General features: G+C 36.4%; 1 protein-coding gene across 1 annotated transcript; it reads left to right on the top strand.

Annotated features, from left to right (window-relative positions):
- The first annotated feature begins 46,383 nt into the window (after nt 1-46,383).
- LOC137404445 (uncharacterized) lies at nt 46,384-56,410 on the top strand. The gene is made up of 7 exons (XM_068090652.1): nt 46,384-46,523; nt 46,610-46,675; nt 47,348-47,423; nt 50,671-50,842; nt 51,958-52,051; nt 53,423-53,546; nt 55,984-56,410. Exons 1-7 carry the CDS (start codon nt 46,503-46,505, stop codon nt 56,172-56,174), a joined length of 744 nt encoding a protein of 247 aa, XP_067946753.1. The 5' UTR covers nt 46,384-46,502; the 3' UTR covers nt 56,175-56,410.
- The last annotated feature ends 4,538 nt before the right edge of the window (nt 56,411-60,948 follow it).

Genomic DNA, 60,948 nt, shown 5'->3' on the forward strand with positions numbered 1-60,948 from the left:
TCAAAACACAGGCTATAGACGAAGAACTGGTGAGCCATGATTAGTGTTTTAAGCATGTAGAAGTCTCCATTCAATAAATGCTGGCAATAGCTCAACAAGTTCAACAGCAAAATATTTTGTAGAATTTCTTGAAAGATCAAAATTTTTTAGTACTGCCAGTTTGAAGAACTTCAGTTTGTCTAGCAATGTCAATTTCATTATCAGTTCTCTGTACAAAAATAGCACAACTCCAATTTGAGTGGTTTGAAACTGATGCATTGTAGACTAGCTGTAAAACCCACTGCAGATTTTCATTGTTCTCTCCAACATTATTGACATGTATGACTGCATATGCATAGTCTGATCAGCGCAATAATTTCAGCAGACTGCATATTTGAAGTTGTCCTACGACCAAACGAGCGGATGCGAAGTTTGAGAGTTTTTATGATAAATGCATGTGCACACAACTTACGAAAATTATTCATCAACAATGAGATGAACCCTTGTACTGAAATCTCATCAACAAATTTAACATCGTTTTGTAAATTTGTTAAAGTATAATAACGATACAAAACACATTTAAGCCCATTTAAATATGTTACCAAGTCTTTGCAGATTGTCGAAATTTTCTTAAAACTTACCCATCTGAACGGATTATACACAAATAGACAGATTTATTTAGCCGAAAATTGCCACAAAACGCTTGAAAAGCTCGGTTTAATAAAAATAAAGACCGTCCTACTATACGCCAATAAAACCATGCAACAGATAGTAGAACTACTTAGCGGTGCGCATTTCACGAGAAAACCTTGCTAATTTCACCAGCCTATGGCCTTGTTTACTTGTAATCGAATTTATTTGAAGGTTTCTGTAATAAACGTAGACCGTTTGAGGCGTAGACCGATTTACAGGTACGAATTTGTGTGTACACAGTTTATCAGCCTATGTTTTTTGTCCAATCACCGAAGGTTTCATTGAACTATTTAAAACGTTAGCCGAAATTCTTTACAACTTATGTACAAGCTAGGGTCGAACTACAATGCCCCTTTATGACGAAGCATTCCTCTCGATCTAGCATGGGGTTTGACAAGACACAAGAGTCAAGGTCCTACCATGGCTAAAGCTGTCATTGATATAGGTCACCACGGAATGAGCACTGGAATATCGTTTGTTGCTCTCTCTCGAGTTCGAAACGTCAATGACTTACTTGTTAACAGCTTTGCTAGGGAGCGAATCACTCGATTAGCTATCAATGACCAAATCTTACAACGCAAAAGAGAGGAGACTAGACTGCGCGACATTTAACAGATACTGTATACTTATAACAGATATTGTAATGTCAACAATTAACCAATTACTTGTATACCTGGTTTCAACCCAACATTACCTCCAAAATAAATTGTTAGTTGCACTTTTTTAGAGTCGTGCTCCCTCAAACTTATTTTATATCATCTCAAACAAGTCTCATTTACACTATACTCTGTCAATTCTTGCTGAGAACTACTTTTTCAACAATCAACAGTACCCTTTCTTTTTTTCATTATCACTTTGGTCGTGGGCTGTATGACAGCGGAATTTCTAGTTTTACAGTATGAAAGACAACTCTAAATAAACCTCTTGCTGTAGGTGAATCTGTTCCCGTGGACGGGTAATGCAACTAGTCTACATATATATATATATATATATATATAATGTTATGTTTATATATATATGTATATATATATACATATATATATATAAATACAGTAAATACAAAAACTTGTGAAACTGAAATCAGAGTGCTCAATGCATAAAGCAGAGCTAAAACTAAAATATTACAGGAAAAACAAGTCTTATCCTGTATTATTTTATATATATATCTAAATATATATGTATATATATGTATATATATGTATATATATATATATATCTAAATATGTATGTATATATTTATCTAAATATATATGTATATATATGTATATACATGTGTATATTTGTATATATATATGTCCTGTATATATGTATATACATGTATATATTTGTATATATATGTCTTGTATATATGGATATATATATATACATCTGCACTGTATATATGTATATATATCTACATATGTATATTATATACCTATATGCATATCTATGTTGGTCTTCACCCATGATGGCCCAAGTAAGTGGTAATGTCTAATCAAGCCCCTGTCTTCTATGACAGACCTTGCCTTGCTTGCTTGCCTCGAGCAGAGCGTTTTTTACAACACACTTGTGCTGATTATTGCCGGTATTTGGCTAACACAGTTAATACGCAGGTGTCATCGTACTGAAATTACGACTGCTCCTACACGCCAATACTTTTCAATCTCCTCTCTAAGTAGGAGATATTTATCCACTTTTCCCTTGTTTTGGTGGCTATATTTTAGTCATTGGGTACTGCTATACCTTTTGTAGTAGCCTTATTTGCTATCCTTATTCACGAATACAATATACCATTAGCTTGCCATGATATGCTTGTTAGTCCAGATGTAGGACTTCTAAAAGAACATAGCACAGTCCTTATCATATACTTTCTCCATCGCTTCCTACCAGTATAGTGGTTTATTAAAACCATACTCGGTGCATAGACCGCTTCTTTATACTACACCTGTAACACGATGAATAGCTGCGTGTGTGGTTATCTGCTTGCATCCACTGATGATGTGCAGGTTGGTCTCTGGTTCATCTTTGAACAGTCTGTATCTAGGCTCATTTCCAACCAGCACTTGCTCTTGCACTGCCATGACTAGCAATTCCATTTTGGATATTAGATTACCTTTGTTCAACTACCTACACTACACTTGTCGGCAGTACACGCCATAGACAGATTTGGTGTCAGTCAAGTTCCTCATTATTAGTGTGAGGTTCCATTGTCACAGCAGTCAATTGAAAGCCAGGTAATAGTCTGCTAGCCATGAAGGCTGAATAGGATTTCATGTTCTGTTCTTCTTCACTGTCTGCTGCACACTTTTGGGCCACTGCCTCCATCTTTTTTACTAAGATATAGCTTAGCAATACCTGACTTTGGGTGCAGTGCTCCATGCATGATCAGCAGCTTGCTATGTCTGTTTCCTTGATGGGTTTCCAAGTCCACCTTATTATGCCTGATGGATACCTTAATATTGGCAGTGCATAGGTATTTATTGCCTCAACTTGGTTCCTGGCAATGAGTTGGCGTTGATGGACCTGCCGCATTTGTTTGCTGTATTTGGTTATGGACTTCTGACACATTTCAGTTTCATGGTTGATACTGCTTTTCATAATCCCCATGTACTTGTACACTTTTTTGATATCCTTGATGGTACCATTTGCCATCTCTAAGCCATATGTGTGCACACTACGGCCTTTCTAGTAGATTGGCCTTCCAAATTTTTCAATACCAAAGGCCATTCAGATGGTTTTACTGTAGACCTAAATAAGATGTTATAACAAATCTATGTCTCATTCATTCTTTGCGTACAGCTTCATCTAATCCATGTAGAAGAGGTGGTTTACTTTTAAACTAGTACCCATATTGGGTTCCCTCTAATATATTGCTTAGAGAAGTTAGGCTTATGCAAAAGAGTAGCGGCTATAAGGAGTTGCCTTGGTAGATACCACGCTTGACTTTGTCATTTGCCAGTTTCTTTGCCATTGGGCTCTTTTTCCATCTTTCAGTGAGTCATTGACATTTTGATGAATGCCGCAAGAATAGGGTGGATTCTGAACATCCCAAGGCACTCAGGAATCCAACTGTAAATAATCGTGTCATAAGCTTTATTGCAGCTAAAATGAGATTAGTATGCCTGCTCTTGCTGTCTTGACAGACCATTCAATCCACATGAGTCATATGCTAAATTGTGTGCTCTTCCAGTTCTTCTGCAAGTATTCCTGAAAGCAATTTCCAAGTAGTGAACAAACATGTTATTAGCCTGTAGTTCTTGGGAATCAGCCCCTACTTTGGGTTTTCCGTCAGAAGAACAGCTCACCTCTGGTCAGCCATTCTTGAGGGTCACCTTCTTCTATCAGGTATTCCATATGCTTTGCCGCTCTAGAGATGTTCATTTTTTCAATCAATCGGATTAGATCATGTCAGGTCTAAACGCTGCCAAGTTATTCCTACGCTACACTTTGCACTTGATGTCCGTTTTGCTGATAGTGAGTCCTTGGAGGGTCACAATGTGTTAAGGCCTCTCTTTGAGCCTCTTCTGTTAATCTGTACAGGTGAAATGTGTTACATCTTTCTCCCAGATGTCTTACCAGAACTTTGAAGTGCTAAGTTCTGAGCAGATCTGGCATTAGCCTTTGCAGTTCATTTTCTAACTGGGAATACATTCTTGATGAATTATCAGTGAACAACTTGTTTGCTTTCTCTCTTTGGTGTACTGCTTTCGTCATGCTAAGAGTGCTATTAGCTTTTGTTTGGTAGATTCTAAAGCTTTCTTTGTGGCTTCCTATTTGTACACTTCAAACTGTAGTTGAATCTTTCACGGAGTTTGCTAACTTTCTTATTGCGAGCTCCTGATCTGGTTTTTAATCCTCCTCTGCCAAGATAGAGTATTTTGATGCCTGGCTGTGAGTGGCCTAATACATCCCCTTTAGAGTGATGGCTGCCGTACTGTAGGTTAGAATATTAGTCTCAGTGATTGATTCTTTCAGATGGATTGATACCACTCTGTAATCTTGATACGATCCTCTGTAATGATACTCTGCCTTCATAGGCAGTAGCAGCTGAGAGCTTGTTGGTGATACTGTTTCTTAACTTTTTCATTCTAGGGTTGAGGGTATAAGATTCAAGGTGCCTGTCTTCATCAACAGATGAGACATGACAAGATGTCATATGTGCCCCATCGGAGTGTTTAAGCGCGCATTGGTTATTGATGAAGGTCACTTGTCTCACATGTCATCTGATTTCATCTACCTAAAGTACTGATGTTAGCTGTTTTTTGAATATGTTGCTTCTTTGTGCGACAAATTACTTAGCAGTCAGAGGCAATTTAGGGCGCATTTCTACCCACAATTGTCACATCCTCCCAATGAGCCCCACTTCTGAGATTCGCTAAGAAAGTCAACATTAAAGAACACTCTTCATTATTTTTTGACTCAACTACTCTGATACAAGACATCCGTAAAATTTTCAAAGATCATAATTTAACACAAGTCAACACGCAAACTCAAGATGAGCAAACATATGTCTCACCATCTTCCACAGACACTGTATGCAGCATTCTCGACTTTTATACCTAGAAGAGCATTATACTTGATTCTTAGGCTTGTGTCAGCTGCCAGCTTCTTGTACGATATGGCCTGCAGGAAACGAATAAGTAACTCAAAAACTATATCATAATAGACACAAATAAAACTATTATCATAATAGACACAAATAAAACTATTATCATAATAGGTACAAATAAAACTATATCATAATAGACACAAATAAAACTATTATCATAATAGACACAAATAAAACTATTATCATAATAGGTACAAATAAAACTATATCATAATAGACACAAATAAAACTATTATCATAATAGGTACAAATAAAACTATTATCATAATAGACACAAATAAAACTATTATCATAATAGGTACAAATAAAACTATATCATAATAGACACAAATAAAACTATTATCATAATAGGTACAAATAAAACTATATCATAATAGACACAAATAAAACTATTATCATAATAGGTACAAATAAAACTATATCATAATAAACACAAATAAAACTATTATCATAATAGGTACAAATAAAACTATATCATACTAGACACAAATAAAACTATCATCATAATAGGTACAAAGAAAACTATTATCATAATAGACACAAATAAAACTATTATCATAATAGACACAAATAAAACTATTATCATAATAGACACAAATAAAACTATGATCATAATAGGTACAAACAAAAGGGTTCAGGATTCTATTTTTGTTTTACAACTCACAGGGTTGACCACTTCTTGATATAATATAATTGCCCACAAATTATTTATTTAGTTTTTCTCAGAAGTGCGATGAAATTAGCTGCCGTCTGCTTATGAAAACACATGGAAATATATGCGTTAATGTTATATGCGTTATATGGTTTTCTAAACTTGAGCCAGTTTTAGCCTTGCTATTTTTACTAACATCATTGTTTGTAAAAAACATCGTAGTTTGAAAGTTTTAAAAAAGATTTTAATTCAAAGAAGCCACCTAATAGCAGTTCTGTTGCTTTTTGAGCAAATATCTAACATGTTCCCAAGGAACCACACTAGTACTATATACATATATAATATATATATATTATCAGAATATATATTATATATTCTTTGCACAAAAATTGATGTGTATTTAACATATAACAACATTTGTCATTCTAACTTTCAAACTACATATGAGAAAATAAGCAGAAAATAAGTTTTGTATAGTTGAAATAATTTAAGAGAAACTAAAAACAACTGTAAAGGTTTTCAAAGTTATCAAACAATTGTAACTTTCAAATTTCATATCATGTAGAAAATGTTTTGTGCAGATCAAATAAATTACAACAAATAAAACAAATATAAAAGGGTTTAGATGTAAATGTGAAATAATTAGGAAGTAATAGCTAAATTAAATCGGTTTTGCAACGATTACAATAAAAGATGATTTGGTGATGATACAATAAATACAAACTGAAAAAACAAAATAAACCTTTTGAATATGTTGAATTAATAATAACCATTTTTGCATAGAAGTTTGTGTGTATACTGTTCCACCAGAAGCTATTCATCAAAACTTTGAATACGACGATACTGGAACCTCTCGATAACAGTACAACTGTAAAAATGAGATATCGAACTGTCTTTGTCTGACCAAATGGAGAGAAAATGTTGAGGCTCTTTCTACGGAGATAATATAATTAGTATAATAGAAATATAGTAATTGAACCTTATGAAAAATATTTCTTAGTAGGGGCATCATAACGTATTGCTCAAATAATCTGTGTGCGCTATTATTTTAGCAATGCGAACAAACATACTTTTAGACATACTTATGACAGACATACTTTGAGAAATATAAATATACAGTACAATACATGTAGATGTATACACTGTAGTTAAGTTTCACATAGATATCTTATGGTAGATATGTGTATAGTGTTGTTAAGACTTATAACTTACACCAGTCTTCGTACCACTTTCTCACAGGAAATAATCACTATACTTCATTTATTATAGCCTCGGTACCTAATACATGTACATACCTTGACTAGCTGAGACTTTGTTGTAGTATCAAATCGTTCATTCAGGTTTTCATTCCATGAGTTGTATTGATAGTTGAACACTGCTAAGTTGGCACAGCTGCTAAGAAAACTGTCTGTAAAATCAAAGAGCATATATATTTATCTGAAAGCTCTACCAGTCTTAGCTAAACTCCCAGTGTGCATGTACTGTCATCCTTCTAAAACATTCTTCATATCATACTACCTAATATGCTTTACTCTCAATGTTAATGCAGCCTATAACTATATAATATAATTATACTTGCTGAATGCCCGGCGCCGCTCGAGTAGTAAAAAAGGTTTTGCACACAAAATTTATTTTCCCACGACCAAACACGAGTGAAGCGATTGTTTGGAAGCTTTATGATAAATGCATATGCGCACAAAACTCTCAAAAAATTATCCGACAACGGTCATTACCAAACCCTTAGACAAAAATCCAATCAGTCTAGTCAAGGCACTAGAATGGGTACTACTGATGCCAAGGGCTCAGGAGCCGGCACCACGTATTAGGACTTCCCAGTACACTGGAAAGGGAGATGAGGAGTACTGCATTACTCACTTCACGGAGGTAGCAGACGCCAACCAGTAGACGGAAGGAGCAACCCTTTTGCCCCTCCAGGAAGCACTGGGCAAACAGGCTGAGAACTGTGGACGGGCCGAGGACCAGGAGGCTATTTTCAATGCCCTCCGGGCAAGATTTGGGCTATCAGCCAGGCGGGCGCTAAGCAAGCTCAACGCCCTTAGGCGAGAGGAAAAAACGACACTTCAGGAGCATGCTATGGAGGTCAAGAGGTTGGTACGCATTGCATACGGTGACCTGCTGAATCGACACCGAAATAGTGTGGCTATGGAGACCTTCTGCAGCTCACTAAGGTATCCTGCCCTGCAGCGACATCTGTTGGCTGTAAACACGCCCACGCTGGCTGACGCTGTATGGACTGGGAATGACTACCTTCAGATCCAAGGAGGTGAGTATAAATTCCCCGAATCTTTGGTACGAACCCTGGAGGGAGGAACCTCCGACTAGGTGAACTCGGCCAAAACCAATGTTATAGGACAACTAGCCCGGCTGGTCCAAACTCTCACGGACAAGGTGGAACGGCTCAAGGAGCAGGGTCGCACTCCAACCAAGAGGAGGAGCCAGCCAGTTACCCTTTGCTGGAGATGTGGGCAACCGGGGCACGTATGGAAGAATTGCCTTCGCTACACCAAACCGGCTTCAGGAAAAATAGAACAGCTACTGCAGTAGCTCCGACTACTGGCTGTACCAAGGCCAAACAACCCCGGAAACACAATAGGACTACACGGGATTCAGTGACAGCTGACAGTTGGTCTCAACCAGCAAGGACTAGGCCGAGGAAAATTCGTGCACAGGAAAGGCCTGTGGAAACACGAAACTACTACCAGTCTTTGAGTGAGACCAATCTGAACATTCCCACTGTCTCGGATACCGCTTACGCCCCTCCGTGCGAACGGCAGGAATGGAGCCTGAAATAAAGGAGGGTGACTACAAAACCCCCTCCACCCCAAACGACGAGAACCACCTTCACTGGACCGGATGGCTGAAAGCCTGCCTTAAAGGCATCAGGGCCTACCCTTTCTTTGCCTTGGGGATGGCAATTACAGGAGCCATGGGTCTACCCCAAACGTGAGATGGCCCGATGGACCGACCTAACCCCACTGCAGAAAGGAAGGCTCCCAGGCCTCCTGGAAGATGTCTTAGAAGACACCACTAGGGTGCAAGCCCTCTGCCGACCACTTTCCACTAGCTATTTCCTCCCAGGAAGAGTGGAGGGGCGGCCCATCCAGTTTCTTTTAGACACAGAATGCACCACAAACCTGATCAATAAGCAGGTCTTTGACCGATTGCCAGGAGCCGTACAGGACCAACTCGAGGAGAGTGACAGCCATGGACTATAAATAATGGCCATGGGTTGTTGCCATTGTCAATGGGTTGTTGAGCCGTGTTCCATCAGCCAATAACTGGCTGATGGAACCCGGCTCCCCTTCTATGGGATAATCCATCTGGCCATATGCCTGAGGGATGTAAAAACAGAGGAAGTATTTGTGATTAGCCGTCTGAGGGAGGATGCTATACTCGGAATGCCATTCTTCATGGCCCATCGGCGCTCTTTCGAATTTGAGCAACCGGTGGTCCGAGTGGATGACAGACAGCTAGTCTGCATGGATCAAAATGGGCGGCTGCTACAGAGTCAGGTACAGGTGATAAGGAGGGTAGTGGTTCCCACCCGGCCAGAGATGGCAATACACTGTCGCATCACCACGCGAAACTACTGCCCCATGGGACTGATTTAAGGATTTCCCGACGGTCCTCCGATAGCAAGTACATTGTAGCTTGAATCAGCCAGGACACAGGAGACAGGTCATCATTCGCTGCATGAATGCTACGGAGCAGCCATTGACTTTCCGGTCCGGAGCCAGTATATACACTTACACGGGAGTGGAGATCCCGCAGGTCGAAGAGGACGATCCCTTACCGCGTGACGCGGGTCCGACTTCTATCAATGGAGTGTCAGCTCACCTTAAGGAACTGTTCCAGGCGGCCCAGCCGAACTGTGAGGGAACGGGTCAAACGGCAAGGCTGGCTTCCTTGCTGAGTCAATATGCCACCGTGTTCAGTACAGGTGACAATGATGTAGGAAGGACCACCAAGGTGGAACATTCCATTCCACTTAAGGAGGGCACCCGGCCAATCCGGCAACCCCCCCCCCCCACAGACTCATACCGTAGAAGGAGGCCGAGGCCGAAAGACAGGTCTAGGATCTGCTCAAGCGGGGGCTGATCGAGCCAGCCGGATGAGCCTGGAGCTCCCCTGTGGTGTTGGTCTGGAAGAAGGATGGGAAGTGGCGCTTTTGCATCGACTATCGGCGTCTAAACGCTGTCACCGAGCAGGACGTCTACCCTCTGCCCAGGATTGATGACAGCCTGGAGGCTCTGTACGGCAGCCACTATTTCAGCACGCTCGACCTGGTGAGTGGGTACTGGCAGGTACCCCTGGATGCAGAGGCGCAGAAGAAGTCGGCCTTCTCGACATGGTCCGGCTTATGGAAATGGAAGGTGTTGCCTTTCGGACTGACGTTTGCGCCCGCCACCTTTCCAAGACTCATGGAACGTGTGCTACACGGCCTCTACTGAAGAACACTGCTACTGTACCTAGATGATATTATAGTCATCGCCCAGGACTTTGATACGCATCTGCATCGGCTGGAAGAGGTCTTCCAGAGACTCCACAAGGCCGGACTGAAGTTAAAGCCGTCTAAGTGCAAATTATTGCAACCCCAGGTCCGCTACCTGGGCCACATATTAAGCCAGGACAGAGTCGCTACAGACCCCGACAAGGTGAAGGCAGTCACGGAATGGCTGAGCCCACGCAGAGTGAAAGAACTCCAAGGATTCCTTGGGATGGTCGACTACTACCGACGATATATTCCGGAGTTTGCCACTACAGCGCATCCATTCCACCGACTGACTGCAAAAGGAGAGCCCTGGAGATGGACGGAAGGGAAACAGATTGCCTTCAACGCACTGAAGAATAGTATCAGCACCGCCCAGATCTTGGGCTACCCAGATCCCCAAAGGCAGTACATCCTGGACACAGACGCCAGCGAATGTGGAGTGGGGGCCATGCTGTCCCAAGTACAGGAGGGCTGCGAGAGAGTCATTGCCTACTACAGCAAGACCCTCACCTTCTCGAAAAGCAATTACTGCATCACTCGACGGGAGCTGCTTGCGGGGGTAAAGGCAGTGAAACACTTTTGGCCGTATTTGTATGGCTAGGAGTTCCTCCTACGGACGGACCAAGTGTCACTCTGGTGGCTATGCAGGAGGAGGTAACCCTCGAACCAGGTAGCCCGGTGGCTAGAGATCCTGGCTGAGTTCCGCTACCTCCTAGAGCATTGGTCAGGGACTCACCACGGGAACGCAGATGGGTGGAGCAGGCAAACCTGCAAGGACTGCCGGCAATGCACGAGCATTGAGCAGAGAGACTGGGGCCCTTCACGGAAGGAGTTGGCAAAGGAACAAGGGCCGTTAGCCGCGTGGGTACCGACCAGTTGCCTGGATAGGACTCCCGCTCTCGACAGAGCTGGATTGACCCTGGGCAACGTCGCATACCCTGGAGGGCCAGCCGGCAACTCGCACGGGGCTCTCGCTCCAACAGTGGCTGGATGGAACCTGGGGGCCGGAGGTCTTTCCGAGGGGCTACTGGCCACACCAGGGATAACAGGACCAAAGGGTGAGCTGGCAATGACACAGGCCACCGGACAACAACCCATGGCCATCATGTATTGTGCCATCGCCACAGGAGAAAAGCTGCCAGCGGAACACCTGGAAGTCGGGAGCAGAGAGCTGGATATGCTGCATCACATGCGAGGCTCTCTGCACATATGACAGGACGGCATGCTGGAAGCATGCGTGGCCCCGCAGGGCCATGCCAGATGGTGCGCTATCTGCCACTCGGCCATCTGAGAGACCACGGTGTGGCAAATGCACGCCCTAGCTCACTCTGGGGTGAGATGAACGATAAGCTGCCTCCAGCTGACTTGGTACTGGCCCGGACTGACGGCCACAGTCAGACGGCTCATCAAGAGTTGTGAGGTGTGCCAGGCCGCAAAGCATGGAGGGACAAAGGCGGCCGGAGGGAAAAGAAGGTTCTACGCCAGATGACCCTGGCGGAAAGTGGCCGTGGACCTGGTGAAGCCATTTCCGGTCACACCTAAGGGGAACAAGTGGGGGCTGGTTCTCACCAACCACTTCACTCGATGACAGGATGCACTGGCACTACCTGATGCCCCGGTGGTCGCAAACACACTGGATGAGTGGTTCTTCTGCTACCTGGGGTTACCCGAGCAGATCCACACAGACCAGGGGGCGCAGTTTGAGAGCCAACTGATGGCCGAACTGTGCCAACTCTGGAACATGGGGAAAACCCATACGACTCCTTATTACCCACAAGCCAACGGAATTGTTGAACGGAACAATCGGGGACTCGGGGACTCCTTGAGGGCACTACTTTTGACCCGAGGTCAGGACGAGTGGGACCTGCTGCTTCCCAGCTGATGAGGGTATACCGAAGCACCCCCTCCCCTCCGCCAACAGAGAGACAGCCAACATGTTGATGTTGGGACGGGAGCTGAGGTTGTCGAACCAGCTAGAAAGTCACCCAACACCGACTGAGTTTTTTCCTGCCCACGAGCACGCCCTAAACCATAACTGTCACATACAACTTTTATTGTATTTACTAAGTAAATCGACACGCTGATTCCGATTTTGTGCTCAAAATAAGGATTAGTCCACTAACTTTCAGAGTAATGAAGTCTTTTTTACAGCGTTTTAATATCGGTCTCAAAAACAACACGATTGGCATAACAAGCTCCGCCCATAAATACGTGACGTAACCTAGCTTTTTACGAACAGAAGTTATGTAGGGATGTTTAGACTGATTTAGAATATTAGAGATGGGTGTTTTAAAATACATTAATATCTAAATTCAGCCTTAAAAATAATCTCCGTTTTTTTCTGAAAGGTAGATAAACTATTTAAAATTGCATATTTAAAAAAGCGCAATAACAACGCTAGCTTGTGATAAAATCGCGCTTTTTGAGCTCATTTTTCTTGGCATTCAGCCTATTTAAACATCATGTAACAAGCTACAAGCAATTTTAAATAGTTTATATACCTTTCATTAAAGACTGAGATTATTTTACAGGCTAGATTTAGATAATAATGGGTTTTAAGACACCCATCTCTTTAACCCTATGCGTACCAAGACCGACCTTTGTCGGTTTACGAGCAATGTCTCAGCGTACCAAAACCGACAAACCCGACATTTTTGCCGTTTTCGATAGACCTTTTTTAAAACGTTGTATTTATTTTAAAAACAACGCTAAAAATTAAAACTAAAAATTTGAGCAATTTCAGTAAGTTTTTTACTACTGTTTTGAGGTTATAAATAATAAATTTTATGCGCATGTGCAAAAAGAACACGTTGTAAAGATTTGATCTTTCTTTATGGAAAGCAGATCAACATGGACGTTCGTAATTATTTGAGCTCGGCTAAAAAATTTGTTTAGAGGATGATATCGACTGGTTCGAAAGTGAAGAAGAGGATTTCAGGTCAGAAGAATGTGGGGAAGACGATGAAAGTGAAAAAGAAGATCGTCAGAGTGAATTGGATTGCGAAAGTGGGATTGAAACGGCCGGCGTTGAAACAGTGAATAATGACGGATATCAAAGAGGAGCTGATTTAAAACCAAAATAATTACATTTTGATGACAGCATGGCAGGAGATAAGTTCGAATACTTAAACAGGTAAGTATTTTTTATTATTTGAAGCTTTTTATAACATTGGCCATGATAAATGTAATATTTAACGAAACGAATAAATATGGCTTTCAAAACCATCGCGATGCTTCGGAGCCTGTTGATGATAAATATATGTGACGAGTTGTTGGTTTAGTTTTGCATATAGGTATTCTCAAAAAGCATACTCTGTTGTCTTACTGGTCCACAATCCTTCATCATCTACGCGGATTTTTAATAAAATTGAAAGTAGAAAGAAAAATAGAAGCAAGTTTACCTTTTACAGACAATTTTGAAGACCCTGCTGGCAATAAATTGTTCAAGTTGAAAAATGTTTTTGCCATGATATGTGACTGGTTATATTCTGTTTTGCTGCCTGATAAATTTCTATCTATAGATGAAAGCTTGCTGGCATGGAAAGGACGGCTCAACTTCAGACAGTGTATTCCATCTAACAGATATGGATCAAAGTTATTTGCTCTCCGATGCTGTCTCTGGCTATGTGCACAAGTTGTCTGTATACATGGGTGATGAGCAAGTAAAGCTGAAGGTACCGGCAGCAGATTCTCTTGTGGAATATCTCTATGCGAGTCATATTTTGATCCCGACCATGCAAAATAAATTTATTTACAAATTGTATTTTATTTAGTTTCTGCAAATGCTTCCTCGCTTTGTATTGCTAGCTTTTGTACATACGTTCGCTGAAATGTCATTATCTATTGTATTTGTTGTGTATTGATATGTTGTATTTGATGCCCATTGCCCTTATCACCCACCTTATCAAAAGAGTTCAGTTCTCATATTGCTTTGCCATCTAGCAGAATGATTTCTCCATCATTTGCTGTAACTGCTCATAATAAATGTTGCTTCCTGTCTTTTGCTGTTTCACAAAGTGTGTGAATACAGGCTCACCACTCAATTCTTGTGCACAACCAGTTAATCCTTGCTGCAGCACACATTGATCTTAGCTGCATCACACCTGAATCCGTGCAATGAGTTTATATGCAAAATTGTTACTTGAATCTATAATTTCAAGAAATGCACATAAATCTGCCAGTAAAAAATCATATCTGTGAATATATTCATCTCAAGTTGCAGTCTCGACAAGCTGCTAGAAGGAAAATGTCTCAGCTTTCAGATGCATATTCATTTGCAGTCTTATGCCAATTTGCACGAGAGTTATAGCAGAGTTTGAGAAGCCATGTCGGGTAACAGTTGCACTGCTTATCGCCATTGCGATATGAGCATTTCGAAGGTCTGCTCCCGCAATGCACAGAAGCACCTAACTCAACTTTTGATGTGCTTGAATAACCCAATTTTTTTGCAAACTCTTGTAAACATATGACACCGTGCATATGTTTATCATAAACCAGTTTTGGCAGAGATATTGCTTTTAAAAATATATTTGTAATCGATATTTCATGATAGAGAGGTGACAACTTTGTTAAATCAGATTTTTGACTAAAGTGTGCACAGCTGATTTGCAGGGAATAAATGGCTGTCCGTTGAGAAATTTCTAAGCTTTCAAATGCATATTCATTTATAGCTCCATGCTAATTTGCATGCGAGTTATTGCCAATTTTAGTCGGCCATGTCAAGCCTCGATTTTCGCAGGTCGTTAGGGTCACGCGGTGAAAATCTGGAAAGGCGCTCCTGCATTGTAACGGAGCTCATATCTACACTATCAATGCTCTTTGACGTCCAGTTTTTTTGCAAACTGTTGTGAAGATATGAATCTATGCAAGAATTATTTAGACAACACTGTCAATTGCCTTTATCAAATAGAAAAATACAATTAGAAATGACGTACAAAAATAAAAAAATCATTGCTTCAGCAAATTGAGACTTCTTTTGGTAAATATTTGCAAGCTATCTACATAGAAGAAGCATCAGCTTGTAGATAAATTTCTCAGCTTTCCTATGCATGTCAATTTATGTAACTGCCACAATTTTGATGTAAGTTACTGCAGTTTCTATGCGGTCATGTCGAAAGCTCAAATCGCGCCAGTTATTGGCTGGTACGCTAGTGGTTTTTCCATCGTAACCTCGCGGTCGCTAAAGGGTTAATTCCAAATCGGACTAAACATTCCTAACTTCCGTTCCTGAAAAAACTAGGTTTTGTCACATAGTTATGGACGAAGCTTGTAATGCCGATTGTGTTGTTTTCGAAACGGATATTGAAACGCTTTAAAAAGCCTAAATGATTTTGAAGGTTAGTGGACCAATCTTTATTGTGAGTACAAAATCGGAATCAGCGTGGCTGATTTGCTTAGAAAATACAATAAAAGTTGTACATGACAGTTATGGTTTAAGGCGCAGCGGAGGCTACAGATGGTGCATGAGGTGCTACGACAAAGTCAGATGGAGGTGAGACAAGAGGACTGGGAGGAGCTACCGCTGTACGGCTTAGGCAATTGGGTATGGCTTACGAATAAACGCCGAACTCGGGTAGAAAATCCCAAGCTACAGGCGCAGTTCGTTGGACCATACCAGGTCCTGAAGGCCTGGGGGAACCACACATATCTGGTGGAACGACAGGGCCAGTCTTCCATTCAGAGCAAAGGAAGGCTGAAACCTTATCATCCTTGCCCAGAAAGGTTGGGGCAAGCCCCAGCCACTTTGGAGCTAAGGAGAGGTCTTAACATGAAAGGAGCTCGACCCAGCAGGCCGGAGAGGAGGCAGGAGGAGGTCAGAATAGACCCTGCCCCCATAATGCCTGCTAAGAAAGGTTGCTGCTGGAGGCTGCAGAAAAATGAGAGCAGGAGATAACTCCGGAAGAAATTCCAGCCGGGCAGGAGGAAGGAGAAAGCCAAAGATGCCTTCCGTGTTCCGAGGAAATCAATCCGGTCACACAGAAAAAAGTTCCGGACGCGACCAAAGCTTTCCTTTTAAAACACTCGCTTTTTCTGCACGACGTTAGAGCAGTTGAGAAGATGGACAGCAAAGGTAACAGCTCTCTACAGGATTTATTGACTTCGGTCACAACTAGCTTGAAAGAAGCTGAAGAAGCACTGGGTGCACCGGAGCCGGTAGGTGTGGCAGCACCCAAGGGAGATCAGGAGAGGGAGGAGGTGACTGCCGAGGCCAGCACGAGCTGCCCCGAAGAAGCTGTCTCCGAAGCAGATGACGAGGACCTGGACAGAACCCTGACAGGAGAGGAGGAGGTTTGCCGAGTGGCTACCATAGGCTCTCTCCCAAGGTCTAGATTGGAGACAGTGGTCACCAATGGAGGGGAGAGTGTTGTGGAATGTGATCCACTGAGAGTTGAGTCTAGGGCTGAGCTAATCCAAGCCGGGCTGTGCTCAGTCAGGCAGAATGATGAGGTCAGAGTTTAGCCAAGCCAAGCTAGAGCCGTGCCGAGTCAAGACCGAGCTGAGCCAAGCCATGCTGGGTCCAGCCAAGTAGAATGGAGGCGGAGCTTACTAGCTATATAAGCTTGAACATTTGTGGAGAAGAGCAGAGCTGTTCTGGGCCTGTTCATTGCTGGTTACTTGATCATTCTTGTACAACTTATGAATTAAGCAGAAATATATGTATAAACTCATGCATCGAGTCTTGTACTATTGGAAGAAAGTGAAGGTCGCACAAAACCTTTACAATATCACAAATTTTTTATATTGATTGCTATGACCAATGATATACAGCCCCCCAGCCTGTGTATATTACACAACAGCTTGCCATTTTACTTCTACATGTAATATTGCATTTCTCCTATGGCAGGGGAGAGATATAAAAATATAATCTTTTCCTTTCATTATTGCTGCTTGTTGTACATAATAACACCTAGTACATTGCAGCTACCATTGCAGTTATCCTATTGCACTGCAGTGCCATTTGACTGCTAATATTGCATTTCTCAACCATCAGTACCCTCTCTCTTTTCCATTATCACTTTGGTCGTGGGCTGTATGACAGGGGAATTTCTAGTTATTTAATTATCATATATAACATTTATCATTCAAACTTTTGAACTTCAAATCATGAGAAAAGTGTGTCGTGCTGTTTAAATAAATTAAGAGAAAAAATAAAACACCAGAGAGAAAGATAGAGATATGCAGTGTAACTCACTTTGATGTACTTTAAATATAGTTTAACGTGATCTAATCTATATATTTAGGCATTGTAAGTTGGAATTTACTGTGCATGCCAAAACAAGCATGTGCTAAGGTTTGTGACTCAAGATGATTTCAAGTTGAGAATGACTAAAGTTCCCAAACTTTTAGATTTAATTGGTTAACTAGAATTGTGCTTGAGCTCTTTATGGTAAATTAAAATATTCAATTATCGGTTTGCCGATTTTATCTAAATGCTGTTTACGATCCTGTTTAAAGAAAATGGTTTTACAACAATGTCAAAGCCAGGTAAAAAATTGAATATTAATTTTATAAATGTTCAGTCTAAATATAATTTGTACACTATTTAGTAAAGAATAAACAGCGTCGCAAAAACCTTAAGTTGTTCCCCTTCAATATATTTACAAGCTGTTCATACTTTTGTTACTTGGTTATCTTCATGTATGTACCTCTAGGCATGCTCCGTTTTTTACCAGCAGCCATAATTCAAAACTCTTACTGATATTATTTCAAAATTCAAGACAAGGTAGGTTGCTCTTATCACTTACTAGTCTTGGATCGAAAAATAAATAAAGAAGTTATGCTCCCTTACCCCATACGCTTTTGTGTGTCGCTTCAATCATGTTGACAGCCATTCATTCTGTAAAGGTTTTGCTGTATGTAAGAGGTAGATGTTTATTCTTTTCATCATTGCTTGGTAACATAACTATTATATTTTTATCAAATAACTTTTTATTTATAAGTAAGCAAACGCATTAATGTGAATCCGCTCCAACTTCTGAGAGTAGGAAACAAAGTCATAATGTATCTTACCCACAATCCCTTGCGGTATGACTTCCATGATGAGGACAGAGCGAGAAGCCATCCAGCCTGTGTTACTATCTGATATTCTATAGCCATCACAAGGCTCAACAACCAGTTCAATCAATCTGCTGCCTTTTTCTAAACCATAGCAGGTTCCATCAACTGTGAGAACAGTGCAGGAAGCAATGTTCAAATTTAATATCACTCATATATATATATACATTGTATATAAAATATATTAAGATATTATATATATATTTTTAACACCTTTTAATATAATTTTAATATGGCCAGCAGATGCTTTCTAGAGCACTGTTGCCAAAGTAGTTTGGTTTCTCACACGCATTTGTTTACACAACCTGCTCTCAATGCCAAATGCAAGATAGACCAAAGATACAGCAAAGGTAGCACTGTTATGCGCTTTCATACTAAATTTATATCCTGGTTTTACAAACCTTATTTTAAGTGTACACTTAGCTTCCCGGCTTTTGATGTAACTTTATGTTGGACAGGGGAACTGATGAAGTTATTTGGTTTATGAATGAATTATTATTGATCATTATTGATAGGTAGTACACTGATGATGTAGCTTGACAACAAAAAGCACAATGTTGTCATCACAGTTTATTTTATGTTTGGGCATAAAGTTATCAGTATAAGTTAAAAGTATGGTTTTATGTTTGGGCATAAAAGTATCAGTATAAGTTATAAGTATGGTTTTATGTTTAGGCACAAAGTTATCAGTATAAGTTATAAGTATGGTTTTATGTTTGGGCATAAAAGTATCAGTATAAGTTATAAGTATGGTTTTATGTTTAGGCACAAAGTTATCAGTATAAGTTATAAGTATGGTTTTATGTTTGGGCACAAAGTTATCAGTATAAGTTATAAGTATGGTTTTATGTTTGGGCATAAAAGTATCAGTATAAGTTATAAGTATGGTTTTATGTTTGGGCATAAAAGTATCAGTATAAGTTACAAGTATGGTACTGGTAAATAAAATCTAAACACTAATATTTATAAACTAATACATAATACTAGTATTAACTATTAATAGTTTGATTATTATATTGAATGATGCATTTCAATACAGCTGTTGCAGAACATGACTTTTCAAGAATAACTGTGTACTGATGTTGATCAAAACAAGTTTAGAGATGTTAAAATTGAGATTGAAACTTGTAAAAGCTCAACAAATTGTATGCAAATGCATATAAGGTAAGGTAAAAATGAAAGCTTTCCTTGATATCTGTTGGCAAGTCACTCCCTCTAGCATGGAATACATGCTAGTTTTGATCTCAATAATGTGTCCACATAATCAGACTAAACTATTATAACAAACCAAAAACTAAAGATGACAAAAATGTGAAAAGCAGGTAGGATTGTAACTTGAAATGCTGCTGTTGGTATAGCCACATATCTACACAGCGTCTGAATGCATAATGACCTCTGAACAATAAACCTATTTGCCTTTGTAATTGCTTGAATTTAACGCAAAAAATTATGAATGCTGAAAGACAAAGGACACTCACAGTTCATTGTATGACATCATACTAGTAACTAACACTTGCAGTTCATTGTATGACATCATACTAGTAATTAACACTCACTGTTCATTGTATGACATCATACTAGTAATTAACACTCACAGTTCATTGTATGACATCATACTAGTAATTAACACTCACTGTTCATTGTATGACATCATACTAGTAATTAACACTCACAGTTGATTGTATGACATAATACTAGTAATTAACACTCACAGTTCAATGTATGACATCATACTAGTAATTAACACTCACAGTTCATTGTATGACATCATACTAGTAACTAACACTCGCAGTTCATTGTATGACATCATACTAGTAATTAACACTCACTGTTCATTGTATGACATCATACTAGTAATTAACACTCAAAGTTCATTGTATGACATCATACTAGTAATTAACACTCACAGTTCATTGTATGACATCATACTAGTAATTAACACTCACAGTTCAATGTATGACATCATACTAGTAATTAACACTCACAGCTCATTGTATGACATCATACTAGTAATTAACACTCACTGTTCATTGTATGACATCATACTAGTAATTAACACTCACTGTTCATTGTATGACATCATACTAGTAATTAACACTCACTGTTCATTGTATGACATCATACTTGTAATTAACACTCACAGTTTACTGTATGCCCAGGGTCGGACAGTCTCTAAAACAGGTACCACATGCACACTTAGGTCTGGAATTGGACCCATAGCCCATTTTCCTAGGGGTTTAACAAATGACCCATAGCCTACCAACCATTATTTCACAACTAATTTTTTTTTGCGTTGCATGTTTTATAGTCACCGCAACGCACACTTTTACACCCTTATCACTGCATTTACAAAAGAGGCTACATGGATGGGCCCCTACGGACTTGCCAGTAAAAGGTGAGTAGAAATACTCAAATAAGATTTTCTTTAAGCCATGTGCAATTAGCCAAATCAGCCAATCAGCTCCGTAAACATAAATCTATGCCCTTTTTAATACGGGCAGTATTTGCTTTCACTTTAAGGTCCTTAGTCTGTTTCCGCTAACACCCTGCCGTCAAAGTTGGGAGTAGTACTATTTATATTTAAATTGATTACCATAGTTAGCTATTATGGATTACATACTTCATTATAATCAAGTTCTACATTCTAATAAGCTTTACTATTGGACCCCATGCATGGACCCATTCCACGTTTATGCATCTAATTTACTGAAATATACCCATAGCACGTTAATGTGATGACTGGTATAATATACCCCTTAGGACGTGAAACTTGGTGTGCACATGATGTCTATTTTAGAGACTGTCCCATTCCTGGGATTGTATGACAATAGTATTCAACTCTCACAGTCTATATTGTAAAGGTCTGGCCCCGGTAGCTGAGCCAGCTTTACTTCCCTAGCAAAGCAGTGCAACCTGAACGCTGGGCCTTCCTCTCGTCGGCCTGCCTGACACACCTAGCGGTCTAATCAGGCCGCGGCTGGTTGCCCTCAGTTCAGACTCACTTGGAAAGCTAGCACGGCCTGCTCTCTAAGACCCTATCTTGGCTAATCCAGGTCCCGGCTAGCTTACTGGAGGGCCTGATCTCCAATGCTATCGCATTTCTGATCAGGTCCGATCGTAACGCAGCCAACCCCTAGCCTTCCTTAGGTGTCTCTCCAAAGCAGTTCGTGCTTGAAGCCAGAGCAGTTCTGGCGGAAGGATCCTCCTTATGCCAACCAGGCAGGCATCAAACGTAGGCAGTTTATAAGAATAAGTATAGTGTATTTAGCGTATATGTATAACTCCGTCTTGACAGTACAAAATCCGTTCACAGAATCCCAAAGAGTTGGCTTATGCCTTCTCCTTTTATACTGTTTGCTCTACCCACAATTATATAACATTTATTGTTTCACATCAGGCCTGTGAGGCAGGCCCAGACAATAAGCATAATGGTTTACTAGCAGGCCTGTGAAGCAGGCCCAAAAAATGTAGTGTTATATAACAGTTTTACCAGGGTATTACATAACCAGTTCAGAAATATACATAAGTGACTAGGCATAATGTGGTCTCACGCACAAACATCTGGTTTAGTATAGTCCCGTCCTCCACAATATTATGATATCACACTAGTCAGACATTTGGTCAGGAACCAGTCAGGAACCTATCAATTCTGGCTTTTCAGTTTACTGATTGTGTCACAACATCAAAACTATATGATTTGCATTGATAACATAGAGTAGGTATAACACTTTAGTTTTTTTAAAACAGAATGTTTTTTTAAGCCATTATTTAAGGATAGTGTATGTGATGCCTTACTATATCAATTTAAATGTAATAGTAATTTAAACAATTCTGAATGATTGCAATTTAAGACGCTACTTGTTTCACCATTTATTAACTTAATTCTTTGTGGAAGTTTTTATTTTTTACTATAATAAGAGTCGTGTTTATCCATTCGTCTCTCTGATGTTATGCTAAGAGCATTAGGAAATAGGCTCACACCGGACACAGATCGATCCTGTATATATAGCTTCTCAGCCAAGCTTGCTACCATCTGCAACTTTCTATCCCCTTTTAACATTTATAAATAACTGTGAACATATTTATTACACATGACGATCTCTCATGGCGCGCCAGACTTTAGGTGTATGAGTAAATTATAGTGCTAGTTTATAGTGCTAACACAGAATTATAGTGCTAACATAGATAGTTGTAAATTGAAGTTGTCGCAAACATATCAACTTCTACAGACGGATCTGGTTAATGGCTTAAAGGTAAACTTACTGCTCATAGTTCGGTGAAGGTCTCCAGACTGAGCGCTGTAGTCAAGATGTTCAATAGTCTGAGGATTTGTGCACTTTTGTCCGTCAAAGGTGAGGTACCAGTGGGTACATCCGTGAGAATTGCTGAGGTGACCTCTAACAGTCATATGCATCATTACACGCAGACCACTAGATTCTCCTTGTTTAGGGTAGGTGAAAGTCTACAGAGAATGACGTACATTACATGTGAGAACTCATAGGCTCATAGGGTCAAGTATCTTTACTATTGCTACAAACACCATTTATGTACCTACTTTTATTACCCATGTATTATTGGTTTAATCTCAACTGTCATTGAGTTGTTTTTAAAAACAACTGAGAGCAGGAAAATAATAGTTGTAGATTTTCATCTAGAAACATGGAGGTTACCAGCTCAATAGAATGATCAAGCAGCTAACAAAGTGAACCTTTTTATAACTAAGTCTTGTAAATAAACAAAAACCATTTGCCTTTAGATCCTTAAAACTGGCAATAATTTTTAGGGAGCTCAAACTGATACAAAATAGAAACATAAAATCCAGAAACAGTTTTTAGGCATCAACGAAAAAAGATCTAAGCAAAGTCAAAAACTTACGAAACCTTTTTTAATAAAAGCAGACACAACCATTAAATGTTATGATGTAGAAACATTTAAACAAGAAGAACTGCTAAAAAGCAGAAAAAAATAAAGTGAAGTGAACCAAGAAACAATAGAGAAAATAATGAACAAAATGAATAAACAATAGAGGCTACAAGAGAGCAATAACAAAAAGCAGGACCTTGATGACGGAGCAGCATTGAGAGTAGAAAAGAGTAAATTAATTATTATTAAACAAGCTTACTTGCCAAGTGAAAACTCAACTACATGTACATGTAAATAAATTAGTTTACCAGCAAGCAGCTTCTTGACTCTCATAAATAACCAATCAGTCTTAAAAACTAAATGAAAAATCTAAAAGTCTTTCTACTCTGTTTTGAAATTTCTCAAAAATTGTTATAAGGTTATAAGACCCCTAGTAATACACTAGAACCAGCTGCGGATCAGAAAAGCTAACAAAACCATCTTTGTTGTTATGATATGAAGTTGTAATGATGTGAAGTTGTTATGATAGGAAACTGTTATGATAGGAAGTTGTAATGATAGGAAGTTGTTATGATAGGAAGTTGTTATGATAGGAAGCTGTTATGATAGGAAGTTGTAATAATAGGAAGTTGTTATGATAGGAAGTTGTTATGATATAAAGTTGTTATGATAGGAAGTTATTATGATAGAAAGTTGTTATGATAGGAAGTTGTTGAGAGAGGAAGTTGTTATGATAGGAAGTTGTTATGATAGGAAGTGGTTATGATAGGAAGTTGTTATCATAGAAAGTCGTTATCATAGGAAGTTGTTACAATAGGATGTTGTTACGATAGGAAGTTGTTACGATAAGAAGTTGTTATAATAGGAAGCTGTTATGATAGGAAGTTGTTATGATAGGAAGCTGTTATGATAGGAAGTTGTAATAATAGGAAGTTGTTATGATAGGAAGTTGTTATGATATAAAGTTGTTATGATAGGAAGTTATTATGATAGAAAGTTGTTATGATAGGAAGTTGTTGAGAGAGGAAGTTGTTATGATAGGAAGTTGTTATGATAGGAAGTGGTTATGATAGGAAGTTGTTATCATAGAAAGTCGTTATCATAGGAAGTTGTTACAATAGGATGTTGTTACGATAGGAAGTTGTTACGATAAGAAGTTGTTATAATAGGAAGCTGTTATGATAGGAAGTTGTTATGATAGGAAGTTGTTATGATAGGAAGTTATTACGATAGGAAGTTGTTACGATAGGTAGTTGTTACCATAGGATGTTGTTATGATAGGATGTTGTTATGATAGGAAGTGACGGAAAAATGCTGATATGCTATTTGCCTAAAGCCTTCCCTCAACGCCTGAAAGAGGTATACAATGCTCGCTATCTCTTAGTTCAGCTTTATTCATTATAAGTTATAGTGAAAACCTATTCGAAAACAGACTGGTAAACATTTAGCTTGTGACCAAGTTTATTTTATTAAAATACATACGAAAACTTAGCTTTACATATGCATTTAGTAAGTTAAATTCAACATTGATGTTATACATCTGTATCGAAGGTAAGTGCTTCCCAAGATACATCCTGCACATAGTACATGGAATGCTACATTTTCTTGCAGACCATAACCACCAAATACACTAAAGTTACTGCAGGTAACTATAGTTACCAAGGTTAGCATATTGTTTTGTTACTAATTTTTACCATGCACCATATGTATATAGAATTTTGATGATTTTCTACTAGGGGTTGTTTGCATTTGATGAATAGATAATTTCTATGGAATTCTATACCACGCTTTATGATATTTTTGCTACAACACTGAAACAAACTAAAATCATATCTGTATACCAAATAGTTTTTTATTATAATCATAGCCAAACAGATTTTCATTAGCTATTACTTGCTAATTATTTTACATTTTATATTTAAACACCTTTACAATCGTTTTATTTTTTTAATTTATTCAAGCAAAACACTTACACTTCTTTCATGACATGAAATTTAAGAGTTACAGCTGTTTGAAAAAGTTTGAAAGCATGTACAGTTGTTTTATTTTTTCTCTTTATTCACTTGAACTGCGCAAAACACTCTCATGATATAAAGTTGAAAATTAAAATGATAACTGATGTAAAATTTTAAATAAAAATCAATTTTTTGTGCGAAAAATGTTTATTATCCGGGCAATACCGACATTTAACTAGTCAACACTATGTTGAAATACAACATAAAATCAAACAAACAGAAGAAAAACAAAAAGACAAAAAGTATGTATATACATGCATATATATATATATATATATATATATATATATATATATATATATATATATATATATATATATATATATATATATATATATATATATATATATATATATATATATATATATATATATATATATATGTATATTTAAGAAAACTGAAAAATAAATATATTTTCATGCCATTTATATAGAAACAAACTATAGAAAAAAAACTTGTTCAGTTCGTATATATATACAAGCTGAATACCTGGCACTGCCTCAATAATAAAAAATTTTTGCACAAAAAACTTATTTTTATTTAACATATAACAGCAGTTACCATTTTAATTTTCAAACTTTATTTGTGCAACTTAAATAAATTACCAAAAAAATAAAAAAAATAAAAAAACTGTAAAGGTTTTTAAACTTTGTCAAACAGCTGTAACTTTCGAACTTCACAACATAAGAAAAAAATTTTGTGCAGGTCAAATAAATTATGAAAAAAATTAAAGAACTGTAAAGTATTTAAAAGAAAAAGTGAAATAATTAGCAAGTAATGGCTAAATAATGTCTGTTTTGCTACGATTACGTTGAATAATGATTGGGCAATGATGTAATTAATATCAACTGAGAAAACACAAAAAATATTTCGAGTATGTTGAGTTAGTATGAACAATCAGTGCATAGAAGTGTGTGTACAAAAAGATTATCGTTGTAACAGAAGCCATGAATATGATGATACTGGTGCCTCTCGATACTGATACAAATGTAAAAGTTGTATTTTGGACTGTTTTCGTCTGGTACTTTGTCTGACCAAATGGAGAAAGAATGTATATGCGATTCCTACTCGAGATAATACAATTTTCTACGTAAAAAGTATTTAGCCTTTACAGATTTAGCAATTGAACTTTAGGAAAAACCGGAAATAGGAGTGTTATAACAGCACATTTAAAATTGAAACGGCACATTTGACATTTACACATTTGACACATCTGTTGAAGCTAGTCTTAATTTTAGGGAATATGGGATCTTTAGTTTGAGTTCCAAACTTATCTAGAACACACCATGACAGTCCCTGAGTCAGTCGAGTCTGCTATAGCCGGACTCCAATAGTGGCGCGCATTGTTGTACTCTTGAGTGAGTAGACAGTCTTCTTTTCCATCGGCTGCAAGAAAACTCGTGAATGAACAGAGTTAACTAATAAGAAAAGTCCTAGGTCAAGGTGATCAAAATAAGTTTGTTTGAATTTTTATGTGCAGTGTCATTGGATGATACGCGGTGTCATTGGATGATACGCGGTGTCATTGGATGATACGCGGTGTCATTGGATGATACGCGGTGTCATTGGATGATACGCGGTGTCATTGGATGATACGCGGTGTCATTGGATGATACGCGGTGTCATTGGATGATACGCGGTGTCATTGGATGATACGCGGTGTCATTGGATGATACGCGGTGTCATTGGATGATACGCGGTGTCATTGGATGATACGCGGTGTCATTGGATGATACGCGGTGTCATTGGATGATACGCGGTGTCATTGGATGATACGCGGTGTCATTGGATGATACGCGGTGTCATTGGATGATACGCGGTGTCATTGGATGATACGCGGTGTCATTGGATGATACGCGGTGTCATTGGATGATACGCGGTGTCATTGGATGATACGCGGTGTCATTGGATGATACGCGGTGTCATTGGATGATACGCGGTGTCATTGGATGATACGCGGTGTCATTGGATGATACGCGGTGTCATTGGATGATACGCGGTGTCATTGGATGATACGCGGTGTCATTGGATGATACGCGGTGTCATTGGATGATACGCGGTGTCATTGGATGATACGCGGTGTCATTGGATGATACGCGGTGTCATTGGATGATACGCGGTGTCATTGGATGATACGCGGTGTCATTGGATGATACGCGGTGTCATTGGATGATACGCGGTGTCATTGGATGATACGCGGTGTCATTGGATGATACGCGGTGTCATTGGATGATACGCGGTGTCATTGGATGATACGCGGTGTCATTGGATGATACGCGGTGTCATTGGATAATACGCGGTGTCATTGGATGATGACAGCTATTGTCAACATATTTATTAAAGTTCATCTGTAATGTACTGTTCTCTGCTTCGAAAAAAAAAATATTAATCTTTGATTGAACATCTGTTTAATGTCAGAATAGGATTGAAATTTATACTGAAAACAAATTCATGTATAGATGTATAGATGTATAGATGTATAGATGTATAGATGTATAGATGTATAGATGTATAGCATGCATATTAACAGTTTACGACAGCTTGCTATGGCAAAATAGTATTCATATAAAACAGCTATAGCAAGCTTTCACCCTTTTGCTTTAGCAAAGGTGCGAATGCCACAAGTCACTCACATTCAATGTGTTTGATGTCTCCTTTAATAATTTATGCTGCTGACTTACCAACACAAACTGGGTCAGCTAAAGTCTCCCCTCCACATCCTTGAAAGCAAAGTTCATAATCAGAACAGTTGTACGAATAGCTGCCACAGACTTCCAACTATAAGATTAAGAATAATAAATCATGAAATGGAGAGGGAAACATAAAGATGTAAAGAAATGAGTAATAAAAGTGAGAAAAGTAGAAACAGTAAAGGAAAATGTCATTTTTCTCTCTCGGTCTTAAAATGAATCAGCTGTTCAGACTTGTACTATGGACATTTTTACGGTAGTAAAATATTCACATTATTCAAACCTTGTCTTACAGTTACCTTAAAGGTGGACTTGCAACAAAATTCACATTACAGTTATTTGGTATCAAAAGATTCACCATGTCTTACTCTGTTGTGTTGTAGATGCCAAATACGTGGGAATGTGATTACAAGCTCTTAAAAGCTAAAAAACGAAAAGCCGCCGTAGATTGGAATCTCTTTATTTCTCTGACGTTGTCATTACAGTTTGGTTATTGTCTTGTCACATGATTTTCTCATGTGAATTGAAAGGCCAATAAAAAGCTCGATATAAAACCTATCGTAGCACTAGTCTATGACAAACACTTCGGGTTTTACCAAAGACCCTGTATCAAATATAGATGCTCGCTACTTTACAGTTTTGTTTCGGCATTATCTAATCGTCAAGTCGTAATCTGATCATGTGATCCAATACTTCACAAATAATTTTTGCAGCACTTTTCGAGTATCACAGGTGACCAACAGGCTTGTCATGATTATCAGACGATGATATGTACTCCTTCAAGGTAAGGTTAAAAAATTTTACGAGTTTTTACGGTAAGTTATAAGATATTGCTGCTAAAATAAACAGCATTACAATGACGATAAAACAGACGAGTAAGAACAATAGACATTGTTTTATTGAATGTGTGAAGTATATTTGTGAAAATATTTCAACAAATAAGGTTGAAGGAAAGTGTAAACAGAAACCATCTACACAACTACGTCACATTTGAGCCATTTTGGAAAGAGAATCCAAACTACGGCGGTCTCGTGTGACTGCGATTAACTGTTCGTTTTTGAGCTTTTAACAGCTTGTAATCACATTTCCGTGTATTTGGCACCAACAACACTACAGAGTAAGACATGGTGAATCTTTTGATATAAAATAACTGTAATGTGAATTTTGTTGCAAACCAACCTTTAATATTAGACTACCATTCTGTGTAAGTTTGTAATGAATATTTCACTCAGTATCAGAACTAACTTTCAATATGTGTAACTCAGAGTGTCTAAGAACATTGCTGATTAAAAAGAAATTGCAGAAATTTAAAAATTGAATTTGAAAATTAAAACAAAGGAGCTAACCACAACAGTCAAGTTAGTTTAGACTACTTAGTTCAAGTAAGAGCGAATAAGGGGCCTCCAGTTACACCCCTATAATGAGGGGCGTCCGGTACCGCCCCTACACCCGCCATGCTACAGCTTTATTTCTGGTATCATGTCTCTCCAATAAAGTAGCAACAGAAACATTTTTCTACTGTTATGACTATATTAATTTAGTGGTGAGCTTTATCAGCAAACCTGAAAATTTTGAGACGCCCAGAGTACTTGTACCTCATAATTGTACTTTGCATAGACTAGAAAAAATAGACTATAAATAAAACACATTGTTGCTACAAATTCGAAATTCTGCATTTCAAGTTCTTTTAATGTTTAACAAAGTTTGTCACAAAATGCTAACATAATCATATAATCAGCTCACTCTAAACACACACACGCACATACCTCATACCACACATGCACATACGCGCACACACTCACACACATATCACGCACACAAACACACCCACGTGCACAAACACACCCTCACACACCCACATACCACACATGCACGCACTCGCACACAAGCACCACACACTCGCACACAAGCACGCACACATATCACACACACAAGCAGCACACACACCACACACTCAAATAGCACTCATCACACACCATACATGCACACATGAACACTCGTGTGTATATATACAACACGTGTGTGTGCGCACATGCACATCCACGTTGTATATATGTAAACATATGCTATATATATATACATATATATGTATATATATGTATGTATATATGTACATATATATACATATATACATACACACAAATATGTATGTAGTAGCTGATCGCCTGGGCTGGACTGGACCCCACCTCGGTAGACGACATGGCCCTCAATAACATTTCTGATCGGCCATTGGTTGGCTGCCGAGTTGGCGACAACTGAGGGCGAAATTAAACCACGCCAAGAGACTATATAAGACACCGCAGAAGTGACCTGGAAGTCTCACACTGATGTTAAATATATATTATAGCATATATGACTGCATCCTTATATATATTTGCTGCCAAATATATACTACCATTGCCTTGCCCTCGAGTGCTCTGATTTTTAGAGATCAAGTAGAGGAACTCTGTCAGTTCCTTTACACGTATATACCAAGTCTGTTGCGACAAATAAACTCCTATGCATTGCAATCTTTTTTCAATGCTTTCAGCATGGTGCCGGACAGACGGACAGACAGACAGATGAACAAACACAGCTCTTTATTATAATGAAGACTAGCAGAGGAAATGACTTTTGACTAAAATAGAGCTCATTTTTGTAAATATAATTGCAAAATGGGTAGTTTGTTGTTATAATGTTTTCTCTGAAAGGAGTGTGACAGGGTAATTTTGTCCATGAGTTTGGAAAAATAACTACAAGCAGACAATTCAAGATTTCTTGTAGAATAAATCTTTGCAATAATAAGGGCAATGTCCTTTTGTCAAAAAGTCACAGTTGAATGTTGAGAAAAAGATTGCATTGCTCAGGAATCAATCTCACAACATTCAGCTCCACAGCCAGGTGCACTTCCATTGGCACAGCTTCACCACCTTGCTTCATTCTTGAATACTTGTGCAGATACTTATTACACCTGATGATCTTCCTCTACACACTGAACTGCCAGCGTACTAGTTGTAATAGTTTGTATATTTGTATATGAGTATTGGTAGAGATCAATGACAAAACCAATTTATGCTTGTTGTAGTATCCGCTAAGAGAAACTATGCAATGGGTAAAATTTATTAACATACTATTCTATTTGTCTGTAGTTTCTGTAAGGTTTCATAAAAGATAGCTAAATAGTTTTAATTACAACAAATCTAACAATTAATAAAATTATGGGCGTGTTGCTAGTGTCCCTGACCTTTTGTGTATGCCTGACCGTATAGAACTCAAGTCTTTTGCATGTTGGTATCTACTAAAACCAGTGACATTATAATGCTATTAGGTCAAAGTTCATCGGCGTTTCTTAAGCTGCTGTGGTTTTTCTCAAGTTCATTTTGATATTGTAAATTTTTTCGTTTTCTCCTGCAATTGAAGTCATAAATAATGTTTTTGTCAAATTTCTGCTTCATAGTCTTACAAAAAAGAAATGCTAGAAACCTCAAGCTGAACATCAGTGACTCCATGGCGTGGCTCTGTGTGAACAGTTCATTATTAACATAAAGGAGCTTATTGCAGAACACTTACATCTTCAGCTTGTATTAGTTTGAAGAGAGAGCCAGCTGGAAATCCAACACCCATTTCTACTTTGCTAACTGTTGTTTTTGACAACTCATAGCAAGTCCCTAAAATGTTTTATATAGACTAAAAAGCAAAGTGACAGCTGCATGAATTTATGCGCATAAACATTTAAAATGAGGTACTAGCAAACACCGATAGCGGAGTAGGGGGGAAGGTGAGGGAAACTGATTATTCTCTCAAAATAGAATGAGCATCAAAAACTCTCTAAAAAGCAGGTCAAGGTAACCTTTAGTATTTTTATCATATTGTTTAAAAAAAGCAACAAATTGGCAAGTAATAAAATTGTACCATGAAGCGAACTCTTTTGTTTGTACAACTTCAAAAAAAGATAAAACACCAATAAATTTTGTATTTGTATAAAAGTCTCAATATTAATAGGCAATAAATAATCTAGAATCTGAGTGTACACAAGTGTATCTATCTTATAAACTTTATGTTTTAGTTAAGCAAAGGACAGCAAATGTGAGAGTAATTTTGTAAAGTACAATCTTAACAAAAAAAAATTTTGTTGATTTTTGTAAATAAATAAATTTGGTTGTCATTGATGATCCGTGATATATCGGTAGCATTTAGGATGTCATTTAGTTGCGGCATTGAGCTATTTATAGAAATACAAGGTTTGTGTTTCAATAAATGAACACGCAAATAAGAAGAGCTAATTTAAAACAATACTAAATAAAATGTAATTATATAAGTTATTATTATATTAATTTATATAATATAATCTTGCAAGCAGTGTTGGACAAGAAAGGCACAAACTAAAATCTTAGAGTATTTTAAATGAATGTATACACGATGCACTGACACACCACTGGTTTTTAAATTTGAACAAAGTGTAATTTTGTGTAAACTGGAGTTGTCCTACCCACTTCATCTCTGTAAACTGATTGACAGTTGTTATCAGCCTCACAGCCCATAAGACATTCAATATCAGTCCGAGCATATCTAGCCTTACTTATTGCAGGCTCTGATGTAGAGATGCAGATGTTCTTTTCGATAGAGATTTTTCTACAGTTTCCTGCCAACTCTAAAATTATTAATCATGAGCTAAGTCTATATATTTAAAAACATTATCACAGTTAGAGAATAAGGTATGACCCAATTACAGCTAGTGTATAAGGTATGGCCCAATTACAGCTAGTGAATAAGGTATGACCCAATTACAGCTAGTGAATAAGGTATGACCCAATTACAGCTAGTGAGAAAGGTATGACCCAATTACAGCTAGTGTATAAGGTATGGCCCATCTACAGCTAGTGAATAAGGTATGACCCAGTTACAGCTAGTGAGTAATGTATGACCCAATTACAGCTAGTGAATAAGGTATGACCCAATTACAGCTAGTGAATAAGGTATGACCCAATTACAGCTAGTGAGAAAGGTATGACCCAATTACAGCTAGTGTATAAGGTATGGCCCATCTACAGCTAGTGAATAAGGTATGACCGAGTTACAGCTAGTGAGTAATGTATGACCCAATTACAGCTAGTGAGTAAGGTATGACCCAATTACAGCTAGTGAGTAAGGTATGACCCAATTACAGCTAGTGAATAAGGTATGACCCAATTACAGCTAGTGAGTAAGGTATGGCCCAATTACAGCTAGTGAGTAAGGTATGACCCAATTACAGCTAGTGAGTAAGGTATGACCCAATTACAGCTAGTGAATAAGGTATGACCCAATTACAGCTAGTGAGTAAGGTATGGCCCAATTACAGCTAGTGAGTAAGGTATGACCCAATTGCAGCTAGTGAATAAGGTATGACTCAATTACAGCTAGTGAATAAGGTATGACCCAATTACAGCTAGTGAATAAGGTATGACCCAATTACAGCTAGTGAATAAGGTATGACCCAATTACAGCTAGTGAATAAGGTATGACCCAATTACAGCTAGTGAATAAGGTATGACCCAATTACAGCTAGTGAATAAGGTATGACCCAATTACAGCTAGTGAATGGGTACAACACTGAAATGGATCCAGTATATGATAGAGAAAATGTGTGACAGCTGCTAATCCAGCTAATGATTTGGACTCGTCTATTTCAATCATATGTCATTTGCTATTTATAGACAATATCCACTACTCATATCTAGTATATGATAATTTGTGCAAAGAGGGCATAGTTTTACATTGGATAAGTAGAATTGCAAAATCAATCATCGTGCATTGCATATAATTATGCATAAGAGCATGAAGAAGCCTTTGATGCATTTTATCAGTATGTTAAAAACCAATTGTATTAGCGGTAAATATCTCTGCCAAGCATTACCAACATTTAAAAGCAAGGTTCTGCTGGTGAAAGAATTACTGATGTAAGCAAGTTTCTGCAGGTGAATGAATTACTGATCTACATGTAGATACACTCAAACTAGTTTAGTAACACCTTGATGCCTTGTCTTGTATATACTAGAAGGTCCCCAGATCCTAGAATATATTAACAAGTTTCCAGGTGCTATAACAGCACAATCACCTTTGAGCTGAATGTCCTTTTGAAGATTCAAACTTAAAAAGCTCAATAAAAACAGGCATCAAATACAGTGAGAAGGTTTTTCTACACCTTTTCAAAGAAGGGATGTTTGAGAGGGAATTGAAGAAAAATAATTATTGCATTAGTCCTAGACTGATTGAGTGTGTATATTTGTTACTAGGTGAATGTCAGGCGTTGCAAATATAAAGGTTTTTGCATAGAAAATTTATTTTTAATTAATATATACATCATTTACCATTCCCACCATTGAATAAAGGTATTTATTTCTGTTTGTACTCTGTCAATGAATAATTCAAATATTTGAAAGTTTGAGGCATAGGTAAAACATATAGTTGAAAAGCATTTCTTATTTTAAAGCTACACATATTCTTAAAGTTTAAAAAGGCATATAAACAGTGGCAGGTAATATTAGTTATTGACAGGTAATATTAGTTATTGCCAGGTAATATTAGTTATTGGCAGGTAATACTAGTTATTGGCAGGTAATATTAGTTATTGGCAGGTAATATTAGTTATTGGCAGGTAATGTTAGTTATTGGCAGGTAATATTAGTTATTGGCAGGTAATGTTAGTTATTGGCAGGTAATATTAGTTATTGGCAGGTAATGTTAGTTATTGGCAGGTAATATTAGTTATTGGCAGGTAATATTAGTTATTGGCAGGTAATTTTAGTTATTGGCAAGTAATATTAGTTATTGGCAGGTAATATTAGTTATTGGCAGGTAATGTGAGTTATTGGCAGGTAATATTAGTTATTGGCAGGTAATATTAGTTATTGGCAGGTAATATTAGTTATTGGCAGGCAATATTAGTTATTGGCAGGTAATGTTAGTTATTGGCAGGTAATATTAGTTATTGGCAGGTAATATTAGTTATTGGCAGGTAATATTAGTTATTGGCAGGTAATATTAGTTATTGGCAGGTAATGTTAGTTATTGGCAGGTAATATTAGTTATTGGCAGGTAATATTAGTTATTGGGAGGTAATGTTAGTTATTGGCAAGTAATATTAGTTATTGGCAGGTAATATTAGTTATTGGCAGGTAATTTTAGTTATTGGCAAGTAATATTAGTTATTGGCAGGTAATGTTAGTTATTAGCAGGTAATATTAGTTATTGGCAGGTAATATTAGTTATTGGCAGGTATTATTAGTTATTGGCAGGTAATATTAGTTATTGGCAGGTAATATTAGTTATTGGCAGGTAATATTAGTTATTGGCAGGTAATATTAGTTATTGGCAGGTAATATTAGTTATTGGCAGGTAATATTAGTTATTCTTAGCCATTGGCTAAGTTTTTTACTCAAAGAGTTTGAGTAACTAAAGCTAGTAATTTAAACTTATATATTTAAATCTATATACAGTGTATATGAATTTCAAAAAATTGTCTGTCTGCCGTTCGTTTGTCCAGTTATAGTTACAAAGTGCTAGCAACAAAAATCACCTTCGTACTGAATTTGAACTCACAACATTCAAACTCCAAGTTTACTAAAAAGCGCATGACCACCATGTTGAGCAGTTTTTAACACTTTGAACTCTCTATTTGTTGTTATTGACTGCACAAGCTAAATGTGCGCTTTTTATTATTAATATTACCTTTTGCGTTTGTCTTTTAAGAATTCCTTTTAAAAGCTTTTTGTACTATTACTCGTTACATATTGTTTAATTTGTATTTTTTTCAAACGTGCTGTTATACTCCTATTTCTAGTTTTTTCTAAAGTTTAATCTCTAAATCTGTAAAGGCTAAATACTTTTCTCATGGACAATTGTATTATCTCGAGTAAGATTTGCTTCTACATTCTTTTTCTGTTTGATCAGATAAAGACAGTCCGATATCTCATTTTTATGTTTGTACCAGTATTGCTAGGTACCAGAATTGTCCATCAGGACTTTAAAAACGAGCTTCTGCTGCAACCGTAACCTTTTTTATACACATTTTTATTATTAATTCAACATATCCATGATTTTTTTTTCATTTTATATTAATTATATCCGTGTCAAATAATTTTTCATTGTAATTTTTGTAGCAAAACAGACTATCTAGCCATTGCTTGCTAATTATTTCACATTTATACATTTTACAGTTGTTTTATTTTTTCTCTCAATTTATTCGATTTGCCCAAAACAACTTTCCCATCATATGAAGTTTAAAAGTTAGAATGGTAAATGTTGTATGTGTTAAATAAAAATAAATCATCTGTGCCAAAACTTTTTTTTACTGAGGCAACACCTGGCATTCAACTAGTCTTTACTATAATAAGAGCTGTTTCTGTCTGTCTGTCTGTCTGTCCAAAGCCAGCTAAGAGTGTTAGGATCTGTCTGTCTGTCCAAAGCCAGCTAAGAGTGTTAGGAAACAAAATTGCACCTCACAGGAATCACATCGAACAGGAATGTGAAGCCAAGTGCACTACAACTAAACCATGCAGCCACTTTGCCACGCTATGGTATACTTGTGCGCATAACCATAACACATCGTGATCTCTCACAGCGCACTGGATTGCAAGCATGCAAGTGTAAGTATTTGAACCAATCGCTATTAACTAGACATATAATAAACACTTCAAATTACATATATAAATGAATAGAGATAAACAAATAGCTTTTGTGTAAAGCCTTTGCTGCTAAAAAGAAGAAGCTTTCTAGATTTTTTATGATTGATTTATTTCTCCATCGATTAGATGATTGGTATTTGACGATGTCTCAAAAACTAATTGTCCAATCAACTGGCAACTTTAAAATTACGCTGAACACTTATTACACACAAATCTACCAAAACTCCATAACTGCATGTAAACCAAAACTACAAGAAAATAAAGTGAAACTACACAACGGATGTTACTAGGAATAAGATCAGGTGTGAGAGCCAATAGGATCAGGTGTGAAAGCCATAGGATCAGGTGTGAGAGCCAATAGGATCAAGTGTGAGAACCATAAGATCAGGTGTGAGAGCAATAGGATCAGGTGTGAGAGCTAATAGAATCAGGTATGAGAGCCATAGCATCAGGTGTGAGAGCCAATAGGATCAGGTGTGAAAGCCATAGGATCAGGTGTGAGAGCCATAGGATCGTTGTGAGAGCCAGTAGGCTACCCCAAGTTATCTCAGGTCCAGATTTGAAAGTGTTAAAAATCTATGTATTCAATTATTTAATTCTTTCTAGATTGCTTTAGCCTTGGTTACATATTTATCAGTTTAACAGAAATTACGTAAATAGGAAGGGGGCAAAAATAAGTAAGAAAGTGCTTTCTCTTCAACCTTGCGAGTCTTCAGGCTGTCACATGTGTATTAGAATGATATGGATGTAGTATTATACCTATGCACAGGAAGTAGAATTCAAAAATCAATAAATTATTAAAACAAAATAAGTTTTGAAGTTAAAACATTTGCATTATTTAACTATTCATAAGTGGTAATAGGAAACATTGGCATATTATATATCAGGAAAAGAGAAATATGATATGCATCTACCAATAGTCCTTCAGCATGTCCTCTTGTACTGTACCACAACACTGTACCATAATACTGTGCCATACAGCTGTACCACGACGCTGTATCATACAGCTGTACCACAATGCTGTACCATAATCCTGTACCATACAGCTGTACCATAATACCATACCAAAATGCTGCACTATACAGCTGTACCATAATACTGTATCATAAGGCAGTACCATAAGAAGCTTATTATTTTAAAGGCAATCAATAGAAAAAGTATTGCGGTTGTCATTTTACTGCAGAGACTAACAAAAAAATGGGCAGGTTTGGTGATCTACGAAACGCTCATGAAACTATTTATATCTGTTTCATATGGTTTTGCGAGAGTTGAGGTACAAGTTGACTAAAAATACAATTGATTGTAACTATAGTTTTATAGATCAATATTTACCTATTTGATTAAAGGAATAGGATTCTATGGTCCACTTTGACCAGGTAGATGTTTGTCTGGGGACTTCATAAACTTTGTTCATGATAGCCGAATATTCATCGTAGCAACTAATTTTACCACAAGCTGTTTTGTGGATGCATTAATATTGCGCATAATATTTCAGGGTTGTATCGTTAAAAAAATTAGGTCTCTGGCAAAATCCTATTTCTTTGAGCAACACTACGTCATATTGAAAGAATTGAAAGTCCTCCAAGTTAAATATTATATATACTAGTAGCCTGGAATTCTAGTGTGCCGTGAGAGATCGTCAGGTGAATTGATAAAACAGAGAGAATAAGTTTCTGAAAGATGCGAAGGTGAATGATTGGTGCAGGTGCAGCATACTGAGCTACATTAGGTGTAGCATCCTGGGTTATAGGTGCAGCACCCTGGGCTATAGGTGTAGCATCCTGGGCTATAGGTGTAGCGTTCTGGGCTACAATGATTAGTGCACGTGTATCACCCTGGGCGACAGGTGCAGCATCCTGAACTACAGGTGCAGCACCCTGAACTACAGGTGCAGCACCCTGAACTACAGGTGCAGCACCCTGGGCTACAGGTGTATCACCCTGGGCTACAGGTGCAGCACCCTGGGCTACAACCACCATCCGTAGCTTTGTACGCACAGACAGACATGGCTTGTACTATAATAAAGATTTGGGTGTTGTTTTGATCGAAGGTGTTCACTTTTTTAAACCATTACATAAAATTTTCTCGTTTCTATTTATTATAAAAATATGAAAAGAGCTAATTTTCTTCAGTTCAGTCAGTTGTACTAACTCACTGTTAGCAGCATTTGAATTCACATAAAAGGGAAACCAAGGGAGCTACTTCTAGAATTAGCTATCGCTTTAAATTAAAACAAGGCAAAGCTATTAGTAAATAAATTGTGAGGTAGTCTTACATGTATATAACAGTTTTATTGTTCTTCTTTCAATAGAGCTTACAAGAAATTAATAGTTTGATACTGCGATTGGTTCAAACTCTTCTAGTACATGTATCTATTAGTATCTGTTTAATAGAGCCATGTTTGAGTCTGAATCAAGGGTGCTGCACAACCAAGTTTTTTTTAAATATCTCTGTCAAACATTGATAGCAAAAACACTATACGGTGAAGTCCTGTTGAACCATTTTTAGGTAAAACAATCTGTTAACCTCATGTTGTTACACCGACTATTTATGTAGAGTCCCCAAATTTAAAGTGTATTGAAGCGCATTTGGCCGTGGCTTTGGTCTAATCAGTCATTTGATGACATACGCCTATTATTGTTTACAAAATGTTTGACTACGTTCTTAAATTCTCAAACTAATCATTAACTATTTTTGCAAAAATATATTTTGCTTGCACTATTTGAAAAACATTTCAGTGAAGCGAGTACAACATTTGACCTTGAGTAACGAACTTTGCTCATTCTTTGCTAGAATGTTTTACTTTATGAAGGTCTAAAAACTAATTAATAAAATGATATAATAAGAAAGGAGAGTAAAGTGAAGGAAGTCCTTTATATGCTTTAGCAATGACTTAGCTTTATTAAATAGGATGATTGCAAAATTTTGCTATCAATTTTTTTGCACTATACTCTATAAGTAAGGCTTGACTGCCGTAAATTCAATGGTCAGTCGCCCAAAAAATATCAAGCATTTCTTTTTACATGTCATAAAGTTTTTAATTGAGAATGTAACATAAGGGTTTTATGAGTTGCAGTCAAATATACATTTACACTTAGCTAGTTACAAGAAAACAAGGTGCTTCAAATCATCTAAAATTTGAAGTTTTTATATACCATAAAAGACTTTTTTTAATAACATGGTGTTAACAAATTGTTTCAACTAAAAATGGCCCGACAAGACCTTTAATGTTCTAATTTTTTTGTAAAGCTTGCAGCTCTGACAAATATATTAAGTGAAAACCTCTGTTCAGTATAAAATATTGCTGGTCCCCTTGTTTTTCAAAGAGTAGATTGTCAGACGACATGTAAGATAGCAGACATTTGAGCAACTATAAAAGCCATAGAAAAAGGAGAAAAGTTACGAGTGTCTGTGAAAGAGAATGATTCTTTACTCTCTACAATTAAAGTCTAGCAGCAAAAGTTTCTCCTTTCATCTTTACCAATGAGCACCGTGTTGGTTTATTATACTTGCAGTAGCTATATATATGAATATATTATATACGGATATGTTATATATGGATATGTTATATACGTATATGTTATATACGGATATGTTATATATGGATATATTATATACAGATATAATATATACGGATATGTTATATACGGATATGTTATATACGAATATGTTATATACAGATATATTATATGTGGATATGTTATATATGGATATATGATATACAGATATATTATATATGGATATGTTATATACGGATATATTATATATGGATATGTTATATACGGATATGTTATATACGGATATGTTATATATGGATATGTTATATACAGATATATTATATATGGATATGTTATATATGGATATATGATATACAGATATATTATATATGGATATGTTATATACGGATATGTTATATACGGATATATTATATACGGATATGTTATTTACGGATATGTTACATACGGATATGTTATATACGGATATATTATATACAGATGTGTTATATACGGATATGTTATATACAGTTATGTTATATATGGATATGTTATATACAGATATCTTATATACAGATATGTTATATACGGATATGCTATATACGGATATATTATATACGGATATGTTATATACGGATATGTTATATACGGAAATGTTATATACGGATATGTTATATACAGATATATTATATATGGATATGTTATATATGGATATATGATATACAGATATATTATATATAGATATGTTATATACGGATATGTTATATACAGATATATTATATACGGATATGTTATATATGGATATATTATATACAGATATGTTATATACAGATATATTATATACGGATGTGTTATATACGGATATGTTATATACGGTTATGTTATATACGGGTATATTATATACGGATATGCTATATACGGATATGTTATATACGGATATGTTATATACGGATATGTTATATACAGATATATTATATATGGATATGTTATATATGGATATATTATATACAGATATATTATATACGGATATGTTATATATGGATATGTTATATACGGATATATTATATACGGATATGTTATATACGGATATGTTATATACGGATATGTTATATACGGATATGTTATATACAGATATATTATATACGGATATGTTATATATGGATATATTATATACAGATATATTATATACGGATATTTTATATACGGATATGCTATATACGGATATATTATATACGGATATGTTATATACGGATATGTTATATATGGAAATGTTATATATGGATATGTTATATACAGATATATTATATATGGATATGTTATATATGGATATATGATATACAGATATATTATATATGGATATGTTATATATGGATATATTATATACAGATATATTATATACGGATATGTTATATACGGATATATCATATACGGATATGCTATATATGGAGATGTTATATACGAAGATGTTATATACGAATATGTTATATACGGATATATTATATACGGATATATTACTATTCCCTCACTACATAAGAAAAATATTGATTAAAATCTAATGCAAGAATGTTTACTTTTGTTGACTTAATTTTTTTTAAATGTGCTAAAATCATCAGAAGGATCACTTTCCTGAGCAGCAAAAGTTTTTTATGGTGTTTGTTTTTTACATATTCTGAAATGTTGTTAATTTCCTTTATAATTTTTTTTATTTGAATTGTTAAATAATGGTAGACTGCCGATCATGATCTGTTATGAGCTCCTCTCCAACTGTTATTTGTTGGGTCGCCTCTAACTAGCGCAGCTCCAACATTAAAAGCTCAGTGTGATTCAACTGAATCAAGTAATCCAAGCTATTTAAGGCTTCTATAACACAACTGGTTTTTCAAACAGAGCATTTTCGGCAACTCTTAGCTTATCAAACTCCTCATTCTCCAAGTTATGACAACTTCTTAGGCAGAAGCTTTGGCCAAAATGCTTTAAAAACGTGGTTGGTCACTATTTGCCAACTCTACTATATTTTTGTATTAATTCAGCTTTGAGGAGATCGAAACCTTCGGGAATCTTCATGACCAACTAAAAAGAAGAGAAGGACGCAAAATTGGATATACTTTGCGGCTGTCGATCTTAAAACTACTTTTGTAAATGAAAAATTTTCATATAAAGTCTATAAGTTGAGTAGCTCTGCAGAAACATTGTAGGCAGCCTTGATACCTTAACACGATGAGTGTGAGAATAGTTAAGCACGAGTATGAAATTGGAATACGTAGTGAGCAATATATCGTCTATAAATCTATTCATACTAAAGATTGAACCTACGTAGCGAGCTTCCAGTGATGGTAGCTGCAAAGAGCAAAAGATAAAAGAGAGCCACTAGCACAAGATGCTTCGTCATCGTCCTGATTCCAACACCTAAAATAAAATAATGCTAGAGCAGATATATATGGGTAAAAGGTAGGACAGCAAAATCAATATCATATCAGAACAGGCATCAGAACTGATTCAGCCTACGTTATATAAACATGAATAAGTGTCAGTGAGAGTCATTGATATATTTTATATTATATATTATTCTATAATATATAATATACTAGCTGTGCTACCCGGAGTTGCCAGGGTAAAAAAAGACAGCTTATAAACAATGAGAAGTAATGAGAGTTTCCCGCTACTTGCTATTAGCCTGGCAGATTGCTAATGGAAAATTTTAGCAAGTTAACTAACTATGACTATCACTTACGCAATAACCTTGAGTGGTATGCAAAGCCGCCGGATATGTGCTCCCATATAGCGACTTATTTCGGCAAGCTAACAGCTCATTCTTTGTAGCCTATTAGGTAGGGTATTGGGCTGATGAACGGTAGGGTCTGGGATCAAATCTTCTTTGGTATGGTTATTGATTCCAAATTTGATTTTAATTTCTGATGGGTAAAATCAGTAGGGTAGTGTCTCCAGCAGAACATCAACTAAAAAGGCTTGACTGTGTCTTAAAAAAAGTGGAGAACATAACAAATGTGTTTCGTTGTCAGAATAAGAGGGAGACTTGAGAGGTGCAAAGTTATTTGTAAAAGTGTGATTCAATAAAGAACTCTACAGGTTTTAGTTAGTGTCAGTTTGAGTTTAGCTTGTCGGAGTCACATCCACTTGTTTGTTTATTTTTAGCAGTAGCCAAATTATAAATTACTACTCGAACTGTGGTAGCAATTTGCTGCGATAAAATAATTGCGTGTTTGTTTCAAATGGACTACATATATTTAACAAAGTCATAAGATAGATATATACATTTAGACGAGCGATGAAACACTAAAGCATATTTACAAGAATTAAAGGGAAAATTGTAAAACTGTCTAATCAACGATATGTCAGAGTTTGTTTCTCTCTATCAGCATTTCACCTACTTATTCGTAACCCAGACCAGTATGTGTTGGCTGAATGTTAGCTAGAGAAACGCAGGATGATTCTAAGACAGTTCTCATTTAACTACTTTTCTGCACCAGATTAAAAGGTTAGCCTACGGATGGAGGTAAACAGAATGCTTGGTGAGACTTGATTGTTTTAGACTCTTCTAATAAAAATAATGATCTAGTAAACCGTGAATTTAGAATTGGTTTGTGACAGAACTTGCCTAGAAAAACCCCAAAACATACAATATGTCAAAACACAGACATACAACAATATAAACCTCAAAGCAACAAAACAATGATAGATAGTCAAAAAACCTTATACATACAATGGGATACACATAGACACATGACTAGAATGAGATGAAAAAATCTAATCTAGTTTTTTTCTTCCTAAAAACAATATAAAACTTTTAACTGCTGGCTTGTTCATGTGTGTGGTCTTTCTCGATAGCGGAATAGATTGAATAATTGACAATCTCTGCTTTGTTTTTACATGTATATGGCTATTTCCAAAAAGAAAATACCTACCAGGCACTTCTCATTTCTAACAGTAAAAAGCTTCTCAAACTGCACATATCTCACTACTAATTAACTTCATTTGAAATGAAACCTCTTTTTTCCAATTGTGTTCAAAATAGGTATGTTATAACTAAAAAGATACCAAACAATGCTAAAACTTACGTATATAATAAACTCAGTAATACTTATACTCAGGTACACAATAGCTAGGTACACTCAGTAATACTTATACTCAGGTATACCATAGCTAGGTACACTCAGTAATACTTATACTCAGGTATATAATAGCTAGGTACACTCAGTAATACTCATACTCAGGTATATAATAGCTAGGTACACTCAGTAACACTCATACTCAGGTATATAATAGCTAGGTATACTTAGTAATACTCATACTCAGGTATATAATGGCTAGGTACACTCAGTAATGCTCATACTCAGGTATATAATAGCTAGGTACACTCAGTAATACTTATACTCAGGTATACCATAGCTAGGTACACTCAGTAATACTTATACTCAGGTATATAATAGCTAGGTACACTCAGTAATACTCATACTCAGGTATATAATAGCTAGGTACACTTAGTAATACTCATACTCAGGTATATAATGGCTAGGTACACTTAGTATTACTCATACTCAGGTATATAATAGCTAGGTACACTCAGTAATACTTATACTCAGGTATATAATAGCTAGGTACACTTAGTAATACTCATACTCTGGTATATATTAGCTAGGTACACTCAGTAATACTTATACTCAGGTATACAATAGCTAAGTACACTCAGTAATACTTATACTCTGGTATATAATAGCTAGGTACACTCAGTAATACTTGTACTCAGGTATATAGTATCTAGGTACACTCAGTAATACTCATACTCAGGTATACAATAGCTAGGTACACTCAGTAATACTCATACTCAGGTATATAATAGCTAGGTACACTCAGTAAAACTTATACTCAGGTATACAATAGCTAGGTACACTCAGTAATACTTATACTCAGGTATACAATAGCTAGGTACACTCAGTAATACTTATGCTCAGGTATACAATAGCTAGGTACACTCAGTAATACTCATACTCAGGTATATAATAGCTAGGTACACTCAGTAAAACTTATACTCAGGTATACAATAGCTAGGTACACTCAGTAATACTTATACTCAGGTATATAATAGCTAGGTACACTCAGTAATACTTATACTCAGGTATATAATAGTTAGGTACACTCAGTAATACTTATGCTCAGGTATACAATAGCTAGGTACACTCAGTAATACTTATACTCAGGTATACATTAGCTAGGTACACTCAGTAATACTCATACTCAGGTATATAATAGCTAGGTACACTCAGTAATACTCATACTCAGGTATATAATAGCTAGGTACACTCAGTAATACTTATACTCAGGTATACAATAGCTAGGTACACTCAGTAATACTTATACCCAGGTATATAATAGCTAAGTGCACTTAGTAATACTCATACTCAGGTATACAATAGCTAGGTACACTCAGTAATACTTATACTCAGGTATATAATAGCTAAGTACACTTAGTAATACTCATACTCAGGTATACAATAGCTAGGTACACTCAGTAATACTTATACTCAGGTATATAATAGCTAAGTGCACTTAGTAATACTCATACTCAGGTATACAATAGCTAGGTACACTCAGTAATACTTATACTCAGGTATACAATAGCTAGGTACACTCAGTAATACTCATACTCAGGTATACAATAGCTAGGTACACTCAGTAATACTCATACTCAGGTATATAATAGCTAGGTACACTTAGTAATACTCATACTCAGGTATATAATAGCTAGGTACACTTAGTATTACTCATACTCAGGTATATAATAGCTAGGTACACTCAATAATACTTATACTCAGGTATATAATAGCTAGGTACACTCAGTAATACTTATACTCAGGTATATAATAGTTAGGTACACTCAGTAATACTCATACTCAGGTATACAATAGCTAGGTACACTCATTTGTTTTATATTGTTCCTATACAGTTGCTCATAGTTGATATATAACCGTATATTTGCTATCTAAGAGTTCAGCTTATTTGGTGCAGATTGTTTCTCTTTATTGTCACCTTTGTAAATAACTTCTTACCACAAACACTAATCATATTTGAATAACAGTGTTTATTTGCCAAAATGTCACAGCCATCATATAAATCCTTATTATCTGTCTTGCTATTAATATCCTTGTTCATCAGTTATGCTACTATGTTTCACTAGTTTGTGGGACTCTAATTTGGGGGCCGAGCTAGTCCATCATTCGCTCTGCTCTAACATTGCCATAATAGATAGACTCAGCAACTCCAACACGATTGCTCTATTACCAAGGCACGATTGGGTACATGAGCACTGATTGCAAACAGGTTTGTGTTGGTGAGATAAGATAACAGCTTAAGTTTGTTTGCTATAGATACGCCTTCATACTTCAGTGTTTATCTCTAATGAGCAGGTCGGCTATACAAGACTAGCGCTAACAGCAGCCATATTGCAGCCTACAGAAAAGCACCTCACTATGGTAAGTAACCTCTCCTTGGGTGTGCCTATTATTTTTTGTCTCATTTGTTGCTGCCAGGCTGCGCCCACATATAGTAACCACGTTAGGTGCCCCTACAAGTTTTCCTTCTAAACTTTTTGTGAAACCAGGCCTGTCTTCTTAGGATTTAGTCATACAAAGCCTTTTTGACAAACAAAAATAGTATACAACGAGGTTAATTTCCAGCTAGCCTTACTTAATGAATAATATTGCCAGATTTGAATCTGTAAAAAGAATCATTTTAACCAAAAATCTATTTTCTTAAAGTCAAACAAGGTAGGATTTGAAAGTAAACTTCCTCAAAACATTGACCAGCTCAGTAAGACTAAAATACGACAATAAGCAGCGCCGTAAGTCAGCCAATCATTGAATATGTCTTCTGTATGCTTTCTTGGATATGTGAAAATGTATATTTTGTTGGGACCCTCGTTCAACCCGTATTACCAAATGCAGCTTTTGAATTGTTGAATGTATGATATGAATGCTTCCTTGGAAATCACCTCTCTGATAGAATGTCCTAGAGGTTTTTGTATACACAATAGTCTCTCTAATCATAATCAATTATTTGATACTTTCATATAGGCAGTAGCTGTCAGCTTATGGCCTCTAAATAGTATAACACCTGCTAAAACCTGGATTGATTTGTCTTTGTAGCCTAAGATTCTAGCTATAGGAGTGTTGGTATTCACGATCTTGCAGTTGACTAACTCACAGGCTGTACAATGGCTTGGTAAGTAGAACTAAATGTTATGAGACAGTGGGTATAGCACCTTAGAGTGCCTCACTATAACAGCAGAGACTAGATGGGCTCTGTATATGAAAGGGAAGGTACAGAGGCACCTCTCACTGGCCTAGCTCAATTATAAAAACCGACCAACTTTAGCTGTCTAGCTTGTAGCAACATACCAGCACTTTTGCTTTCAACTTGTGGTTTTGACTGATATTTATGCTGACTGTTCATAGCATTAGTCATACAACCTCTACTCGCTGACATCCATCTGTTAACCTTACACCCTTCACTAAAATTGAGAATAGGTAGTGCCAACGGAAACTTCTGTATTTTCGTTTACAACTCGGAGATATGGGGTTGAGGGCAAAAACAAAACACGCCACTTTAGGTTTTAGATAAGTTCTGCCTCCAAGTGACTCGCATAAGAAGGAGCCGTCTCTAAATATTGCTAAGGAAACATTATAATTGAACAGTTTACCATTGAACAGATGATAATTATGCTGGGCTAGTCACATAAAGTCAGGTAGAGGCTCCTCACCGTTATCTATCACATATTTAAATATTTTACACTGTATTTCTCTATTGAGTACTAGAAGGTTGAGTATTCACTTGAAGTGCTTATTCAAATGTTGTACCAGTTTGTTTGCATCAAACCATCACTAATCTTTATGGTCAAAGAGTGAAGACATGATTAACACGTTACAATGGTAACACACTGGTTTATCTTTTGACCACTAGTAAAAATATTATAAATAATAATATTGATGTGCATCACCAATGGGTGTCTATTATTGATAAAATACGCTACACACAAGATTTGAACTTATGACAATCAACTTTTTAGACCAACACCCTACCACAGCACTATGCATATGCTTAAGAATATGTTCTATGATTTTTTGCGAATTCATTGATTTTTTGAATTTGTAGCGAATAAAGTAAACATGGCAGGGAAGTAAACATGGCAAAAAATTAAAAATGGTGGAAAATTCAGCACAGGTTTCTTTTGGTTTTGTTAATGGTTTATCAAAACAAACTTGAGCTGTAGGTTGTCTGTGTTGAAGAGTGGTAGCTACACCAAAAATCCACACCAGTGAAATATTCATAGGTTCACTTAGTTATATATTATTGTTTTATAATATTACTATTTATTATTACAATATTTTATTCTTATATACTAATACTATATATTATCGCTATATATTATTAGTATATAATGTTTCTATATTTTATTACTATATTTTATTGCTGTGTATTTGCTATTACATTTATTACCATCTTCAAATTTTATTCCATGTTTTGCTATTTTGCTGTCTCTGCACTCGACTGTCTCTACTCGACCGGGAGTAGCATTTCCTTTACATTCAAACTAACTGACTGTCTCTATTTGACCGGGAGTAGCACTTCCTTTACATTCAAACTAACTGACTGTCTCTACTCGACCGGGAGTAGCATTTCCTTTACATTCAAACTAACTGACTGTCTCTATTCGACCGGGAGTAGCACTTCCTTTACATTCAAACTAACTGACTGTCTCTACTCGACCGGTAATAGCATTTCCTTTACATTCAAACTAACTGACTGTCTCTACTCGACCGGGAGTAGCACTTCCTTTACATTCAAACTAACTGACTGTCTCTACTCGACCGGGAGTAGCACTTCCTTTACATTCAAACTAACTGACTGTCTCTACTCGACCGGGAGTAGCATTTCCTTTACATTCAAACTAACTGACTGTCTCTATTCGACCGGGAGTAGCACTTCCTTTACATTCAAACTAACTGACTGTCTCTACTCGACCTGGAGTAGCGCTTCCTTTACATTCAAACTAACTGACTGTCTCTACTCGACCGGAGTAGCATTTCCTTTACATTCAAACTAACTGACTGTCTCTACTCGACTGGGAGTAGCATTTCCTTTACATTCAAACTAACTGACTGTCTCTATTCGACCGGGAGTAACACTTCCTTTACATTCAAACTAACTGACTGTCTCTACTCGACCGGGAGTAGCATTTCCTTTACATTCAAACTAACTGACTGTCTCTATTCGACCGGGAGTAGCACTTCCTTTACATTCAAACTAACTGACTGTCTCTACTCGACCGGGAGTAACACTTCCTTTACATTCAAACTAACTGACTGTCTCTACTCGACCGGGAGTAGCATTTCCTTTACATTCAAACTAACTGACTGTCTCTATTCGACCGGGAGTAGCACTTCCTTTACATTCAAACTAACTGACTGTCTCTACTCGACCGGAGTAGCATTTCCTTTACATTCAAACTAACTGACTGTCTCTACTCGACTGGGAGTAGCATTTCCTTTACATTCAAACTAACTGACTGTCTCTATTCGACCGGGAGTAACACTTCCTTTACATTCAAACTAACTGACTGTCTCTACTCGACCGGGAGTAGCACTTCCTTTACATTCAAACTAACTGACTGTCTCTACTCGACCGGGAGTAACACTTCCTTTACATTCAAACTAATTGACTGTCTCTACTCGACCGGGAGTAGCATTTCCTTTACATTCAAACTAACTGACTGTCTCTATTCGACCGGGAGTAGCACTTCCTTTACATTCAAACTAACTGACTGTCTCTACTCGACCGGGAGTAGCACTTCCTTTACATTCAAACTAACTGACTGTCTCTACTCGACCGGAGTAGCATTTCCTTTACATTCAAACTAACTGACTGTCTCTATTCGACCGGGAGTAACACTTCCTTTACATTCAAACTAACTGACTGTCTCTACTCGACCGGGAGTAGCACTTCCTTTACATTCAAACTAACTGACTGTCTCTACTCGACCGGGAGTAACACTTCCTTTACATTCAAACTAATTGACTGTCTCTACTCGACCGGGAGTAGCATTTCCTTTACATTCAAACTAACTGACTGTCTCTATTCGACCGGGAGTAGCACTTCCTTTACATTCAAACTAACTGACTGTCTCTACTCGACCGGGAGTAGCACTTCCTTTACATTCAAACTAACTGACTGTCTCTACTCGACCGGAGTAGCATTTCCTTTACATTCAAACTAACTGACTGTCTCTACTCGACTGGGAGTAGCATTTCCTTTACATTCAAACTAACTCAAGGAATTTACACTGTCTCCATACTGAAACTAACTTAAAGAAGTGATGCGTAAACTAACAGAGCGCTGCCAACATTAGCAGTAGTTTCCATAGTAACTACTAAACAGCTTCTTTTCTTTCACCCCACCATTTACTTTACAGGGCCATTTAATTGGGCTGCCGTTTCGGCACTTTCAGCTAATGTAGAATTCAAATGTGCGTTAGAAAAGAATGGCACGGCACTTCTTCCAGAGAACCATACAATAGTAGAAGGCTCAGAGCAATGGCAGCTAGAAGGAAAGCTCTATGGGGCCAACCAGACAGTTGGTAACAAGTAGGCAACATGTCAGCTATTATCATTCTTTTTAGAATTGTCAACTTATCTTATAGCAAAGGAAGCGATAGCAAGGCTATTAGCAACTGCTGCAAGAATTTTTCAAAATAATATATAGTATGTTGCATTTCTGCTTAAAAAAATAATTCTACAAATAATAATCAACACCCAATGATAGTATTAAAACATGTGAACAAATAAAAATCTGCCTATATGAATATGGAGCTTCTAAAATATTCTTGAATAGATCAATATTTAAAACAACCATTGACATTAAATTCTAAATTTAGGTTTTGATTTGATAAATTCAGTTCTGGAGGTTGAAAGTTCAGTGCTATGAGCAGGAAGTTCCTACTTTAAGGTAGTAAGTTTAGGGCTGGAGGTAGTGAAATTCAGAGCGTGAGATGGTCAATTCAGTGCGGGAGTTTGTAAACCCACTCCTTAAAGCGGTGATTCCAGTGCTTGAGATGATGATTTCAGACATTGACATTGTAAAGTCATCTTACAAGTACATGTAGATGAAAAGCAGATAACTCCAATGTTGATTATAGTATAATAGCCGTGTTTAGTTTGAGTAGTGAACTCATGTGTAAGATCTGTTAAAGATTAATAGTAATATTAAGAACAAGCCAGTCTAACACGTACATTCTGTAGAGTTTGTAATTAAAAATTAATTTGTATGCAAAGTATGATTAGACAACAACATTTGCTTAGAATAAGTAGTTTTATTATAGCAACAAAAATGGCTGGAATAACTGTGTGCAAGCAAGTATGCAAATAAGAGTAGTTAAAATGATTGGTGGTTAAGAGAACATGAGAGTATAACTCCATAAGCTTAATAGTTCTGTTCATATTATCTTCGCGAATTTCACAGTTAAAAAAGTTTTAAAAGCAAATACATATAAAGCTAATTAAATAGCACTCTGCTAGACATGCATGGACATAGTCTGCATACACGTTTTGCTGGACATTTGCTGCCCATATTTTGCTAAACGTTTCTGGATAAATTTTGCTGGACATGTCTAAACATGTTCTGATGGACATGTTCCGCTGAACATGTTTTACAAGAATTGTCAAATTGTTAAAAATCAACTGCCAGCCTGATTTTTTTGCAGAGTTATCAAAGGAGACACCCTGTTAATAAAAGGCGTAACCCTGGATGACAAAGGAATCTATTTGTGTCATGTTGATCTTGACTGCAACCACAAGGTGATGAGCTAAATCTTATGCTGCATTTGAGTATCCACTAAAGACTATCTTTAAATTGCAAACATTAATTATGTATATAGATACATATTAGTAATTTAATTAGTGTGTAACAGTGTTAAAAAATATTACACTGATGGTTGCCAGAAGAGGTGCCTTGTTATGTATGATTGGGTATCTGGCTAACTGACATTAACAAAACTTGTACAAAAGCCTTTAAAAATAATAGGATGAGATTGGAAACTAAATTTGACAACAACCATAAAATCTTCTTGCCAAAATGTAACATATTTAAATATTTTTTTGTTATTTCACTTGTTTGTTAGGTCACAAGCTGCCGCACTGTATATAATAATATGTGTGTAATATATAACATATGATAATAATATGTGTGTAATATATAACATATGATAATAATATGTGTGTAATATATAATATATGATAATAATATGTGTGTAATATATAATATATGATAATAATATGTGTGTAGTACATGATATATGGTAATAATATATGTTTACTTTTGAGAAAAAACATGAATTCAATGTTCCAGCTTAATCAACACTTCGAAAATCATGGTATAAAAGGATCAGTGCTATTGCATACCACAAATATTCCATTTTATTCGCTGAACCATTTAATACAATTGTGATCACTTTTAAAGCTCTTGTGAAGTTTCTGTGCAAGCGTATAAGATGTATGAGAATTTTAAACATTACTGAGGCTTCTTGATATTTTAAAAATAATCTTCCTTTCCCTGTCCTTCTGCTTAGTTTTTACAAGCCGGTGAACAGCGAATGGGATGAAAGCATCTTCACTGTTTAGCAGTTTATTGTTGATATATATATTGTAAAAAGGAAGGTGAAAACTGATAAACAGTTGTGAAGAACAGCAGGATGGTGTGCTGTTAAACAAGCGGTTAATAAATAATTATGACATAAAGTTGCAATACAAATAGATTGATAGCTAAAATTCCAAACATGCAGTAATTTTTTTTAATGAGCTTTCAGAAAATAAAAGCAACCTACAGTTCAAAAGTAAAGTGTATTCAACTCATTGATATCACATGTAGATGCTAACAGTATATTCAAATATAGAGTGCACTCAGCACATAAATGTTACTATGTATTCAAATATAGAGTGCAATCAGCACATAGATGTTACTATATATTCAAATATAGAGTGCACTCAGCACATAAATGTTACTATATATTCAAATATAGAGTGCACTCAGCACATAGATGTTACTATATATTCAAATATAGAGTGCACTCAGCACATAAATGTTATTATAGAGAGTATTCAGTCTTTACATGTTAGTTAATGAACTAGTGTCGCACACTTTATTGTCTAGCAATACTGTTTATATTTTAGGAGTGTGAGAAAGAGAGGTGGTTTAAACATGCCCTTAACTTAAATGGTCCATTGTATGCTAACCTAATGGATAAATACAAAACCAATTTCATGGTAGGAGGTATTGCTGGTGGCGCAGTTCTCGGTGAGTACTTCCGACAATTTGTCTAAAAATCCTAGAATAGGTATTTAGTACAGGGTGAGTATACAACTTCCACAATAGGTATTCAGTACAGGGTGAGTATACAACTTCCACAATAGGTATACAGTACAGGGTGAGTATACAACTCCCATAATAGGTAATCAGTACAGGGTGAGTTTACAACTCCCACAACAGAGATTCAGTACAGGGTGAGTATACAACTCCCACAATAGGTTTTCAGTACAGGGTGAGTATGCAACTACCACAATAGGTATTCAGTACAGGGTGAGTATGCAACTTCCACAATAGGTATACAGTACAGGGTGAGTATTTATGTACTTTAATTACGTGCTAAGTGAGTATGTTACCCTGACATTAAGTATTTAGGAAAAGGTTAACATGCAACCATTACAATGAGTAGAGTATTTGCAGTTATTAACATTCATTTTTAAATTAGTTGCATCATCCCACGACCAAAGAAGAAGGAAGCGATTGATTGGGAGATTTATGATAAACGCACATGTGCACACAACTCCCGAAAAATAATCCGTTAACAGCCGTCACCAAACCCTTGCAACGAAATCCTATCAACAAATTTAACTATTTTTCAGTAAAGTCGTTTAAGTATAATAATGATACAAAACGCATATAAACCTATTTAAATATGTTACCAAGCTTTTGAAAGGTTACCGCAAATTCCTAAAACTAACCCATCTAATCGGATTATACATAAATAGACAGATTAATTCTGCCAAAAATCGCCACAAAACGCTTGAACAGCATGGTTCAATAAAAGTTAAGACCGGAAATTGAAACGCCGAGTGACAGAGAATAGAATGATAAAGTCGTGCGCATTTCACGAAAAAATAACGTGCACATTTCACCAGTCTATAGCATTGTCGAAGGTTTCTGTAATTAACGTAGCAGTACTGAAATCGTTTCATTTTTGCCGATTTCAAAGTAACTGACATTTTAGACTCGGTATACTGTTAGAGTACTTCGGTATTCTAACTGATGTACAACGCAGTGTAAGTAAAGGAAATGACGATGATACTTTTTTCTAACGATTCTTATGAGATTTTAAGATTATGAGATTATACTTATGAGATTATAAAAACTATGATGACGTTTTTAAATGTAAACAAAATTGTGTATTGGTTTTATATTATTACTATATTAATAATATTGGTTATTCTAATAATATCAGTGCATTTTACTTCTAATATTGGCCAATATTGCATTTCTCCTATTGCAGGGGGAGAGATATAAACACATAATCTTTTCCTTTCGATTTGTTGTATATAATAACACCAGATCTGCCAACCCAAGAGTGGGGCAATGCGTGAGATTTGGTTTTGGGGCAATTGATGTATCGATGATAGTATATATAAAATTGTGGAAATTGGGGCAAAAATCTCACGCATTTCTCACGCATTTTCACTTTTTCTTTGGGGTGATTGCGTGAGTCTCCCGCCCAATGCGTTAGAGTTGGCAGGTATGAATAACACCCGGTACATTACAGCTACCATTGCAGTTATCCTATTGCACTGCAGTGCCATTTGACTGCTAATATTGCATTTCTCAACTATCAGTACCCTTCTTTTTTTCCAATATCTCTTTGGTCGTGGGCTGTATGACAGTGGAATTTTTATTTTATAAATTAATATCTTGCAAATTTTACTGATTACTGGTTTCATTTGTTTAACAACGTATGAAGGAGTAATGCTTGAAGGAAGCAATTTTTTAGCTGGTCATAAATACTATCTTCACCGGCTGATGTTTCATCTAATTCTTGGAGCTTATAAACTAGTTTTACGTCATCTACAATTAACCACTACATAGTCTACAGTTTAACGCTACACAGTCTATAGTTTAACACTACATTGTCTATAGTTTAACACAACAAAGTCTATAGTTTAAAACTACACAGTCTACAGTTTAACACTACATAGTCTATAGTTTAACGCTACAGTCTATAGTTTAATACTACACAGTCTATAGTTTAACACTACATATTCTATAGCTTAACACTACACAGTCTATAGTTTAACACTACACAGTCTATAGTTTAACACTACACAGTCTATAGTTTAACGCTACATAGTCTATAGTTTAACACTACATAGTCTATAGTTTAACACTACATAATCTATAGTTTCACACTACACAGTCTATAGTTTAACACTACGCAGTCTATAGTTTAACGCTACACAGTCTATAGTTTAACACTACATAGTCTATAGTTTAACACTACACAGTCTATAGTTTAACACTACACAGTCTATAGTTTAACGCTACGTAGTCTATAGTTTAACACTACACAGTCTATAGTTTAACACTACGCAGTCTATAGTTTAACGCTACGTAGTCTATAGTTTAACACTACATTGTCTATAGTTTAACACTACATAGCTTATACATGTATATTCAATGCTTGTAGGTATTCTTGTGCTGCTCTGTTTAGTCTATCAATTCCGATACATAGACGAAAATGAGAATGCTGTTCCGCGTGAATACAAACAAAAGTTTGTTGGAAGTAAATTTGAAGAGACATCCCAGGAAGCTGCCGAGATGCCGGGTGTAAGAGTGACCCAATACGTAGGAGCAGATGAGGCTAACACACAGCTGTAATTTTTTCAACTGTAATTGAAGACAATAGAATGCTGAGCGTTCATTGTTTATCTCTTGTATTTTGGCAGTTATAATTTCAAGCAGCATGATTGATAGGGGACAGTTACAAACAGACATCATCAGAAACTGGCTTGAGCATTAACTCATTGATTGTCTGCCAATACTATGCACTAGTAAAAAAAAGTTATATGCATATTTATATCGTTTAGTCTCCAATAAAGTATATAAGGAAAGTGGATTGCATCTTTGTATGTAGATCATAAGCACTGTGTCTCAAATTTTAGTCGCATGTTTTATGATTGTGCTCCAGTGTCCTGTTCTGTCATTTTCTTGCATCATTAATGATAATAAGTAACCTCACTTTGTCATTATATGTGTATGAGTCTGGTGTCTGCATGTGTGTACGCGTTTGCATATGTGTGCATGGGTGTGTATGTGCGTGTGCGTGTGCATGTGTGTGTGCGTGCGCGTGATCTGATGCGCTGTAATGTGGTGTATGTGGTAGTTTGCATAAACTTTATGGGTTTCTACATTCTTTGGCCAATTTTATCCAAACCACCAATATATCTTCTGTGCCTTCAGTTAGGTCTGTAAAAATATTTGTTTTTCAAACTCCATCCAGTTCTTGAAAACCAGCCTCCCAACTAACAATCTGATTAATAATGAAATATATCCTAGACATTGCTACTAGTCTCACTCACTCAGTCTCACTCACTACTAGTCCTAGACATTGCTGGGCTCACTACTAGTCCTAGACATTGCTGGGCTCACTAATAGTCCTAGACATTGCTGGGCTCACTAATAGTCCTAGACATTGCTGGGCTCACTAATAGTCCTAGGCATTGCTGGGCTCACTACTAGTCCTAGACATTGCTGGGCTCACTACTAGTCCTAGACATTGCTGGGCTCACTACTAGTCCTAGATAAGATGCCCAATCATAATGTGTATGGTACTACCCTGTCTGTGCCGATTTTACTTCTGCCAAAGTATGATCATATTACATCTTATGTATATAGAAAGTTTTCTTCGTTTGAAATCTGCACTCTTTAAAAGGTTAGTCAAGAGGAATATTAGAAATGTTGTGACTAGGAAAGTAGGCTGGTTTCATATGCATCCTCCTTGAATCCTAAGTATCCACAAGGAGAATACAAGCCTCAAAGAGACATACAGTACCTGTTCAAGTAGCATGATTCAGAAACAATGACTAACATGAAGATGGTGCGATGAGCCACACAAAAGCAGTGAGGAAATGAACATCAAGATTGTTTTACATTTAGAGAAACTAACAGTTCATGCTGTGATTTTGCAATTTTCATGAGCCATGATTCTAGATTTAGTTAGATTTTAATACCAAAAAGGATTTGTGATTTAACAACAATTAGACATGAAACCCAATCTTCAGCTTATCTATATGAACTCTGACTGTTCATAATAACAATGCTCACACCAAAGCAGCAGACATCACATTGGTGGAAAGCTCTGCTAAAACATAAATCTACCAGAAGTTTCCTTCTCCCAACTTAAACAAATTACCATATTTTAACAATAGTTGCAATGGTTGTATAGTAGCTATTGAAAAGGCATATCGGAAACATTTATGTGATCTCTTGTTATTGTACATATAAAGATTTATTATATTCATAATGTCATTTCCCAACATGAATGTGTTCTCACCGCTAACCGAGTTAATCAGATATAAGCTACAGTATGTACAGTAAAAGCAGCCGTAATACAAATGATCTGAGCTCGATTTATCAAATAAGAGATGTCATTAAAGTTTGCTTCAAAAGTACCCTATTTTTATTAGTAAAATGCAATAAAGATTTGAAATTTTGACTTCATGGAGTTTTATACTAATAAGAAACTTTGTAGCGTAAATAGCATAAGGGAAAACTGAGTCATTTTTATTCTATTCTTTGTTATCAAATCAATAGCGCCAACGTGGGTATAAACTTCAACGTTTTCTGAAAGGTTTACTTGTAACAAAATTCACCTTACAGTTACTTGGTATCAAAAGGTTCACCATGTTTTACTCTGCTGTGTTGTACGTACGAAATATGTTGAAATGTGATTACAAGCTTAAAAAAACAGTTTCTTGCAGCCATCACAAAAACGCTGTAGTTTGGAACCTTTTTATTTCGATGACATTCTTAAACATTGTGGTTATTGTTTTGACACATGATGTAATCACGTGAATTGAAAGGCCAATAAAAGGCTCAATATAAAACCTCTCGTAGCACTAGTTTATGACAAACACTTCGGGTTCTACCGAAAAACCCGTATCAAATATAGATGCTCACTCCTTTACAGTTTTGTTTCACTTTGGTCTAATCGTCTAGTCGTAATTTGATCATGTGACCCATACTTCCTGCCAAATGGCGCGAACAATTTCTGCAACATTTTTCGTCTATAATAGATGACCAACAGGCTCGTCATGTTTATCATTTGTTTGCATTTGTTATTTTTTAGGTTGTTTAAAAACTAATTTTTTGCTATCATCACCTATTTTATTAATTTGTAATCTTTAAATGTGTTGTTTCAATTTCAAATATGCTGTTACATTTCTATTTTCCGTTTTTCGTAAGCTCTGATTGCTAAATCAGTAAAGGCTAATACTTTTCACGCGGACAGTTCTATTATTTTGAGTAGGAATAGCCTCTACATTCTATCTTCATTTGATCAGATAAAGTTCCAGACAAAGACAGTATATGATATATCGTTTTTACATCTGTACCAGTATCGAGAGGTACCAGTGTCAAGAGGTACCAGTATCGTCGTATTCAAAGTTTTCATGGATAGCTTCTGCTGGAACAGTAACCTTTTTTGTACACTTACACTTCTATGCAAGAATTGTTATTATTAATCCAACACATTCAGGATTTTTATTTTGTTTTCTCAGCTTGTATTAATTATACCATTACCAAATCATTTTTCATTGTAATCGTAGCAAAACAGACTTAATTTGGCTAATACTTGCTAATTATTTCACGTTTACATTTAAACACTTTTATAGTTGTTTTATTTTGTATCTTAATTTATTTGACCTGCACGAAAGATATGATATGAAGGTTGAAAATTACATTTGTATGACAAAATTTGTAAACCATTACAGATGCTTCATTTTTTCTCCTAATTTAATTAAACTGCGCAAAAGAAATTTTCTCATGATATGAAGTATGAAAGCTAGAATGGTAACTGTTTTTATATGTTCAATAAACATAAATGTTCTTTGAAAAGACTTATTGCTCGGGCAATGCCAGGCATTCATCTACTCTTTATTATGACAAGAATAGTGTCTTTTTGTTTGTATGTTTGTCCGCATGTCTGTTCATATGTTTGTCCATATCCCTGTTCATATGTCTGTCTATAGCCAGAGTTAAGTGTTGAAATAAAAGTTGCTATGAATACAATTCTAAAGCATGACATTCGGCATGGTAGCCAGACAAGAACGGTAACTCTAACACCTGCACAGATCAACAGCCTGCTGGTATTTTAGAAGAAGTGTGCAAATAGTTATCGTCTGTGCTTTATCAACACACCTGACTAACCTGCAGCACACCAGACTGCCAAGGTACTGGTGTAGGTTAATAACCCACACTTTCTGATGCAGTTAGCTCCTCATCTATTGAGTGCCACCTGCTTTCATATAATACGGTCTTCCATAGTTATCTGCTACCACGAAACTAGTCTATGCAGACTTTTTACCAATTCAATGAAATGTCACTGGTTTATATTTAAACAGGTAAAGTATTAGAAAAAATATCTATAATTTTAATAAGTAGATGTTCACTTACAAAAACTGCCATAGCATGAACATGCTTTTGACCAATTCAAATTAAGCTGCTTCCACCATAATCAACACTTATATTACCAGTTAAATCATAATCTTTCCTTGAAGAAAATCAGAGATTGTAAAGAACAGTAGTTTGTGAAGTCCCTGTTACTTTATGACCCTTTATATAATACTCTGATTTCACTGTATCATGAACTTATTGCATAGAAACCTAACCAATAAATCTACTATATAAACGGCAATCGTTGTCTGTCTGATAGATTGATTGATTGTCCGCCTTATAGAGCGGTCTTTCCTTTTATCGCCGTACGAATTTCGGTCGTACGAAGCGAACTGAATTAATATGTGTAGTAACGGTAAATAAATTATAGAGCGGTCTTTCTTTTTCCATTCGGTCGAACGAAGCCAACCGAATTAATATGAGTACTAATTATCGTAATTTCGTAATATGGACTATTAACCGCTACTTTTCTCTGACGATTTGAGCCAAACGGCTTATATAAAGGTGTGGCGATTCTGTTGTTTTTCTTTCACCGCTCGAGCGCGTTAACCGAAATCCCCGGTTAGCACGCTTTTTAAACGGCAAATTTTCTGCCGTGTTAAAAAACACCTTTCCTGAGTTCTGCGGCCTATACAAAGGTGTCTATACAGCTATACAAATGTACTATTCATTAAATAAAATAAATTAATGAGTAGTTATTTACATGCAATTAATATTTACTGCCAACGTGTACCGAGAAGGTCACGTAAACGTTTGTTTCTTTGAGCCACTGGAAAAACGCGTTTCTCACCTACTAAATTTCCACATCAAAAAGGTAAGTGTTTCTTATACGATGTTGTATTGTCTATGAATTGCCACATCTCTACTACTTAATAACGTTGGATTTGCCGCTGTTCGTGATAGTGGGTCATGTTCATTTCCTTCAGCAGCCGAGTTACTAATTTTTTTCCAGCTACGAGTAGGCCTACTGTAACTTACT

The sequence above is a fragment of the Watersipora subatra genome, chromosome 9 (assembly GCF_963576615.1).
Source record: "Watersipora subatra chromosome 9, tzWatSuba1.1, whole genome shotgun sequence".
Classification (NCBI taxonomy): Eukaryota; Metazoa; Bryozoa; class Gymnolaemata; order Cheilostomatida; family Watersiporidae; genus Watersipora; species Watersipora subatra.

Excerpts from the sequence above, each read along its gene's own strand:
- LOC137404445 (XM_068090652.1), top strand. The coding sequence starts at position 46,503 with ATGAGCACTGATTGCAAACAG. Across the intron at positions 46,676-47,347 it reads CAGAAAAGCACCTCACTATG|CCTAAGATTCTAGCTATAGG; the intron begins GTAAGTAACCTC and ends TTGTCTTTGTAG. Across the intron at positions 47,424-50,670 it reads ACAGGCTGTACAATGGCTTG|GGCCATTTAATTGGGCTGCC; the intron begins GTAAGTAGAACT and ends TTTACTTTACAG.